Source organism: Diceros bicornis, unplaced genomic scaffold, assembly GCF_020826845.1.
Source record: "Diceros bicornis minor isolate mBicDic1 unplaced genomic scaffold, mDicBic1.mat.cur scaffold_100_ctg1, whole genome shotgun sequence".
Classification (NCBI taxonomy): Eukaryota; Metazoa; Chordata; class Mammalia; order Perissodactyla; family Rhinocerotidae; genus Diceros; species Diceros bicornis.
Genome location: NW_026690940.1, coordinates 1,018,157 through 1,090,245, shown reverse-complemented (window position 1 = coordinate 1,090,245; position 72,089 = coordinate 1,018,157). Strand labels below are relative to the sequence as shown.

Sequence of the window (72,089 nt, the reverse complement as noted above, 5' to 3'; positions counted from 1 at the left end):
CCCAACTAAAGATGGAATAATACTAGTACAGTCACGTGTGGCATAATGATGTTTCAGTCCATGATGGACCACATATACAATGGTAGTCCCATTATAATAGTACCATATGGTCTAGGTGTGTAGTAGGCTGTACCATCTAGGTTTGTGTGAGGACACTCTATGATGTTCACACAACGATGAAATTGCCTGAGGACACATTTCTCAGAATGCATCCCATTGTTAAGTGACTTGTGACTGTACATTAAAGAAAAATATACAGGAAAAACATTTGAATGATTTAACATTTACTGAAGATATATCTCTTAGGAAACTAGAAATTGAAGAGTATATCCATAAAGTGATAAAATATGTTAAACCAGAAGCAAATCCAAGAAAATCCCCAGAAAGAGCATTGGAACTAATAAGAAAGTGAAGCAAGTTTTCTTACATAAAAAATCAACATGCAAAGGCTCAAAAGCATCCCTACACAACAAGAAAAACTAATAGAGAATATAATAAAAAACACATTAATAATAGCAGTTAACAGTTTTTGAGTATGTACTGTTTGCCTGGTACTTTGATAAAAAGATTTACATGTTCCCAAGTAAGGTATGAATAAGCATCTAGGAATAAACTTAACAAAAAATGGCAATGTGTATATGGAGAAAATTATAGAAAGATATTTAAAGATATAAAAGAAAATCTGAATAAACGAAGGATATGCCATTTTAGGGATCATAAGATTCACAAAACTTTCAGAAGCTAATCTTGATATTTATACATAAGATCTAAGTGCCAAGAAGAGCCAAGACATTTTTGAAAAAGTTGGAGAAACTTTCCTTATCCTATATAAACTTACTATAAATCTAGGAGAATAAAGACAGAGTAGTATTAGGGTAGAGATAAATAAAAATAGAGCCATGTAACAAAATAGAGAGCTCCAAAACAGGCTGTGAGTATATGGAGCCCTGATCCATGACAGATGGAGCATGCACATCAGTGGAGAAAGAATACAGCAAATGGTTCTGGGACAATTGACTAACCTTATAGAAACAAATCAATTTAGATTTTAATTACACCAGGCACAAAGATCAATTCTAGCTAGGATAAAAAAACCTTAACGCAAAAAGCAAACCTTTAAAAACTTTCAGAAGAAAATATTGGTGTCATATTTATGATCTGGTGGTTGGCAAGGATAATTTCAAGATGACAAAAAAGCTCAATCCCTAAAGGAACCAACTGATGCATTGACTTCATTAAAATTTAAGTATTCTGAGTATCAAAAGATATCACACGACTTCATTTTTTATTATTGCTTAACTTGTTTTTAATACTTTATTACATATTTATGGATTTTCAAACATTATATATATGAACATTTCATAAATAACATCCTAACTTGGTTTTTCTTTTCATTTAATAATATATATATATTTTTAAGAGGATAAATGTAGCCTTACGTCATTCATTTTTTTTTTTTTTGTGAGGAAGATCAGCCCTGAGCTAACATCCATGCCAATCCTCCTCTTTTTGCTGAGGAAGACTGGCCCTGGGCTAACATCTGTGCTCATCTTCCTCTACTTTATATGGGACGCCGCCACAGCATGGCCTGACAAGTGGTGCATCAGTGCACACCTGGGATCGAACCTGGGCTGCCAGCAGCGGAGCGTGGGCACTTAACCACTACGGCTTAATGGTTAATGAACGGGGCCAGCCCCATTTCATTCATTTTTAATTTCCATAACATACTGAGTTGCAAGAATATTCCTCAACATACACATTGATAGAAATTTATATTGTTTACTATTTTTTCTTTTTATGAATAATGTGGCTATGAACACTGTTGCAATATGACCTTGCATGAGGTTTTCTCTAGAGAGAAAGTATGTAGAAAAGCTAAAGAAAGAAGGTAGACCATTATCTTACACCATACACAAAAATTAACTGAAAATGGATTAAAGACTTGAATGTAAGACCTGAAACAATAAAACTCCTAGAAGAAAATATAGGCAGTCCACTCTTTGATATTGGCCTTAGTGGTATTTTTTCAAATACCATGTCTACTCAGGCAAGGGAAACAAATCAGACTACATCAGACTAAAAAACTTTTGCAAGGCAAAGGAAACCATGAAAAAAATGAAAGACAACCCACCAACTGGGAGAAAATGTCTGCCAATCATATATCCAACAAAGGGTTAATTTCCAAAATATACAAAGAACTTACACAACTCAACAACAAAAAAACAGTCCAATCAAAAAATGGGCAAAGAATATGAACAGACATTTTTCCAAAGAAGATATATGGTTGGCCAACAGACACATGAACAGATGTTCAACATCACCGATTATTAAGGAAATGTAAATCAAAACTCCAATGAGATACTACCTCACACCTGTCAGAATGGCTATAATTACCAAGACAAGAAATAACAAGTGTTGGAGAGGATGTGGAGAAATGGGAACCCTCATACCCTGCTGGTGGGAATGCAAACTGGTGTAGCCGCTGTGGAAAACAGTATGGAGATTTATCAAAAAATTAAAAATAGAAATACTAGTGGAATCCTGCTATCTCACTTCTGGGTATTTATCCAAAGAACATGAAACAAACAATTCAAAGAGATCTGTGTGTACATCCCTATGTTCATTGCAGCATTATTCATAATAGCCAAGACATGGAAGCAACTCAAGTGCCCATCCATGAATGAGTGGATAAAGAAGATTTGCTATATATATATATATACACACACACACACACAAAGGAATACTACTCAGCCATAAAAAAGAGAAAATTGTGCCATTTGCAACAACACGGGTGGACCTTAAAGGTATCATGCTAAGTGAAATAAGCTAGACAGGGCACGACACCATATGATTTCCCTCATGTGGAAGATAAACAAACACACAGATAAGGAGAACAGATCAGTGGTTACCAGAGGGAAAGAGGAGGGGAGGATGAAAGGAGTAAGGGGCACATGTACGGTGAGGGATACAAATTAGACTATTGGTGGTGAGCACGATGCAGTCTAGACAGAAACCGATACATAATAATGTACACCTGAAATTATACAGTGTTATAAGCCAATATGACCTCCATAAAATAATTAAGTAAAAAAACAAAATTAAAGGAAGGAGGCAGATAGGATGAGGGACAACACATGGAGTTTCATACAGAACAATGAAAGAAATTAAAAAAGTTGAAGCAAATATGGCATAAAGTTAAAATTTGTAAACGTTAGGTGGAGGGCACATAGCTCTTCCTCATATTATACTACATGATTTTTTATATATTTGAAACATTTCATATGAGAGAGAACTCCTTGTTTTCTTAGTGCTTTCTGCATTGAGTTCAACTTTATATGGTATTGATATCATGAACTCTTCTTTTTGTTTTTCTCTGATGTGTATTTGCGTAACCTGCTACTTGCAACATTTCCGAGTTATTTTCTTCAAGATGCAGTTTTAATTTAATTACTGCATAAAAAATAGATATTGTTTCTTGATTCAGTCTGACATCACTTTTTCCTTCTAATAAATAGGTAAGTTGATCTTACTCATATTTTTCAACTGCTTCATGGAGGTATAATTCATATACAATACAATTAACCCATTTAAATTCAGTCATTTAAAGTATACAATTCCATGTTTATTTGGTAATTCATTCACATAGTTATGCAATCGTTGCCAATTAATCAACCTAACTTGAGAACATTTTTGCCTTTCAAAACAGAAGCTTTATACCCCTCCAGTTAGTTTCCTTTTTTTTTACCCCCCACCACAACCTTCTGCTGGGCAAACATTACTCTAATTTCTGTCTCGCTGGTATTGCCTATTTTGGACATTTCATATAAATGGAATCACACGGTATGTGCTTTTTTTGTGTCTGGCTTCTTTCACTTAGCGTGCCTTTGAGTTTCTTCCACATTGTAGTACATATCATCACTTCATTCCCTTTCATTCCCAGATAATATTCCATGCATTTGTTTATTCATTGATAAGTTGATAGACATTTGGATTGTTTCCACGTTTTATGCTACTTTGAAGGCTGCTATGAACGTTTATGTACAAGTTTCTGTATGGATGTATAATTTCATTTTTTTGTTTTGCTAGAAATGTAATTGCTAGGTTATAAGGTAACATTTTGTCAAACACGTATGCTTAACATTTTAAGGAAGGAAACTTCTTTCCTTAAAGGAAGGAAGGAAACCTTCCAAACTGTTTTACAAATCAGCTGCAGCATTTTCCATTCCCATCAGCAACATATGAGAGCTCCTGCACCTCCACATCCCCGTCAACACTTGTCGTTGTCTGGCGTTTAAATTATAGCCATTTATAGTGGGCATGAAGTAGTATTTCATTTTGGTTTGATTTGCATTTTCTGAGTGAATAATGGCGTTAAACATCTTTTCATGTGGTTATTGACCATTTGTGTATCTTCTTTTGAGAAATGTTTATGTAAATACTCTGCCCCTTTTTGAATTTATTTATTTTTTTTTGTGAGGAAGATCAGCCCTGAGGTAACATCCACGCCAATCCTCCTCTTTTTGCTGAGGAAGACTGGCCCTGGGCTAACATCCGTGTCCATCTTCCTCTACTTTATATGGGACGCCACCACAGCATGGCTTGATAAGCGGTGTGTAGGTCCACACCTGGGATCTAAACCTGCAAACCCGGGGCCACTAAATTGGAGCGAGTGAACTTAACCACTATGCCACCGGACAGGCCCCCTAGCCTCAATTTTTTTTTCTTTTTTTTTTTTGTGAGGAAGATCGGCCCTGAGCTAACATCTGCCAATCCTCCTCTTTTTGCTGAGGAAGACTGGCCCTGGGCTAACATCCATGCCTATCTTCCTCCACTTTATACGGGAAGCCGCCACAGCATGGCTTGACAAGTGGTGCGTCGGTGCATACCCGGGATCCGAACTGGCGAACCCTGGGCCACCGCAGCATAGCTGGCGCACTTAAGCGCTTGCGCCACTGGGATGGCCCCTAGCCTCAAATTTTTGATAAAGAAATATAAGCTTGCCCCAAAGTTATAGTCCTCTTTCGACCCCTCCCATAAGAAAGTAAAAAGGCAAAGCATAGCCTGTGAGAACATATTCACTATGTCTGTCTCTCTGTCTCACTCTGTTTCTATGCTTCTCTCTCTGTCTTTCTCTCTTTATCTGTAATTGCCTATCTGTCATCTATCTGTCTATCAATCTGTCTATCTATCTATCTATCTATCTATCTATCTATCTATCTGATCTTTCCCCAGAAGAAACTGCTATCATGAATTTGACATTTCTCTTTCAAGTATGTATTTAAAATTGTTTTAATATTTGTCATTCATTCACTCATTAAGTATATAGTAAATGCCCAATATGCGCTAGGCATTATTCTAAATGCTAGGGATAAAGCAGTAAAAAATGTAGAAAAAATTCCTTCTTCCTCTATTGGAACTTATATTCTAGAAGAAAAGACAGTAAACATGATTTTAGGAATAATTAATGCTATGTGAAAACAGCAGTTAAGGTAATAAAAGGTATTAGGTATGTATATGTGTTTGTGAGGGGTATTTTTTGATAAGTTGGTCAGGCAAGGCAGTCTTGAGCGGGTTATATGTCAGCAGAGACTTGAATGACACGAACAATCAAGAAAATTTGGAGGAAGAGCGTCTAGCAGAGGTTTCTCTTGACTCTAGTACAACCACAGCATTTTGAGCTATCGATCTTGTGTTTAATTATCTCTGCTGAACTGACGCTGGTCCACAGCTACACGGTGACTGTGCCTTCTCTCTTTTTTACTCTTCAAGTTCTTGCCATTTCTGTTGGTTGAAGACAGTCACAGAAAAGGAAAAGGATCGCATGTTTGAGTTTTATCACTTTTTGCTCCATGTTTCCTAAGGAAATCTTTAAGATTCGATGGGAATCTTTGATTTTGCCATTGGCTTGTCAGTACTGTTTGCCACATGGCTTCAGGGAAATGTTGTTGGAGTTTTAAAGGATTATGTGAATTATTTGTAGGTCATAATACATGAGAATAATGCATCTCGTTAGACATCTTGGCTGGTATATGTAATAACTGGTGTTTTCCTTGATTTGGGCCATACTCCATTCTGTTTTATAGATAATAATACTATTTTAATTGCAGATAGTGTCTATTGCATAATTAAATTAAAGATGAAGTTTTCTTTTCATGTACTTTTTAATTTTATTGATTTATTTTGAGGATGCTAAGAGGCAAATGGGTGGAAAAGACTGACTCCAACACCTTTTGAAGGAAGTTAAAATATAATCAGATTTTCTAACATTTAAATTATACCTGAATGCTAATTTATTGTAACATGATTACTGTTAAATATAATTGACACTTTCAAAGAATTTTTAAAATTCATGTGATGAAACCATTTTTACCTTTCTTTTTATCCATATTATTTTTTATCTTATAAATTAAAATTTAGATGGTTTACTTATTAGGTTATTAGCTATACAGATTAATAGCCTAAATACTTTTAATATAAAACCATTACTATTTCTGTTTTATGTATGTCGTCGTATGTTGAAATTTTACACAATTAAAATTGTTATTAATAGCTTTCTGCCTTCATTGGGGTTTCATTTTTAAACTAAATCTATTATTCTCTAGATTCAACATTAGTATAGTAATTTTTTTAATTGCTTGCTCTTTTAACTACTAAGATTTTAATACATATTTGTGGTAAGCCTAATTTTTAAATGGCTCCCATGACCTTCACCCTATGGTGTTACTTCCATGATTATGTCATGTTATATGGAAAAAGGTAAATTTTTCTGTCTGTCCTAATTTAATCACACAAGCCCTTTAAAAGCAGAGAAGTTTTCCCACTTGCAAGAGAGAGAGTCAAAGCATAGAGAAAGAGTCATTGCTCCATTGCTGGCTTTGAAGAGGGACGAGCAAATCCAAGGACCGAGGTGCACTCTCTAAAAGCTGAGAGCCACCCTGGTTGACAGCCACCAAGGACACTGCGATCTCAGTCCTACAGCCACGTGGAACTAGATCCACCAACAACCTAAATGATCCTTGCAGTGGATTCTTCCCCGAGTTTGTAGAGAAGAGCTACCCCAGCTGACAGCTTGATTTCAGCCTTGTGAGACCGAAAGCAGTAAACCCAGTGAAGCCCACCTACACTTCTAACTTAGACAACAGGGAAATAAGGAATTTTTTTTTTTTTCTTAATTTTTTGTTTATTGCAGTAACATTGGTTTATAACATTGTAAAAATTTCAGGTGTACATCATTATACTTCTATTTCTGCATAGATTACATCATGTTCACCACCAAAATACTAAATACAACCCATCACCACACACTTGTGCCGAATTATCCCTTTCACCCTCCTCCCTCCCCCCTTCCCCTCTGGTAGTAGGAAGGTTTTTAAAGTGCTGTGTTTGTGGTACTTTGTTACACAGCGGTAGAAAACTAATATGATATTAAAACATAAATAATCATAAAAATGTTCTGTTTTCTTTTTAATTAATTAAAATGCTTCAGATGATTTAATATGTTTGTAAACATCTATTTTGGTTTTACATCGTTGGCAGTAAGAGTAGGTTTTTTTTTTCTTTTTCTTTGAGAGCCTCTGTAAAGGGGTCTGGTTATACAGGAGGCGTATGATGCAGTTTCTGTAAACGTAAGGTCTTAACCCATGTTTCTAGGCTTAGGTCCAATCCAAACAGATCTGATAACACAGCGAGCCTTCACAAGTAAGCCGCTCTCTTGGAGGAAGAAATTTTCCCCTGTGAAATATTAAATCTCGTAGAGCAGCACGAACTGTTTACTAGTTTCCCTTCCCTTCAATACGCCTTTAATGTTTTGAAAGAGTTTGACTCATTTCACGTGTGGGATCAGTTTACCACTGGCTCGATATAAATCAGAGTTATAAGTAACTTGCAATGCTATACCTTAAGATTTCTGAAATGCTTTGAATTTCTAAACTTTCACTTTTATAGAAAAAAGTCTGAAAAATGCTATTCCAAAAAAATGAATTTATTTAAATGATATCAAGGGAAAAGATGTCTTTCCTCATGTTAAACATATATATGTGCATGTATATGCATATATAATCTATATACATATAATATATGTGTGTGTATATAATCTGTTACAGACTTCAGAGTAATCCCAACTTCATGGGTGTCTTTGGCCCTGGCTAACACCTATGATATATTACTCAGTTACATTATTCATAAATTTTTCCACTGAATGTCAAGTAAGTGCCATGTCCTTTATTGAAATTGTATATACATCCTGAATAACTTATAGTCTCTACCTTTCAGGAGCTACATAGAAACAGATGAGAAACATAAAATGTGATAAATTTTATAAGAAATATGCGAAGATAATAAAGAATTTTGATTCACTGCATATAGAAATTTATAGTAGTAGAGGGTATACTAAAGGGATTTTATTTTACTGTATTTGTTTAAATGCCACAGGCAATACTTTCCTGAACTCTATCTTCATTATAAACAACAAAATATGAATAGGATACAATTTAATTTTTAATCTCCTCCAATAAAAACTGAAACAAGTACATTATTCTTCATTTATCTTTCTATGTTTTGTATCCTTTAAGATAGTGAAAATAAAAGCACTCAATTTATAGTGTTGTAGAAATATTAAGGAATCATTTTTTCCAATATGTCAACTATGCCTTCGTTATCATGGGCAGAAAGTGTCAAGGGTTTTTTTTTAAATCTATATTTTATCACAATACGAGACTTGTAATAACAAAAGGAAAGTTATTAGTTTGATAATATTTTTTAGCATAATCTTTTAATCTTTGATATTTGATTACATAGACTATGCCACAATAAAAATATTTATAGTCACCACGGGCCATATAAGAAGAATAAATGATGTATGATGACAGTTAGATGTACAGAGAAACTTTGTTTTTCAGTAAATATGGTTAACTAAAAAAGTTCAGTTTATCTTAGGATGTTACCTGGGAATTGAATAATTGTAGGTACAGAGTGCAAGACAGACTTAGGGTCAAAAAATCAAAGTTTGAATCCTGAGTCTGCCATAAAAAACTTTACTTGTATTTATTTTGTTTATTCATTTACTTTTACCTTGGACAAGATACTTGAAGTCTCTTGAACTTTCTCTGTGCAAACAGTAATGAGGATGTGTTTCTGACAGGGCTGTTAGAGTCAACATTAATAATATACGTGAGATTTTCATTTTAGGCTGTAAGATATACTAAAGTAGCAAATGTGATGCTTATGGTTATTTATATTAATAATATAATAAAAATAGGTAATTGTCATTGTTTAAGACCAAAGACTCATGATATATCTCATCTCTCAAAGAATTGTCAATAGTCATTGTTCTCTACACATTTCCACGGAGGCTGAACAGGATGTGAAGTCAATGTTATAAAGAACACGTGCATGACAGAGTGTGCAGGTTTGAGGATGCACAGAACAATAAAGTGTGGGATACAATAAGTGGGGAACAATGTGGGCAGATGGCACAGAATCAAGAGCCTTATTGATGTAGCATCTGTGTCTTTCTCCAATAAAAGAAGATTCAGTGGAAAGGATTATGTTAAACTTTTGTGTGAGACGTGTTTTAAGACTTTTTATACACTAATGTAGCAAGAACTTTTTAATATACTTTCTTGATTGGTTGGTTGTTTGAATGGTAACACATTCTTAGACAAAGTAATCAGATTACATTGTTAGTGGTTTTCAAGACAGGGAGACAGGGTTGAATTCGCAAGGGCTGGCTCTGTGTAAATGGGCCATCTGTTTCCATGGTTACAGGCTGGCTGAGTAAACTACAAACTTGTAGGTGTTGGTTTGTGCCCTCTTATCTTAAAGAATCTGAAGATTGTTTCTGTAAATATGGTTTCCATCTCTGGGCTAAGTATGAGTCTGAGAATAAATTTAGGGAAGAGACAGATTTTAAGCTATATAAATAGCAGTTCATAAAGATACCTTTCCCTGAAACTTGTACCATGTTTTCAATATTAAAAATGACCATATTTGTAGTTTCCACTATTCTAATTATAAGGAAATGCACTTTATCACATCTTTTCGGAAGGCATCCATTTTTATAATTTTCTTGGCCACAGGTGCTGATGTAGTCTTCAGTAATGCAGAAGGCTGTCTTTTTTAATACAATCTATTACCTTCTCTTCAGGACAATTACAGCAACCAATTTTAGCAGGCACAAAGAGGATTTTAAATTATGATACAAAAGAGATATTTTCAAATCCAAAATAAGGTTTAGGAACTTGCAAGAAATACAGATGAACATAGTTAGATCTTATTTAAAAGAATGGAGAGTTTTCATTTCTTATACAAGAAAGTGCATGGCTTTTTTATTTTTTCTTTACAATTTTAATTTATTCTTTTTGCTCTTATTTTTTTCCTATAAAATAATATTTAGAATTTTATTTCTTTTAATTAAAAATAGCAGCCTTACCTCATTTTTCTTAACTTTGAAACCATTGAACTGTGTTTTCTATTTGCTTTGATTCTGTTCAGTGTTATGGTGCAATTTTTCTTTCTTCCACACCCCCAAGCCTCCTGCTGAGTTGAATTGATTGCTGAACTCTCATTGATTTCAAAGGGAATTCCATACTCCCAAAAACCTCCCTGACTGTGTGTATGTGCATATAGCCAAGTGATAAAGTGGCTGAGAATTACTTACAGCATGTGCAAGATGAAGATTGGAATAATAATTTCGTCATTATGATTACTGCTATTTAATATTTATATAGCACCTTACTCTGAGAAGCTCAAGAAACTTTATGAATTTTAAATTATCCAGTGAGCTCTAATCTTAGCTACACCCCTATGTGCTGGGTAAGGCACAAAATTAATAATGGATTTGAGTGCCATATATCGCTAAAGATATCCAAGTCCATTGCTGTTTAGCTCTCTTCTGTTATTGGAAAATGGCATTATATATTTATCTAGAAAGTTGAATTACTATCTCATTATTTTAGTACTGGGGGTCTATTTGTAATTTATTTTGCAATAACTCCAGGTAACAGCTTACTCAAAAGTAAAGAAGAAATATACTGACGTATAAGTGCAAAGAAAATTTTTATTTAGATTTAGTATTAGTCATTAACATTCCAAATTAATCTTTAATGAAAAAAGGAAAATTTTATAGCTTTTTATCCCATACAGACTATAGTAATTTTGCACTCGGTGCCTAGACTTACATATATCTGAATAAATTTTCCTCGTTCTTTAAATAAAACTGGATTCAGTATTCTGTCTTTAGGCCTATTTTACACATGGAAGTGAATTTCAGATTATTACAATGAATTATTTGATGCCACTCTCCTAATCTAAAATTATAACAGAATGTAAACATCATGCATTTCATGAAGCTGAGTTATTAAAAATACTAATTTTCTCAATAATACTTCAAAAAGCTCCCATTTGTTAGACTTTTGAAATATAATTTTAGCTCTACTGGATTTAGATGTGGATTTTAGATATTTTTTCTTACTTGATATACTACTGATTATCCCTAAGACTCTTATCTTTCTCTTCCTCTTCTTCCATTATGTGGTAATAATCTAAGAGCTTGAAAAAATTTGTCTAGAATAGGCTAATTCGTATCTAGGAAGACATTGAAATAATACACATCAAATAAATATCTATTTAGATAAATAAATAGAGTAAGAGTTGTTATATAGCCCTGGACACATTTTTTTTAAATTTCACTAGAATACATAAATTTATAATTGTGGTATAATCAAGTGAAGAATCCGATTTTGCAAGCGATTGGCAAAGAGGAGGGAGTGATGTGGATACGGATAAGTGAGTAGCATTATTATAACTTCATTTAATAATCATACAATTCTAAATATATTCTAAACTATTTTACAAACAAGGAAGTTGAAACTGAAGAAACCTACGTAGTTTGAACGAGGTCATACAGCTGGTGAATGGCTGAAGAAATCTATTCTCAAAAACCTGTCCCTCAAAACCTATGGCCTTCCTTGTCAGGTAGGCCAGAAATGGAATAGATTTTGACACAGAGGAACATATCTAGAGGGCTTCTCAATAACCCCAGTGTGTGAGCACGAAGACAACATATAATTTGTCCACAGGACTACTGTTTTATGGCTTAGAATCTCTTTGGCCTTATCAAATATTTTTCACTTCTATATCCACTCTCAGTAGGTTTTCACTTCTAAACCATGTTACATTTTACGTAAACGAGGTTTGCGAGGATTTTCTGTATGAATAAATAAATACAATTCCAAACACTACAACCACTACTACAGCCTCATGGAGCAGTGGTTTCTGGCGATCAGCTTATCTCACTTGCCTGCCTGCCGTGCATGTTTTTTTCAAATCACATGCACAACAGAACTGCAAAGAGCTACATGTCATAGACATTCAAAGCCATGATAAACTATTAACAATAAGTCTGTTACCAAGCCTCTACTAAAGTCATCCACGTTTAGGTTTCTGTTTATTGGTTTATGTTTTTAAGCCTTGCTGTTAACTTAATTCTTTGAGGAATCCCCCCACAACAAATATGGCTGCCACATGAATTTCTCATGACTGTGGAGCCTAGATATGCATATGGGAGAAATGCTGGAGAAGTCATTCAGTCATTGCGTACACATAGTTCCAACACTTACATTTCATATACAAGTGAAATATATGTATATTTAATTTTTTAATATTTTATTTATAATTATTGCTTCTATATTCATTAGTAAAATTCATCTATACTTTCCCTTTCCATATCTTTCTTAACTACGGTAATTTAATCCTGAGAGTATAAAGGATGAGGATGAAACAAGAAGAGCTAAGGGACTGTGGGTCTGTGGGTGCAGATAGATACTGTTCTCCACTCATCATCCTTACTGGCCGCTAGACCACTGTAGTAGACAGGAGATGTACCACCCAGACCCCATTTCAAGAGAGGACTTACTGCCCAGCCATGTGTCAACTCCTTCACGGTCTTCATCAGAAGCAGAAAGCTGACTCAACAAGGTCATTCCCTTTCCAGAGAAATCCACATCTGGTGACTGAGTGAGGCAGGGGTACAAATACCTGGCTGTTTCGGCTTGATACAGGACACCTGTGATGGTAGTTCTTGCTCCCAAACTCTCTGCTTGTTAGGCCAAAGCTGTGTTAGGCCAGCATCATAGTTTGACTTCTCCCTTTGTCCAAGCCTGCTTTAGTCTCTCTCCTTTCATAGGTATTGGTCTCTAATAAATGCATTGTCCCTCAAGCCCTATCTCAGCATCTGCCTCAGAAAAACCCAACCTATGACAGCTACCCTGATATCACCCTGTCATCCCTGTCTGTGGCTCATAGATTTAGTGCATGGAGCAATGTGCAGTCCTGTGCAATGTGGAGGAGGGAAAGAACATGATTAGAAGCTCTCCTTTGGTCTTTCCATTCTGGATTGCCATTTTCCTCTAACAAAGGGACATAAATATAAAATTTCTTAAAAGTTGACTGTTAGTTTCTCACATCCAACAATTTCCTTGTTGATTCTGTCAGCTCACTAGAGTTGGGTTTAGGAGAGAGAGCCAACTGTCTGCGTTAGTTCCCCATCTTGCCAAGAAACTGTTTGTGGGATATTAAAAAATGATCAAGTGCTGCGTATATTTCAATGGTTGTTAGACAGCAGTAGGCTTTCATAAGTTTTGTATTCAATTGTAAAAATACTGAGTACTTTTCAGGTCATGGTATTGAGATTGATTTTTTTTTTAATTTTAGCTTGTAAGATTTGAACTGAATGAAATTTCTACACTATTTATCGCCACCAGAACAATAGTCTTAATGGTTATTTGTGTAAAGAGGCAGGAGTAGTAGAGAATCTGTTTTCTAGCAGTTTAAATTTAATTGGATAATTTGAACTAAACTCATTTGAGGTTGACATTTTGTGTCTCCTTGTCATTCTTATCAATGAAATTTTACCATAATAGCTGAATGTGACATCAGATTTATAATTGTAAGGCTGCAGAATAGGTACTTCATAAAATTGAAGACATACTCTTGAAGACTATACTCTTTAGTAAAGCTCTAAGTGTGTCACTAACCTCAGTCTACCACTCTGGATTTTCAGTGTCAAATGTGCAATTACTTGATAAAGGTGCTATGAAGGAAACTAAGCCCTGGTGAAACTTTCTTAGCACTCCCCACGGGGTAGCAGTGAGGGAACCATAAAAGCTTTGCCCTGTAGAAGTTTTGTGAGTAAATATTGTAGAGCCAACTCCTGGGAAGGAGGCTGAGATATAAGGCCAGGTGTTCCATTTAAATGAGATGGGCATGCCAGTTAACTACTATTAGGAGTCATTTGAATGCTCTGAACTAAGTCTCTGCCTTGCTGGTTATTCCAATTAAGAAGGCATGCCATGTATCAGGGTAATTAATAAGTGGAACTCTCTCAATTGGGGCACTCAATTTCTTAGTCCATTCTGCTCAGCAAATTGTAGCATAGGAGCTTATTTTCTTCTTCCCTCGTTATCCCAGTTTCCCCAGTATGGATTCTTGGACCTCAATAATTACTTGTTTGGAAGTGATTTCTGTATTCTCATGGTGCCAATTTCAATTTGCCCACTGAGGATATGTAGTTGAATCTTTCTAAACAGGGACCCATTCTCAAAGCACTTCAGTACCACTTGATAAGCCAATATCTGGGAACTTATTTCACATTTCACACACATACACCGATATAGAAAATGTCAACTATGGTTATGTCTGGGTGGTAGGATTATAGATAATTTTCATTTTCGTTTTGTGAATTTTTGTATTTGTATTCATTGCAATGAATATGTAGCACTTTTCTAAGACGAAAAAAATAATAAATATGATTTAAAAATGCATCTTTAATTGGCACATTTAAACGCAAGCAATGAAAATGAAGGTTTTAGAATCAGGAACTGATAGTATAATTACTTAAAAGAAATAGCACAGAATGAAAAGCAGAATAACTAGATTTCCTTCCTCCATAAAATGTTTAGCTATCATTAGTACTGACTTTTTGTTTTCTTTCCCATTTCCCTCAGCAGAAGTGCCTGTTATCCATCTGTTTCTCTTACAATAAACAAAGATAATAGACACAGAAAATATTACAGTTAAAAGAAACCTTAAAATTCAGCAATTCTCACAGCTTTATTTTACAGATGATGGTGTTTGAGCTCCAAGAGTTTATGTTGTGACAGGGTTATCTCCTGATTTGTAGGCAGGTTCGCTTGACTCTAGTTCGTTTTATTGCTTAATTTTGGGAAATCAGGAACTCTGGATACAGCAGGACTATTTTTGTAATATGACATTACTGCTTTGATTACTGTGTTAATGTGACCTCTCAATTCATTTGTTGGTTATGAAACTCTAGTTCTATTACTATCTGTCCCAGAGGTTCCATGCTGACCCAGGTAAAAAACTTGAAAATACTTCTGTAACTCAGGGTTAAAATTAGATGACTTCTTCCTCTCATTCATACCTATGACAAAGAGTCTGTCCACTTTATTTTATCATCTTTAGTGAAATTATCTTTTTTTTCCCCTGGCAGCTCAATAAGAAAAATGATGTGATGTTGAAGTATGAAATGTGAGTCTGAAGATTTAGAAGTAATAGAGGACTGAGTGAGAAGAATTGCTTGTCATTTATCCTGGGCTCTGTGCAGCTGCGAAGACTCAGTCCAACAGAGGCAGCTGTTTAGGCCTGCTCCACCTGATAATTTTTCCAGCAGCATTTCCCTTAAAAAGTGTCATCGACTGTTATGATCATCTATCTTATGTAAAAATAGAGTGCTATTTAATTTGAGCAAAGTTCTTCTTCATAACTGTCTTCTCACAATAGCAAAATGAAGTAAGGGAAGTTCTTGTAACTCTAGTCTTGGCTGCAGCTTTTACTGGCTGCACTTCGTTATTTCACCATAGCTTGGCGGTACCCACCAGTGTAGACACAGGTTTTGCCAACCCCATTTGTATTAATCCATCAGAATTCACAGAGTGTTAAAAGGCAGGATAGCTTTGTGAGTTTTTTGTTTATTTGGCTTTTTGCCTCAAGTGGCAGAAGATACGTCCTGAGTTGATCCATTAGAAAGCAGAAAAGGAAACAAGTCACTATGTAACATCTTCAAGCCAATGGTTCCCCAATTCTCTTTTTTCCCAGGCTCTCTGAGCTGCCGTGTAAGGCAATGGCCAGCAACCTCTTTAATTCCAAGCTTGTAGAGGTGAGAAAGATGATAGTGCTCAGAGAATTGATTTGTAAATGTGTGTTTATTTTCAGTGAAGTTGATTATGCCAAATGTTGAGGCTCTTGACACCTAATAATAATCTTCTCTACGGAGATCTTGATCCAATTGAGAAAGAAGATCAAAAGGTTAGCGCGTGGAGGCCAAAATATCACCTTTATTTTTATAAAAGTTTATATTTATGGGCAACACTGAACCTGAGAAGTAGTAGCCTTAACCACACAACAGGGCTGGACTGGGCAGGCTTCTCTGTGGCCACTCTGGGAGGCTCCTTTAAAATTGGTGGCATGGAGGAACAGATTGGGACATGTGTTTCCTGAAATAGCTCAATTCCAAGAAGGCCAGAAGCAGTCTCTGTTCTACTCACATACAACTCTCCTTTCAAACTCGTAATTAGGTGAAAAGTGAGGGAGGGAATTGAGACAGGCCAGTGTTGCTATAGACAGTGAACTTCTTCCCCTGGAGAGAAATATTAGAAATAGGGCATTTCCCACATCACCACACACGTTGAAATGATCCAAAAATAGGATATGCTATTTTAAAAGCAACACTTTACCATTTATCTAACAATATTTATATTATGCCATGTAATATATAACTAGTACTTACCCTCCCTTGTTTATTTTCTAAAATAAAAGCATGATTGAAGACATTTAGGGAGAGAAAAGCACCTTCTTTCCCTTGACTGACTGCCAAGTAGAGCAGTTGGTGCCAGTTGGCAACAATATCTTATATGTCATTGTTCCATGCTATAAAGAATTAGGGGACATTCTGATCATATCCAGAGCTGCAGCAGACACCGGAAGCTGATTTATTTTTCTTCTTGGGAACTGCAGATGGTCAAGTCCCCCTTTCATTGCCTTTGGGATCAATCCATTTCCGGAGCTGATGGAACTAACTGGCCTGCTCTTCTTGGTACACCTGTCCCCGCTGACTGAAAAGACTGCAACATTCTTTTTAGGGTCTTATGGCAGATGTTTTTTTGTACTACCTGTGCAAGGTTAAATTCTTGGGGAAAAGAAGAGCTGGATAGTACTTTCGATTATAATGAATATGCTTATTTATATGAAAAGGTAAACTTTTCCTATTAACTTTTTCCTAATATAAGGTTTTTTCTTACTGTTGGGTCATAATAAATTGCAATTTTTGTAGATCAAACATAGTCCAATATTGGCAATTTTATATGGTTCTATGTAATGGAACTATTAGTAATGGTATGTTATTCTGGAATAGTGTATATAACGGAATAGTAACGGTACTATTATCTGAATCAATTCAAAGTTCCTGATACGCTATGTGCATGCTCTAAAGCACCTTAAATGTTAGTGTGTGTGTATACACCCACAGTAATTACATATATATGTGTAACATTTAAGATATATACATTATATATGTTACATATATGTGTGTACATGTAGCATTGAAAGCTTCTTAGGGCATGTAGACAGCATATCCTGAGTATATAGAACAAGTGTTTCTTATAACTTAAAATGAAGCATATAACTTAAGGATTAGTTGCAATGTGGAATCTGAAACCATATCAATGAAATTCATACTTACAATGATGAGAGAATGAGAATTTAAAGGGCAAATAATGCCTTAGCATTATTATGAAAATAGTCTTAAATTTCAGTCCTCTTGAAAAACTGTGGCGGTCCCCCAGAAGTCCTTGTACTACACTTGGAGAACCCTGACTTAATAAAATATGCTAATGCAGTAGAGCATTATAGGTGTGTGTGTGTGTGTGTGTGTGTTGGGTCAGTATTCTATATAGGGTGGTACTTCTCTGAGGAAGTGAACTTTGAACCAATGGCTAGTGATGAAGAGGAGCCAACCACAGGGCCACCTGGGAGAAGAACCTTCTCTGCGAAAAGAGCAGCCCGTGCAGGTGCTCTGAGTAGAGAGGAACAGAAGAGTCTGCATTATTCACTTATCCAGACAATTAGATAATCTATTTGTAGAAAGACACATTTGTAAATTTCAGTTGCTCGAAATGACTTCAGTTTTGATTTAATAAAAGGTTTGACAGAACAAGTAATGCGACTCTCTTTTAGAAAGATTCACTGATTTTATCATATTGCTACTTTACTGATAGCCCTTCTGTTCCTGCTTGTGGAATCTAAAGGATGTGAATGTCCCATGCTTCTGTTTCTACTAATTTTGGGGATTTAAATTGCAAAGTATATTCATAGCTATTTTTTCCAACTTAATAAAATAAAATAGTTAATAAAGATATATAGTAATTAGGCAACTAAAATATATGCTATGTTTTTTACTTGTAAATATGGGAAAAACATAATTTGTTAGAATTAACCATATGTGAAAGATTTAAGTCTGTCTATTTCAAATAAGTCTCTGATACAATTATGGATAGTTATTTCTCTGAAGAAATTCTCAAGTAGAACTTGCATTTATCTTTCAAACAAGAAGCTAAAGAAATGTGACTTTTCTGTATAATTTTATAGAGCAGAATTTACAAATACTTTTATCCCAGAACATGACTGAGAAAATATTCCTGGAAGCATAACATATTTTGTGTTCATGATCTGCTCCCATATGCTTGTTATTCTATATCTATCTTTAGAATCTTTCTATAAGGATGTTTGTTGGTGATTCCATTTAAAAAAATCTACAAAAAAGGGGGATTTAGGCATACTCTTGATACCAGAATTTGTAAAATTTTAATTCACAATAACAAATGAAAATATCCTCAACTTCTCTTTTCAATCTACCTCAGTGCGTGGCAGCCTATCCTATCAGGGAAAGGTCCTGAGTTGTCATATACCTAAACCTTATCATTCATTGCTACCATCTCATTTAAGTGCAGCTTTCTCTCCTTGGTAGATATGAAAGACAGATAGTCTACACTGCATCTACCCAAGGGAACTTCTCAGGAACTTGTTGTCTAAGGCTGTAAGAATTTGATTAACTGCCTTCCCTGAAAAGTTGCCAGAGTTACCTCCTCTGCCAAGCTATCTGTGACAATCGGGAGGTTGGATAGGAGGACTGGGTAGGATGTGTGAACCCTAGCAAAGTGTGAAAATAGCACCTCTGGTGGCCTATATTTCTAATATGATTCTTTCTGGTTTTTCTACTTATGATTCATTTCTAAGTGTTTTATGAATCATTTCAAAATCCTGGTAAGTGAGGTCCGACTCAAATACTCCCTCCCTCAGGAAGGGTTCCCGAATCCTCGCCTATGATTCTCTAACACTGTTTGTAGCAACCAGATAAAGTTCTACTGAAAGACGCTTTTTTCAGAGCGTTACCACAACACCTTTATTGCCACGCCAATCATGCTGTGCTTTGTGTTAGAGTTATTTGTGGGTTGTAAGCTGCTGGGCTGTGGTGGAGGGGATGGTGGAAAACGTGTGTGTCTTGCATTTAGACAGTTCTAGATTGGAATCCAGTTTGATATCAGGAATCTTTCGTCATCTCTTTAATCTTTACTTTCTTCATTCATAAAATAGGGTAAATACGTATTTTGTGGATTGTTTGGTAATTATATGGGATTTTGTCTGTAAAACATATAGAGCATATTGAATACTCTATAAATGTTTAGTCCATTTACCTTTCTCTCCTTGCCTGGGGGTCTGGATTACGTTTTACTCATCGTTTAATCTCATAAAATGTGTTGCCTAACCTATTATTTTGGGTTTCTAGCAAAAGCCAATTTAAATTCTGCTACCTCTTCTTAAGTCTTACAAGCATTATTTGCACTATTATCAATGCTCTAATCTGAGAAACATTTGGTTCAAAATACTGCAGAGCTGAAGAACGAGTACGTTATCTAGGGAAAAGACGGAGGGATAGGTAAGATCCTGGAGGAGAGTTCTCTAGTCTTGAAGGAAAGAAAAATTATGCCACGTCTGAGAGACTTAAGCAGGTAGAGTAAGTGTGACTAGAGTAGTTAGAGAAGGAGGAAGCAGGAAATTAGACAAAACTCGAGTATAGATGGTCTTTCCACACATATTAAGGATTTAAGACTTGGTCCTCAGGGATACGAGAAGATATTGGAGTGTGTTTTAAACATCAGGGTATTATAATCAGATTTATATTTTTAAAATAATCTTTTGTCATAAAGTGGAGAAAACGTGAGTGGTAAGTAAGGGTGACAATAAAGAGATCAAATGAGGATGCCAAGAAGATATTGTAAGTATATACATACATATATGAATACATACGTGTACATAAATATAAGCATAAAGTATCTTAACTTCAATTTCTTCTCTCTGAATACAGCTATAATAAGAGACTATTTATCTTTATATTCTGGTTTTCCCATAATAATTAGTATATGTATGATAATGAAATATTACAATCTTATATAAAAGATTACTTTGTCCAATTTTATTTTACATTTTCATTAATACATATACTAATCTGGTATTGTTTTTGACAATTACATAGAGTCTTTTTATGTAGATGTGCAATATTTTATTTAACCCTTTCCATGTACTTTTTTTTTGAGGATTTCTGCTCATTTCAAAAGTTTCCTCTCGCCTCCTTTTAAGTATTTCAAGGGCTCTTTCTTTTCCCTTGTTTTCCCATATTCTTTCTCAAGCTGCATTTATTTCCCTGGGCTCAGTTTGAATAGGCTATATTTGCTTATATTATGAACTTTAATTTTGGTTTGATTTGTTTTTTGGGGACAGATTCTGCTCTCTGCCCAATGAGACAGTAGTCAAATACTCTTCTCACATGCACTTTATTGCAGTTGAATGTATACTCCTTCCATCCAATCTTACACAGTAAATAAAAACCTATAATTACAGCAAACGCTGCTACAGGTATTATCTGTCTCACTAAGCACCTGAATAAGCTTCCTGTTTGGAGAATACGTAGGTGGTTCCCTAACAGGACTAGCCACCAGCACATTAGTTTTACTAACATATATTCCTAACTGGTGTTTACTAGCTCTGGATGGGACCCGGACATATGTATTTTTAACAGTCTTTGCAGATAATACCGATATAAACCAGTAGATTTACTTACCATGTATTAGGCATTGTCTAAGCGCTTTAGACACTTTACGTCATTAAATCCTCACAACCCTATAAGTACTGCTATTACTACAATTCCTTTCTATTTTACAGGAGGGCAAGCGGATACTACTTTCTCCCAGCTGTAAGTGGTGGATCTGGGCTCCACACCTAGGCAGGCTGGTTCTGGAAAGTAGGCTTTTAACCACTGTGTGGTCTGCCTCCTAGAATATACCACTCAATATGTATTAGCTTACTGAGAGTTTTTTCAATATCTAGGCAGGTGTTTTCTGGATTTGATGATTTTACATAGAAAATGTTGATGGTGAAAATTACTAGGGAAAGCAGAAGGATGGCTTGACTTGGTGGAATAAATGTCAAAGAAATTGTGTTTGTCATAACCACAAACAGCTTTTGAGGGATTTAGAAAGCGAGCTGCTCTGTTTTCTCATGGGTTCATACATCTTTAAATTAGCGACTATATGGTGAGAATGTGCAAGGCGCCTTCCCATCTTTTTCAAGCAGTTTCTGTTTCACAATGTCAAGTCCACTGCTACGGAACGAACTGTGTCCCTTCAACGTTTGTGTGTTGAAGTCCTAACCCTCAGTGTGATTGTGTCTGAAGGTGGAGGCCTTTGGGAGACGATTAGGTTTGGATGAGACTGTGAGGGTGAGAGCCTCGTGATGGGATTAGTGCCGTAATAAGAAGAGACACCAGAGCGCTGGCTCTCTCTCTGTCTCCGCCGTGTGAGCGCACAATTAGAAGGTGGTCATCTAGAAGCCAGGAAGAGAGCCTTCATCAGATGCTGGCACTGATCTTGTGCTTCCCAGCCTCTAGAGCTGTGGAAACATCCATTTCTGTTGTTTATGCTACCCAGTCCTGCGTAAAACTGACTTCCAATATTGTTACCACTTCCTTGTGTGGATTTTTATGGTTACTTTTCCGAGTAGATAAATCTAGCTAAACTTCCACCAGCATGCTCTCTTCAGATGTCAGATTTTTTGGAGGAAAAAAGAAGCACTTTGAAATTAATGTTATGTTCCACACTTGATTTTTTTTTCTATTTTTCACGGTTTTGATAATTAATATAATGACCATCTACTTAAAAAAATTGTAACATGGACTTGAGATAACTGATTTTTCATTCTCGGGGAGTGGGGCTGGAAGAACCATCTCATGTTTGAATTACTTGTGTAACATCCCTAGAAATGAAGGTAATACAATATTATTTTTAGAAAGATTACTAATAGTGTATATAGGAAAACATTTTCATAAATAAATTCAGATTATTTGGGGATATCTGGCTGAATACTTTGAATAATTTCAGCAGTTAGCAGCTTAATTTTACTTTTGTGGGTCCAGATTGGAAGATAGGAAGCCTGTCATTCCATCTTGGCTGTCTCCCCCAGCTCTGTGGAATCAGAGCCGTTCACAACCAGGTGAAGCCGAAATGTGGAGCCTTGATTTCTATCACTTTCTCGATACATCAGTCATATAGAGCTTGGAGAAATGTCAACAAATTTTAGATTCTTAAAGAAGTAAGAGCATATGATATTTCTTATTTAATGGAGTAATGGAGATAAACAGTAAACATATACCTTGCTCCTGAAGAAAGGCAAGATGGCGGGTTAGAAGATATCATCAGGAAATCGGTTTTGAGAGAACATCTGAGAGATCCATCTATGGTAGGAGTGGAAACCCTCAGACCCCTCTACAGGCTAAGAGCTTATGCTGTTTCTTCTGCTTAAAACATGGGGAGGGCCGGCCCCGTGGCTTGGTGGTTAAGTGCGCACGCTCCGATGCTGGTGGCCCGGGTTCAGATCCCGGGCGCGCAGCGAGGCACCACTTCTCCGTCCATCCTGAGGCCGCGTCCCACATACAGCAACTAGAAGGATGTGCAGCTATGACATACAACTATCTACTGGGGCTTTGGGGGGAAAAAATAAATAAAATCTTAAAAAAAAAAAAAAAAAAAACATGGGGAGATAGTAGCTTGACCAGAGATGTGTACCCCGGAGACTAATAGTACACCCTCTATTTTTAGAAGAAAATTATTTTATAATTTATTTAAATATTTTATAGGGCATAATGAATAGCCCAATCTTTTCAAGGATGCACATTCATATGATTTTGTCTCTTTTTTTTTTGACCTCCATACATATTCATACAATTCTTCATTTCCATCTGTTTTCTTTTCTTTGAAATCTGGAGAATTATTCTAGAATTTTGCTGACATTATTGATTAAATGTAATGCAATGCCATTCTTTTTCTTTATTGATTCTAATGCAAATTAAATTTTTTTCATGTGTTTCTCAAATGTTACATGGGATGTCTTTTAAAAAATTTATTTATTGTTTATCTGAAATTTAAATATAACTGTACATCCTGTATCTTTATTTATTAAATCTGGCAACCCAAAGGAGTTGGGTTTTGAGGGTTTGTTAAATCTTTCCAAAAGTTATAGAATAAAAATGTCAATAATTTTGAGTCAATATATATACATAAGAAAAAATACAGCTGAGAAAATGGAAGCAATAAAAAGAAAATAATGGGTCAAATGGGATGTGGATCTTTCCATATCATTGTAAATCCATTTATTTTGACATCATATTAATCAATTTTAAGATGTAATGTGGAGAAAGCTCTAAACTAAGTGGTGAAGAGTTCTCTGTGATTAGCACAACTGGCTATAAAATTTACAAGGCCTAGTGCAAAATGAAATGCTAGGCTCTTTGTTGGAATATTTTTAAGAATTTAAAGTCAGAGACAATAGAGTACTTACCCATCATGTAGCCCTTCTGAGTGTGGGTCTCTGTGCATACCCAGGAGTCTGCACTGGTGGTTAGACAGATCTGGTACATATGCGATAAATGTTACTGTAGTATTATTACAATTGCCACTTTACAAATGAAAAATGTGAGGTTTGGGGAGGTTAAGTAAGTAGCCTACATAGAAAGAAGCTGATTCAGATTTGAATCTAGGTCATCTGAGAGCAGAGTGGTCCTAACCGTGAACAATAGTAAATTCTGTTGAATTCTAGAAAAAATAAAACCAAAGGAGAAAGTTAGTAGAGCCTTACTTGGGGAGATGAATGTTTAGATGGGATTCCAATGCCTGTGGGGATTAAGCAGATCAAGTAAATGTGGAAAACAGATTAGGAATAGCAGGGTTGGTGGGAATCCTGGCAAACTGGAGCTAAAGTACAACGTGCAAATCCATTCAAGTCCAAAATGATAAAGGAAGTTTGTGAGCTAAATTTGACCACGGAGGGGAGGCGTTTTGTGGTCCTGTGACCATTGGTTTAGATATTGTGAATAATTATATTCAATATCTTTCCCCCCCCGACCTTTCCTAAGTAATAGTCTTTGAAATAAATATAAATGGGGTTAGGGAGCCTTCTAAAGGGTGACAATAGTGGTCATATTAAAAAAGAAAAAAAAAAGCTTTCCTTCTATTTGATGAGAAGGGATTTATAGCATCTGCTCCAGTGACAGAGTATGAAGCATCCTGGTTTGGTGTGCACTGTGTGTACAAAGGCTTTCTCCTTTTGATGACTGGGGATTTTATCAATTGATTTTCATAAGGGATAGCTGACTAGGTGCCCAAAATACCCACATACTTTTCTTCTACTTCAAACATGAAACCTTTCTGGCACCCAGAGCTAGGATCTGAAAATGCTAAGCATTCAGCAAAATGGATTAGTCTTCAGAAGGGAGCTTCAGCCTGTCAGTGCCAGAGGGGTTAATGGAAAACAGTGTGTCATATTTGTCATTTCCCCTATATTATGTTGCCCAGAACACCCGCTTAATGAACTAGACATAAATTATCACACTATATGCACGTTCTTTAATAACAAAAGCCTTGTGGAAGCATTCCTTGCTGTTGAAATAATAAACTCAGAAAAATGATTTTGACGACGCTTTCTCAAACGCCACGCACAAAAAAATGTAACAAATCGATTGATGACTCTACTGGATTTTTCTTTTCTCAGAGGGTAATAAAAATCATTTTATGAGTTTAAATGGTTTATTTCAACTGGAATTTGAGTACCGCTTTGTCAGGGTCATAGGCGCTTTCAATTTAGTGAACTCCTAAGCCTGTAAATGATCCTTTAAAGATCTTCTTCCCCCTCATGATTTTTTCACTTGTAATAATTCCTTAATTCCTATTTCTCAACTTTCCTCTTTGAAATATAAATATATACTGAGATGAGGTGCATATGAGGTAAATGTTACTGTATACATTATTTAAATCTCAAAGGGTAAATTCTTTAAATATTTAATGTATATATTTAATTTAATGATGCTCAAATAACATTAGCTAAAAATAAGTTTTGTTAATTAGGAATATATTGATAAGAAATATTTGTATTAAGTCCACATGTAATGCTGACACGTGATGCTTTTTTCTTTTGTTTTGGTATTTTATTAGGATTATAGAAAATAGATAAAGTGAAATGAAATCACCTAACTGAACAGTATCTCTTTTTAAAAACACTTTACTTATATAAGAAATGAATTGAAATCCACTATATAAATTAATATTTCTCTTTTTCAAATCCAAAACATTTCTTCAAAGCATTGTTTATCTTTACTCCATTCACATTGCTCTACTTCTCCTGATTCCTGCTGTCTTTTTTCCCTTCTCTGCTCTGCGGCTAAACAATTCTTCATTATGCAGACTGGATGATTTGGGGCATTAAAATCAAGGGAGAAGGGCTTCTCAAACATTTTGTGCAAATATTTTCTTTTACTGAGAATTCATAACTAATAATCTTCACATTAAATATCAAAAAGAGATATCAAAAATGGTTTTTAAAAACCCACAAAGTGGGGCTGGCCCACTGGCATAGTGGTTAGGTTCTCATGCTCTGCTTCAGAGGCCCAGGGTTTCCAGGTTCAGATCCTGGGCGCGGACCTACGCCTCACTTATCAAGCCATGCTGTGGCAGGCATCCCATATATAAAGTAGAGGAAGATGGGCATGGAAGTTAGCCCAGGCCTGGTCTTGCTCAGCAAAAAGAGGAGGATTGCTGACAGCTGTTAGCTGAGGGCTGGTCTTCCTCACCAAAAAAAAAAAAAAAAAAACCTAAAAGTAATGAAAAGTGATAATAGCTCTTCCTTTTGTTTTGTATGGTGTTGCTTCTAGAACTTTCCCTACTTCAGAATAAATTTTATCTTAGGTGCCTCAGTCCCCGTGGTACCCAGATTCCATAGGCTGGCATTAAAATGTAAGATCCTCCTTCATTGACGATTTGTCACATAATCAGCCAATTTATATTTTTAAGCAGGTGGAATTATAATTTCAATGAATTAGCAACAATTTTTGCTTAGAAAAACTCACTTAATTGCCTTCTAAAATTGAAGGTTATTGGTAGAAATGTGCTACTCAGTATTTTTAGATCCAGGAAGTAAGGGTTCAAGGAGAAAGTAAGAGCTATGCCAGGGAACTGGATATTGTTCTCAAGTTAGAGGTGAAGGAGCTGAGATTACATTATTTCACCACTGTCACAGAGAGAAGCAGGTGGTGGGGGCACTCTTCAGTGGCACCTTCAAAATTTCTAGGAGGAGCTTGGGCTGGGACTAGAGCTTTTTTTTTTTTTTTATATGCAGGGAAAGATTTGCCCTGAGCTAACATCTGTTGCCAATCTTCCTCTTTTTTTTTTCTTTCCTCCTCAAAGCCCCAGTGCATGGTGACGTATCCTAGTTGTAAATGCTTCTGGTGCTTCTGTGTGAGCTGCCAACACAGCATGGCAACTGATGGATGGGCGGTGTGGTTCTGCCACTGGGAAGCAAACCCAGGCCTCCAAAGTGCTGAGAGTGCCGAACTTTAACCACTAGACCCTCAGGGCTAGTAGAGCTGCTTCTTGACATTAACTGGGCATAGAAAATACTCTTTGAATTTGGTTGTGTAATAATTTAATGTGATTTAAAGATGTCTTTGCATATAAACTCATTTGTTTTGATAAATAAATCATAGGCTTACTTTGGATTGTTAGGAATAATAGAGGCTTGCTATGGACTAACACCCTTCCCCAACAGCCCCCTTCTTGTTACCCTTGATATTCATAGAGCATAGTTGGGTTTCTAAGTCACATCCCTCAAGTCAAATAGTCTCCTTGGGTATTAGAGCAAATTATATTTTGTACCCAAATGTAAAACAGAGAAAAATTATGTCTATACCTTGATTTTGTTCTCACTTACAAAATGATTTCACATAGCACTTACACAACCCAACTTTAATAAAATTAAAAAAAAAAAGTACCCAAAAGTGGACTCTAGATCACTTAATGGGCCTATACGGTGAGCTAATTAATTGCACGATTCATTAGTTTTGGGATCTAGGCAAAAAGTTATACAGTTTTGGTTGATTTATCTATTGATTCAAAAAGCTTGTATTTAAACCAAGGATGTGGATGGGAGCAAGCAGGTGTGGAAAGAACTCTCAAGTCAGCAATTCAGAAAATGGGGTTTATATTAGGTATATTGAGTTACAGTGAATAATGCTTTGAGAAAATATTTCAAAAAGACAAAGACTCTCTAAGGAGCTGAAGAAAAATGTTTTATGTATTTATTTATTTATTTTTATATAGATCTTGGAGTATAATGACAAAATAATAATTAATGTATGCTAACATGGTCCAGTAAGACTTTCCCGGGACTGGATTACAAATGTCCCAGGACTGAATTCTTCAGTGAATATTTAAATGTAGGGAAAAACATCCTTATTGTACCACTGAGCAAGGTTCATATGCTTAAATGATCAGAAATAAGCGGAGGGGTGTGATTCTATTTTGACAGTTTAAAAGATAAGCTTCTGTTCTCAGTTTGATCTGCTGATCTATAGGTACACCACCTGTGGCAAAGACAAGAACTTTCCACCAACAAGAACTTTGCATCCTTCTAACCTATGTACAGAGGTTATTGGAGCCCTCCACATTAAGGGACATATTGAAGAACTTTTAATTAGAAGTTCTAGCTTTCAGTTTTGAAAAGATTTTACCTTTTTTATATTTTTCATGGGAATTAGTATGTGTCAAGAAATGCATCCCACAGTGAGAATTAGGATTTATTCATTAACACTTGGTTATGAGACTAGCACCTGCCGTTATATCACAGTAGGTGAGAATAAATATAACAAACACAATGCAGACCCTGTCACTTTTTTTTTTTGCTTACACATTGCTATTCATTATGTAATCTAATTAAAAACAAAGATTATTGGTACTATTATGATCCTTTCTTTATCTTTATCACTTACTCTATTTTTTATTTTTTTGTCTGTTTTAATTTTTATTTCTTTTTAAATTTTTTTATGTACTAGCCTATATTTTTAAGCTCTAAATTTAATTTTGTTGATTTAAGGTTAATAAAATTAACTCTTATAGGCCCTTTAACTATGCACAAGCATTCTCTGAGGAGTTGAATTTTGATATTAGAATTTACTCATTAGTAAATTTGAATATCTTTAAATGGCTGACTAAATATGATAAGTAATTTATGTTCTTATTCATCATTTGATTTACTGTTTTATTTAAAAATTCTCCATAATTGCTAAAACACTATACACACTGGAGATAACACACAGGATCAGATTGTTAAGTCAAATGTACACAAAGTGAAGATCTTACTCAGGCCATGCTTTATTAATAATTATCCAATAGTCAAGAGGCACGGGTGAAGCAAGAAGATGTTCAAGTCCCCCAGAATGACTGCTCAACTCTTTATTCTCTCACTGGATGCCCTCTGACTCCAGTTAACAGATGAAGTATATAGATACTTTCCTTAGAAAGGAAGAACATTTTAAATCAGGAAATATCTTAATTTTATGCTCTGTTATGAACCAGATGTCCCCTCCAAATTCATATGTTGAAGCCCTAACCCCCTAGTATAGCTATAATTGTAGATGGGGCCTCTGAGGAAACAATTAAGGTTAAATGAGGTTGTAACGGTGGGGCCTTGATCCAATAGGGTTAGTGTCCTTATGAGAGAGACACCAGAGAACTCGCTCTTTCTCTGTGTGCACACACTGAAGAAAGATCATGGGAGGACCCAGCAAGAAGGCAGTCAACTACAACCCAGGAAGAGAGCTCTCACCAGGAACCAAATTTGCTGGCACTGTGATCATGGACTTCCAGCCTCCAGCACTGTGAAAAAATAAATTTCAGTTGTTTAAGCCACCCAGTCTGTAGAGTTTTGTTATAGCAGTCCTAGAAAACTAACACATGCTCATACAGTTATACTGCTTTTGTGACATTTTCCAGGGAGCCATGCTCAATAAATTTACAGATTACAAGTTTGCTTAGCATAGCAATTCTTGAAAACCAGGTACATTCTGTTAAAAGCATACTGAAGAAAAGAAATCTACTGCTAGCAAAAAACACAGCGTATTTACAAGGAGACTGGGCTGGATTATATGCCTTCTTCTTTTCTAGGAGTGTTACCCACCAAAATCCCTCCCCGGGTACAGGATATAAGTGGATTGAAGATCTGTTGCTATAACCCTTATCTCACAACACTGTGAACACTTCTCTTTTATTCTGTTTAAGATATGTTTGTGTTGTGCTTGTTATCAGAACCTACAGAAATAATAGTTTTTTAATGGCTATATAGTTTTCTCATTATATGAAAACACTTCATTTTATAGAATGTATTCTCTATTGATGAACATCTTAAGTATATGTTAACGAAAAACTGTTGCAATATGTTTGTATATTTAACTGTATTTGATTAGCCTATTGCTAAAACATATATATTCTCTTGCTCTCATCTTCACAGAGTCACCGTATTACCTACTCTTTGACTTGAGGTTCAGCCATGTGACTTGCTTTGGCCAACAGAATGGGTAGAAGTGACTGTTATATTGATGATTTTATTTGTCAGTTCTAAAGTAGAAAAATACATTTTCTAAGGGTACTCTGGAAGTAAAGTATACTTGTTAAACTTCTCGCTTTCTCCAAGAAAATATCTATCTTCTCAGATTGTTAATGCACATGGAAGTTGACATAATAGGATATATAGTTGTATTTCAGATACTTACCAGGGAGTAAAATCTGGATCTGAGAGCTGCTCAATAGCTATAAAAGTCACTTTGAAAACAACTCTATTTGCTTAAGTATAGCTGATCCACCCATTTTTCTAGACATTCTAAGTACCTGTCAAGAGCCTCAGACAGTTGTGTGTATCTGGCTCACATCGGTCTCCCACCCAAATGCCTGTTATTGAATTGTTTGGTGAGTTGTCAGCATCTTATACTAAGAGATATTAGAAGAAACTTCTCTCTGATGGTCATTATTGTAGGTATTATGACTTGTTGATATTGTTTACTACATAATACAGAGTCCTCTCTTTGAAATCTCATAGTAAACATTTTTTTCTCAATCCTACTCGTACAACTGTATTTTTCTTTACCTCAAATTTTCAGCTATTTTAAATTCATTTGGTATTGTATTTCTGAAAGCCACTCTGAGCCTTGCAAGTACATAGCAAAGTCTAAAATGTGAATATAAATAAAAAACTGGTTGAAGTGTGATAAGGTGAGACAAACATCAGGATGTCCTTTCCATATGACATTAAATTATGAGACAGAGATGGATTCCTCTACTCACTCTTCATTCCTCTGCGTAGCTATTAATTTAACTGCCTACTTGTTTTGACATTAGGTTAACAAGAACAAATGTGCACAACTGCTCCCTGGTTCTCTTTTCCTCTTTGGATTATAAAGGAGCAAGGATGGCCACCAGAACAGGTGCAGGGTGATACTCATCAAATCTGCCAAGTGTCTCTACTGATTCATGACATGCCATGGCCCTTAAGACACTAAAAATTATAGAATGCACCCAGATTTTTATTGGGTAGAAAAAGGAAAAAAATCTTGGATGGAGCCATTACTCCAGACAGCAATTCAAATGATTGTCTTACTCTGTTAGACTCAAATTGTCTCCACAGAGGCCCCAAATCAGCATTTCCAAATCAGACAGATATCAGGACATATACCTCATAAGGGTTAAAACAGGTAATGATTAAAAGTTTAAAAAATTTAAACAAAATACGTGAATATTTTCGGTTATCTCTGTATATGTGAATTAATTATTTTGGGGTACACTAAAAGACCTTCCATTATTTTTCTCTTCACAGGAATCTTTAAATAATTTGGACTATATATTTTTAACATTTTGAGTCATTTTTTAGCTCAGTGTAACCTGCATGAGTCAGCCAAGTAGATTTTTTTTAAAGAAACTAACACAATGGAATACTACTCAGCCATAAGAAACGATGAAGTCCAGCCATTTGTGACAACATGGATGGACATTGAGGGTATAATGCAAAGTGAAATAAGTCAGAGGGAGAAGGTCAAATACCATATGATTTCCTTCATTAAGTAGTAGATAATAACAACAATAAACAAACACATAGGGACAGAGATTGGATTGGTGGTTACCAGAGGGGAAGGGGGGAGGGAGGAGGGTGAAAGGGATAATTCGGTACATGTGTGTGGTGATGGGTTGTAATTAGTATTTTGGTGGTGAACATGATGTAATCTGTGCAGAAATAGAAGTACAATGATGTACACCTGAAATTTTTACAATGGTATAAACCAATGTTACTGCAATAAACAAAAAATTTAAAAAAAAAACATAAAAAAAAAGAAACTAACAAAAGAAAAATACAATTATTAAATAACGTTTGTTTGTTTTGGAATACACACACATATACACCCACAAGATTTGCTTTCAAGGCATGAATAAAGATTTTTCAAACTCTGTGGTATCTGTATTTTTCCTTTTAGATATTGCATGGCATTTGTCTTTGGTATTGGATTATTATTTCACTCTGCTGTTTCGGTTTCTTTTTGGTGAGGAAGATTGGCCCTGAGCTAACATCTGTGGCAATCTTCCTCTATTTTGTATATGGGATGCTGCCACAACATGGCTTGATGAGTGATGTGTAGGTCCACACTCGGGATCTGAACCCACGAACCCCAGCTTGCGGAAGCAGAACACGTGAACTTAACCAGTATGCCACTGGGGCAGCGCTCACTTTGCTTTCTAATTGTAAACCATACATAAGTTATTTTATTGATTAAATCAGCACAGGGCACTGTTATTTTTCTATGAAATTATTAATTAAATTAGAATAAATCAAATAAGATTGAGCCTTGCAGAATAGATCATAGCATCAAATGCTAGGTATGGATGTTATCCCAATGATCTGAAGAGGAGAGGCCACTCAATGCAAGTTGACCTCGCTGCGTGTGTGAGAATTATCCAGGGAGAATAATCAGAAAGATTCGTGAATGTGAAGAGCCCAGGACCAATGGCATCACGGGATGATATTCTAAGTTATCAAAATATTAACTTCCAAAAAGTGAGGATATGTTGATAGAACTGTCATCATTTCCACTTCGAAACTTCCCTTTAAAAATGTTGTGCTAAGTTGTGTATTTCCAGAAAAATAAGTGACAAACTGAAGGCATTTATTTCCTACCTAGCCTAAAGCTCTCAAGAGAAGCATCACTTCCCCAGAGCAGTCCTCTTTGATAATCTCAATTCTCCAGTCTAGGGCAGGTTTTATTTATGTTTTATTGTACTTTTGAAGAACCACATTTCTTCCCTTTGTTTAATTAAATGCTCATTTATATATTTATTTGATTATTTAATAAATCCTTTTCTAATTGTTTTATCACCAGATTCTGCACAATGTACAGACTCAATAAATGATATTTAACCTTATGAATGATTGAAATAATTCTTGCTGAATTCAAAGAGGTTGCTCTCTTTTTTAGCAGAACATATTTTCTTTCCTTCAGAATCCTGGGCTGATGGTGGATACAAGTGTTTCTTATTTTATTTTGTTTTAAGGCACATATATTATTGCATATTTTTTTTTGTATTTAGCATATATGACATTGGAGAGAGATGTTTTCTAATCTCATTGATATGGTTGGCTAGATATTGGGACTTAACGTTTTGTTGTGAGATAATTGTTTTATCTGCATGTCTTCTGAACCAAGGGCATTGACAGGTTTTGTCAACTGTGTTTGAAATGCAGATACCTCTGGAAGCAAGAGACATGTCTTTCTCCACATCAGCAGATTCTTTTTTTTTTTTTTTTCTGACCAGGAATATACAGATGATGATTCTCTGTGGGGAAAGGTTAGGCAAGTTTTAGAATCTTTAAAAGATTGAGTTTCCTAATTTTGAGATTCCTTAGCTGTGACAAAGGTCCTACTTATATATGTGGTCCTCGCCTTGGCCTGCCTCTGCGTTACCCCGTGGGACTTGGGAGAGCAAGAGTAACCAATGTGGATGAGAAGCTAATGTTGCTTGCTATGGTATAGATAATAAGCTGTCTAAATCCATTCAGGCTTGTTGTCTCCTTCCCAATCCATTCTATGGAACAGTGGCAAGCTGACCTAACAGCTGTAGTCATTGCTGTTGCTTAGGGACTTGACACCTTTCTGCTGAAAAGTTAAAATTATGAATATGTATGTTTCTTTCAATCATCTTAAAAACACTTAGAAGCTTACAGGTTATTAAAGTATTATCAGACAAAAATTTAATGAAACTTGGAACCCAGAATGTTGTAATAAGCAAAGAAATTAATTTTAACCTATGGGGTTTTGCCTGGAGAATCTGATTTTCAGTTTTCAATCTATACTAAGGAAAGGGGAGAAGAGTGAGGAGGAAACGCTGTTCTAGGTTGGCTAGAAGAGGGAATTCTTTGGTAGCAACCATAGAGCTGGAAGAACTGTAACTTCTAAGTGTGTGTGAGCCAGGAGGAAACCGGCCATCCCCAAGTGCTACAAGGAAAGTTGCCTTTTCATTTAACAGAGAAAAGGGAAAAAGCCCTGTCAGACACTACAACCACAAGCTTGCCGATGCTCTTTTATAGGACAAATCACATCAGCCAGCTGCCCCAAATGCCTTGGGATGTAAGTTTCATTTAAAGTGGAAGTGTCCTGGGGCGGGCCTGGTGGTATAGTGGTTAAGTCTGCATGCTCCGCTCTGGTGGCCTGGGGTTCGCAGGTTTGGATCCCGAGCGCAGATCAAGGCACTGCTTATCAAACCATGCTGTCGTGGTGTCCCATATAAAGTAGAGGAAGATGGGCATGGATGTTAGCCCAGGGCCAATCCTCCTCAGCAAAAATAGGATTGGCAACAGATGTTAGCTCAGGGCTGATCTTCCTCACAAAAAAATAAACAAATAAAGTGGAAGTGTCCCAAGGTGGTTTGCCGAGGCAAACGTCAATGCTCTCTGGAAGGAGGCCCACTAATTCTAGACCTCAAAGAATTCCCACAAATAACGCGCCAAGGAAAAAGAATAGCTGACCATGAGCAAGAGTAAAAAATAAACCAAAACAAAAATACTAGAAAGAAGAAATGACCTGCAAAAACTTCAAATATTAGAGCTATCAGGCTCACATTATTAAACTACAATACTTAGCGTATTTGAAAGAAGAGAAGTTTGAAAAGATCTTCACAGCATAGGAAACTATAAAAAAGGATCAAACCGATTTGAAAAATAACCTAAAAGACTATCTAAGAAATAATAGATAAAATAATTGAAAATAACATTTAACGACTTAATGGATGCATTTAGCAGCTAACTAGATGAAGCAATAGAAAAATTAGTGAACTACAAGATTGAATAGAAGAAATTATCTAGAATATAGAGGTAATAAGAGAAGGAAACCATAAAAAAGAGAAAAAATCCAGGGAGTATTAACATAAGAAAGTCCAACATATATCTAATTGGTGTTCTAGAAGGAGAGGAAAGAGAAAAGTGGAAAATAAACAATATTGGAATAAATAATGCTTGAGGTATTTCTGGTCATAAAGACACCAATCCACAGATTCTAGGAGCAACAATTAGATGGACAGCTTACCTCTCAGTATCAACAAAAGAAACAATGCAAGACAAAGAACAGTGATATCTTCAATGTGCTGAAAGAAAATGTGTCAACCTAGAATCCTATATTTAGTGAAAGCAAATGTCTAGAATTAGGGTAAAAAGGTATACGTCCTAAAAGAGACAAAAATCAGCAAAAATGTTCCCACCAGTAGATCCTCATTAAAGGAAAATCTAAAAGATGTGGAAAAGCAGAAGTGATAACAAGGAAAACATTGGAGGTTGTGAGAAGGAATGAATAATAAAATAAGTGGTAAATGTGTAGTAAATCTAAGTGATCTTTAATCTTTTAAAAACAATATTGTTTTGTGAGGTTAAAAGGGACAAGATAGAATTAAAACAAACAAAATAATAACATATAAGTGAGGAAGAGTAGTAATTGACGTCCTTGTAAGATAAGAGAAGAGAATAAGTGTATTGATTAATTTTCAACATTGGTAAGTTATATATGTGTTATTATAACCTTAAGAGAATAGAATAGACAGCATACAGTCCAATGTAGTAAAGTTAAAAAGAGTAGAATGTGAGAAAAAATACCTACTCAAACATACACAAAATAACCACCAAAAGACAATAATGGAGAGAAGAAAAAACATAGAATGAAAGAAATAAATTAGTAGAATGAAATAAGATGGTAGTTATAGACCCAGATATATCTGTAATTAAATTGAATGTTAATGGAATAAATATTTGGTATGAAAGTTAAAAAATCAGGCTGCATAAAAACATGAATTCCAATTTTATACTATTCAAAAGATCATATCTAAAATATCAGAAATCAGAGAACTGAAAGTAAAAAGGTGAAAAACAATATGATACTATCTGGCATGACTATGTTAATAAGACACAAAATAGATTTAAAGCTAAAATCATCACTAGATGTAAAGAAGGTCATGCTATACAGATAAAATATTCAAAAATTAGAAATATACAAAAATTCTTACTTTATGAACCTTAGCCTCAAAAAGTCCTTAATTGACAGAACTAATACTTGGTAAAATACTTTGAATTAGAGTCATGACATCTAAATGAAAATGCGTTGTTTATATGTAATATTTATACCTTGAAATCCAATTATCTTCAGGGGTCATGATGTAAGATCATTAATCTTATTGCTAGAAAATATGATGAAAATGCCTACTATTTAATTTTTGTTTTGCTGAGGAAGATTAGCCCAGAGCTAACATCTGTGCCAATCTTTCTCTGTTTTGTATGTGAGTCACCACCACCACATGGCCACTGATGAGTGGTTTAGGTCTGCACCTGGGAACTGAACCCAGGCTGCCAAAGCAGAGCGCACCGAACTTAACCACTAGGCCATGGGGCCGGCCCCCTATTTAATTTTCATATCTCTGTTACTTATGCATATCAACCACAAAATTAACTGATAAAGATTAATTAGAATTATGATAATAAATCATAATTTATTTGTCAGAGTGTTTTAGTTTGTAGTTTGCTTTACATTGCTGTGATGACTGGCTGAGTCTCACTCTGCTACTCTTAGGCTGAGCTAACTTTTTCTATACTGAGTTCCCTTATAATTTGCTGTGAGTATTTGTTTTCCCTTATTCGCTGGTGGTCATCTTAATTATTGTGTGCATAGAAAAGCATTTATTTATCTAATAATTGGAGTCAATGGATTAAGTGTTGTGATAATAGATTGAAATTTAGATTTGGGATTAAAAAAAAGTAGTTTTGGAAATCTTTGTGATTTGGGGTGAAACCTCTCAGGATTGTTAAAACTTGATCTGGAAAAGGAAAGAACTGGAAGAAAAGATTGCTTAAATCAAGTCCAGGTTAAATAACCATAGTAATCATGATGCTAATGCTAATAATAATAATCATAACTATTTCTACTCTGATGTCTATGCCTATTCCCAATTTTACTATATATTCAGTTCATACCTATTTTTTAAAATTATTATTGATTTGTAAACATTTTGAATGTATTCTGGATACCATATCTTTGCTAGTTATATACATTGAAAAGCTCTGATTCCTTTGGGTAGACTGTCTTTTATGGAGTTACATGTTAAATGAATCATTAATTTCAATATAATCAGTTTTATTATTATTATGTTTTAGCGTTTTGTTGTGCCTTGTTAAAAGAAACTAGATGAACTTTCTTTTTTCATTTATTAAGTGTTTATTTTATGAAATTTCTATTTTTCAATATTTATATTCTTTAATACACTTTTACATTTTTCTATAAAATGTACATTCGATACTAGATATATTCCAAAGTTCTTATAATTTTAGCTTCTTAGTAAATGAATCTTTTAAATTATGTGTTCTTTACTTTTTTCTCCCTAATTTATTGGAACTCCCATTATTTTAAAATATTGATTTTGTTGTCTGGCAATCTTGTTGAATTCTTATATTAATTCTAATTATCATCTACACATTATCCCATGTTTGTTATATAGATGATCATACCATCTACACACAATCATGCTCTTCTTTACAATTCTTTCCAAACTTTACATCTCTTATTAATATTAAAAAAATTTTTATTACTGCTCTGGATAAGACCTCATTACAGGGTTAAAAACAAATGGTCCTGATCAACATCCTTGTCTTTTCTAATTTTACAGAAACGTTTCTAACAAATCACTGTAAAGTATGAGGTTTTCTGAGAGTTTTCGGTAAGTCCTAGACCTTTCTGTTATATCATACTGCCTTGAAAGAGTGTATCTTTACATTTCTTTAAAGAAAAGAGACAATCATTTATGGGAGGGAAATCATGATGCTCTTTGGAAATATGGTGAAATATATGGATTTCTCCACAGGAATAAAATGGACTTTTGAACATTAACACAAGCACCTGGTGTACACTTTTAGGGGCTCATGAGTCTATTAAATATCCTCTATTGACTCAAAGTTAAGACTCTTTGATCTAAAAAGAATTTTATTCATCAAAACATTCAACAAACATTTATTGAATATCCATTATATGGCAATGACTGTGAAATATATTGTGTGTACAGAAAAAAGTAAATTGAAACTCATGAACCCTAGATACTCATAGTATAAAACATAAGCTCATGCAGGTGTTAAAATAAAATATGATACAAGACACCTCTGAGGAAAGTATATGAATTCTTATCTCAGTGATTTCTTTCTTTGTTAATGAAAGTGCATGGTGTAATTTCAAATAATATTTTGTCATTAGGTAGAAGTTCCTGATATCTTGAGTAAACACTAGGCTGGGCCAATGAGAATAAATTCATGTAATAATAAATTGTTATATTCTATCTAGCCTCTTTGCTCCCTTTAGTTTTTTTCTTTTCTAAATTTCACATTTCATCACACTACACTGGTGTGTACACTGGCATGTACTGGTACATGCTTTATTTTGGTTCAGCCAACATGTTGGTACTCAGAGTTCTTTTATCAGTAGTTTTGCAAAAATGTCTGCAGGCCATTTTGCTCAAAAGGAATACAGATCCCTTAGGCTTTCTAGAGGAAGCTTTGTCTGCCGTTGCTTCCAAAAACACCGTAGACAACTTGAAAATAAATAAATGGATAAAATACTTTGGTTGAACTGGTTGTAGTGACGGACAAGGCGCCTTCTCCGGGGAAGTATGGCCACAGACCTGCTGCACGGAGGATGGATTGGAAGTCTGGGACTTGATCTCCCCTGCAGTGCTTGCTGCCTTTCGGCATGAAGAGCAGATGATTATTTTCGCTGGACCTCTCAGCGGTGTCTGAGGCCCCCTGCACATTTCACTGGTTTATAGACACTTAGAGGAGGCATTCTGCCTGTGGCAGGATTAACCTCACTTTTTCCTGGATCTTTAAAAGGAGGATGTCAAACCTGTCAAAGCTTCCTTGGGTGTATTTCTATTCCATCAATCTTTTGAAACGAAATTGCTTACACCTGTTTCTAGGGAGGTCTCAGGAGGGAGTTTTCATTTCAAATGATTAATACATGCAATGTGTGCCTCACTAACAACTAATGCTAAAAATAATACATAGGAACACCCCTTCAAACTAAGTTTGCAGCAAGTTTTGGGGCAAAGTATAGTAATTAAATTCACACATGTATCCTTGCCTATCAGCTCATATTTAATTTTCCTATGTGTGAGAAGTTAAAAGATTTGGGGAAGGAACAGCAACTGTTACCACAATATAATAAAAATTACTCAGTGCATCTTTTACTGCTGAAACTTAGGGCAACCATCAATTGAGTAATCTTCAGTATATGGTCTTGGATATAATTGTGTTAAATGTCAATCAATTTCTTACCTAGAATTGGTAAAATTAACTATCAGAGAATTAAATTAAAATGGAATCCCTTCCAAAATGTAAGTCTGAGTTATTTCTCTACTAAATGTTTAATATTCATATAAACTATTGGATCATTAGTTCATGCCCAGTCTTGAACTTGATCTAAGACTTAAAGCCTTGATCTTTTGTTTCATGAATATTTAATCGGACTGAACTCTTTTCCTGTTACTGTGGAGAGAGAATAAAACATATTCTTTATTGCTCAACTTATCCGTCGTGCTTGGCATTTTAATTTACTTTCTTAAACTTTTTAACCAAGGACCATTTCAATTCCAATGAGCATACTTTATCACACTTTTTCAGATGACTACATTTTCTTTTTGAAGTTTTTTTTTTAATTCTTCTGAAGCTTGAGAATATTTCCCATCTAGTTCTAGCTTACTAAACATTGAGGTCAGACAGAAATCATTCTTCTATGATTTGGAGATTTTGGTTGGTAAGTGACTATACTTCAAGGAACATATTGTACTTCTAAATATATCTGGAAATTATCAAACGTGAGTCATCTTCATTTCTCTAACTGATTAATGGTATATGTGAATTATCATTCAGAATTAAGTGTATTACTATAAATTACTATATCTAGGAGAGTATTTAATACAAATTACCTGTCATAACCACACCACTACCGCCACCAAATATTGTCTATCTTCATTAAGTGGTGAGGTGGAGTGATAAGCATCATGTTGGGGCTGCTGCTTATATAAGAGGGTAGGAGGAGATGAATTTTTGCTGTATACTTCTCTACATTCTATATGTACTACATATATACATTGACATGAATTACGAAGAACCACATTGAAGTTATTGATTTCAAATGAACCATATGACTAATAAATTTAATTATAATGCTATGAACTTTTTAATATCTTATGACTTCCCAAGCATTTTCTTTTTCTCATTTTATTCCCATAAAATAGATGATGAGTTAATGATGTTCATATATATTTACTAAATAATATAATCGAATGAAAGAACAGGTTTTCTGAAACCCAATCTGGCCATCTTTCAGCTACACTGCTGTTAGATAAATTTCAGTGTTTCACACATATATTAAAATTGTTGCCTATGTTTGGAACCTCAGTTATTTAAATCAGATATTTCTATACCATCTTGAACACAGACTTTTTTCCAAGTAGTACAGAGGTTCCAAAATTGTGGTCAGCATCCTGAACCCAGCCTAGAGCTGTCTTTTCTTTGTCTCATGCACTGTTTAATATTTAAAAATAAGAAATTAGCATAAAAGTCTGGATTGAAAAGTGAGAATATTGGGCAACAAAGATTCTATGTCTTCTTGTGGAAATCATCGAATAGTGCTAAAGAGCTGCGGTCTCCTTGCTATAAGATATTCTATTTTCAGTAATCCAATCCTTTGTGTCTTTCTAACACTGAGACAGAGTGTCAGCTGCAGAACTAAGAACAAAATATGATGACATTACCAGAATCCTTACGTGAGGCTCACTTTCCCCCTTTGTGTTATAAGACTGACTACTATAGGTAATTGATTTTTGACTACTGGTTGCATCACTTAATCCTACTTTTGGGTTGTTTATATTGAGTTCTTACTTAAACTTCTCATCACCTGTACATCCCTTAAATGATGGTGCTCCTATCTGAAAAACAGATAGGACTACACTATGAAAGGCCTTCTTCTCATCCTATGGAATCTTTCTAGGAGGCTTCTAATCTCAACTTTACAGTGAAAAGTCATACATTTATATTTCTAGACCGTATTTCTCTTTGTTTTCTTTGATGTTTAGGCTTCTAGATCTCATTTATTATTGCACCTCTCCATTTGGGTATAGTGTAGATATCTCTTATTAAACTGAATTTTTCATATTGTTACCCAGATTTGATCTTCCTTCTATATTCCTTAACTCAGAATATGGTAATATCATACTCTCATTACCAAAAAATAGAAACATTGAAGTTTTCTGTCTCTCTTACTCTTTTTCTCAATTCCTAAGACCTAAAAAGCAGCCAGGTTATGTTCATTCAACCTCTCAAATCCACCATTTTGATTGAAAAAACACTTACCACCTATGTATATACTAGAAACATACAATAAATACGATTAAAATAAGAAAATTCTCCCAACTTCCAAAATTCATAATTAGACCTATGAATAGAAAATTATAATTCAATGTGATGTGAAAAATGGTGGGATTATACAGAGGGTGTCACAGGACTCTGAAGAATGCCATTTAAGCCATACTGAGGGAGACTGATGTGGGAAGTGGTGGTGTTGCTTCTACTGAGTGATGCTTCGATTGCGTTAGCCAATGATGAATTTAGGGAATGGGAATTTCATGTAAAGAGAATAAACTGAAGATATAAAAGGGAAAGGTCGATATGGGAAAATTTATAAGCAGCATAGCTTGCTTGAGGATAAAGTATAAGGTAGGAAGCGTGGTAAGTAAGTTGGAGAAACAGATAGAAATTGCATTATGAAAGGTCTTAAATGACATATAAAGAGCTTAGACCTTATCTTCTCAGGAAAGAATTTGAAAAAATTTAGGCAAAGGTGTAATAAAATCAGAGACGCAATTTAGTAAGAATATAATTGAGTATTTTTATTTGGTATAAATGTCTGCATGGAAGGAGCCTGGTTAGGGAGATAATGCAATGTTTACGAGAAGAAATTTTGAGAGAGTGAAATAAAGTGGTTATAATAAGGACATAGAAGATTTGATATAATAAATATTTAGAAATTAAAATCTGGTGATCAAACCAAACATAGAGGGAGAGGGAAAGAGACAAATAAGAATAATTTTTTCAATTTTCTTGCTTTGGTGATTGAGTAGCTGGTAGTATGATTAACAATAGCAACAAGTATGTATTGAACTAGGAAGATGTTCATGGTAACTGAAAAAGGCAGGTTGTTGTGTAATATCTGGAGAATGATTCTACTTTTTATCCAACATAAAAATAAAATTCCCATAAGTATTTATAATTATTAATATTTTCTTAAAAAATTTGAAGTGGAAAATCATAAGTAGAAATGTTGATTGGGGTTATTCATATAGGACCAGTTGAATATGATTAGTTTGAGAGCTCTATAGGGGACTGTAGAGCTGTATAGATGTTCGATTCTGCCATAAATACATGAGTTACTTTTCCATTGAACTATATAAACATTTCTTCATTCCTACTAATAAAATCAGCTATAATAATACTTATGATAAAACAGCCAATATGCGTACCATGTGCAGGTACTGTGTTAGACATTTTTGTATTTTTTGTGAAATTCACAGCAACCATAGAACATTTCACAAGTAGCGAAACTAAGGCTTGGAGAGGCTAAGTGTAAAATGTAAATTTACACTTAGAGATATGCCTACATTTAAAGCCAGTTCAGTCTGAACTCTTAAATACTACTTTATATATGGTGCATATGTGTAACGCGGTTGACTGCAATTAGGAATGCAGTCTTTCTCAAGGGGGCAGATACCTGAGCAATTTCACTTTCCTTCTACCTTATTTGTAGTTGCTCAGGAAAAAACCCACCGATACAATATAAAAATACTACGATTTTTATGGGGAGGGGGTTAGGTGGCTGTTTTAATAAGCAAGGCAACTTACATACAAGGCTAATCTTGGTTGGCCGCAAGACGAGTAGATCTCCACATCCGCCTGCCAAGTTCTTAATTTAAGAGTTTATTTAGAGTCCTTAATGAGATTCAGTCATGAATACCATCCACATGGTCTCAACAACACATTACTCGCTCAAGGCTGTGTCCTTGAAGTGGCTCCTAGTGCGAATGGTGGGCCAAATGTGCATTCCAAGGACAGGGGAGTGGATGAGGAGCCTCCAATTGCTCCGGTCTAGTTAGAGTTTCAGCTGGTGATCACATACTCTTGATGACCTTCTCCAACTCTCCACCCCTGGTGACCAGCTCTGACAAATCTTGCAGGCCCCTCCTCTTCTACAATGTGCCCTGAGTGGTCAGCAAAGGGTTTCATTAGCATGGAGGTGCCTGGTTTGGTGGCTCTCTGGTGCACTGGAGGCAGATACCACAGCAACGATATAGGCATATGCAAGAGAAGGGCATAGAAGATATACTCAAGGATTAGGGTAATGACTTTTCCAATCATGAAATTAAAGTGTTTTTATTTTTGTACTTCATTCTTCACTCTTGTCTTCCGATGCCTCCCTGAAATCCCAGAGTTTCACCCTGATTTTCATGGTTGTAACATCAGAAAATATCACTTCTGGGGGGAAAAAGTGCCTGATACATTAGGTAAGCATAATGTCTCACAACTATGAATTGAGATACCTAGTAGATGTTTATGAGTTGAATTTATATTAAGAACTGATGTAATATCAGAGACTAGGAAAGAAAATGCTTAAAATGTGATTTTATCATCAAAGATGACTTTCTATCTATAAGTCATAGTACAGAATCTATCTAAAGAGCATGCTAACTTCTTGCTGAAGTGATAAAGTTGTCCTTTTAAAATTTGACATAAAAATTTAAAAAATTATGAATATTATTAAAATATGAATATTATTAAAACTATGTTATATAATCTTATTACTCTTCTCAAGATAATTCTATCCTGAACCTTCTATGTGCTATTATGTAGACTATATGACGAAGACTCTCTGTGGACTAGATCTAATGAATGATCACTTATAATCATTAACACATATGTACAAAAGCATGGCATACGGGTGACGCGAGCCTGGACTCCATTCTACACAAAGGCAACAAAAATACATTTCAATCATTCTCATGAAGATTCAAATTGCTAACATATCACTTCAAATTTGAAGTTAATAAAGAATGTTGGGGGCTGGCGCAGTGGTGCAAGCAGTTAAGTGGGCACGCTCCGCTTAGGCGGCCCGAGGTTCACGGCCCGGATCCTGTGCGCGCACCGACGCACCGCTTGTCACACCATGCTGTGGCAGCGTCCCATATAAAGTAGAGGAAGATGGGCATGGATGTCATGTCAGGGCCAATCTTCCTCGGCAAAAAAAAAAAAAAGAGGAGGATTGGCATCGGATGTTAGCTCGGGGCTGATCTTCCTCACAAAAAAAAAAGAATGTCATAGAAGAAGATAATGACAAGTACAATGTTATAGCCATGCCTATTTTGTCTTTTGCCTTGCATAAAATAAGCTCAAAGTGGTAAATGTATTTTCAATTGTATGATATAATTTTAGCACGAACAGAATATTCTGTATAATATGAAAGCTGCAAAGTCTAGTGTTTAAGCCTTAGGAAAATCGAGAATTCAAATATGTCTTCAATGAAAATGGAATGATCAGCTATGACTATTAAATACATCACTGATTTTACTGATTGACTATTTTTGCTGGCATAGGGAAATCTGACTGAGAATGGTAAGAATCTTAATTTTACTGCCTTATTAATGTTGAATATTTTGTCAGACGAATTTGAAGTTAGTGATTACGTTCACATGACATTGCCAAAGAAGAGGTTTTGTTTGTGGACAGATTAATGCAAACAGGGCCAGTGGTCCACTCACCCTTCACTCAACAATGGAGATTGAGTGGGACATTTAACCTGTTCCAACTGAGTTCACCCCTTCGTGTTGTCCAAAACTGTATGGTTTCCCCTTAAGGCTGAGGCTGTTATATAAAAAAAGAAACTATTTATTGTTATTATTATTTTGTTTCAGCTCAACCTCTAAGAGATGACTTTCCTAGACTCCAGCGGAATGAGAATGAACCTCAAGAATCTGAGTACTTTAACTGCAAATTACAAATCACGTAATAATTATGACAACAAAAGAGAAATAACACATTCCAAGAGTCATGCTTTTTAGATAATAATCAATTTTAATATTAAAAAAATCTTTTGAGGGGGGCTGGCCTGGTGGCATAGTGGTTAAGTTCACGCACTCTGCTCCAGTGGCCCAGGGTTAGCAGATTTGGATCCTGGGTGTGGACCTACACACCACTCATCAAGCCACGATGTGGCAGCATCCCAAATACAAAATAGAGGAAGATTGGCACGGCTGTTAGCTCAGGGCCAATCTTCCTCAACAACAACAACAAAAAACTCTTTTTATTGTAATGATTGATTACTTTGAGTTGTTTTTTGACTTTGTGTTCAATTTTTTAATTGTTACCTCTTTTAATAAATAACTTGTGTTTGTTTCGGTATTTATCTCATTTACTTATGCTGTGCAAATACTTACACAGTTTTGTTTTCCAAAGGGGTTAGTAAGACCTCAGTGTTTGATATCCTTCTTGGATTTATTGCATATATTTTAACTCTATGTTATGTTCCAGAACTCATCTTCTGACTGCTCAAATACCACCATTAACTGCTCATTGAAAGTTGGCTCTAAGATCACTTGTTCTAATATTACTTATGACTAAACAGAAAAAAATGCTGAAAGAGACTTCAAACAATTCTTGTCTGTCCTCCACTTTTGATGATTAACTGTGCCCAAAACAACACACAGAGGTCATTAGCAAACTGGGCCTGAAAAATGGTAATAGATATATATTTTTCTACTTGTCCATGTTAATTAATGTAGACATTTCCTCCAAGTAATATTCCTTTAAAGAATATTTTTGTGACTAAAAAGTAGCTTTACATAATATTATTAAATTGCTGATTATCTATTTGGTAACAGGCAATCTACGTTCACAATTTCTTAACAACAGTACTTCTCTGAATTTAAAATTCTCCATATAGTTGTAAATGACTAGCTTGTATCAAACCAACTTTCACCAAGAATAACTATAAAAATCACATTTAAGAAAAGAAAAAGAAAACACCTTACTTATTGGAGGCATTGGAGAGTATCTAGGGCATCCAGCAATTGTTAGGACAATATCCTAATAAAAGGAATACACAGTATGAGCCCAACTTTCCACAAAATTTCCCCTTGAGGTATTTTCCATCGCTAAGTGGCTGAAGGCAGAGAGACTAAGCAGAAAGCAAAAACTCAGGACTCTTGACAGTCTTACAGGGCTAAAGAGACAAGATAATATGAAGCACAGGTATAACCAACCAGTCAGAATTGGAGGGACCAAGATCCTCAAGAAATAGGAAACACAGAGAAGTGTGTCTGATTTTCTAAGTTGATATTCACTGTAAGGCGTTTGTCCGTTTCTAAGCTGTTGTGGACTGAGAGACCAAGACGACAAGAAGACAGCTGACACTCAGAAGGTAAAAACTGAAGCAGATGTTTTGTCAGGTTCAATGTGCTGGGAAAACAAAATTGGAAATTTAGGGTCTGTCAAGAAGAAAGGGGCCCGGAAATTGCTCTAGTATTTCATTTGAGACCTTTGAAAAGTTATGCTCTATGAAAAAAAAGGACAAGTCAGAACTAGACCATACCTCAAAGAGACTAAAACCCACCTTCTTATCATCTTAAAACCCTGATTGGATCAAAATGATTTGTTTATGCTCTGACTGTCATTTAGGGGAAAAAAAAGTAAAATCTCTCTGACAGAAGATAAAATTATCAGAGAAGAGTTTTTGTAATTTTTTATTCAAAATGACTGGACTCCAATAAAAAAATTTCAAGGCATATTAGGGTCAAGGAAGAAACGAACATAAACCAAAGAATAAAGAAATAATAGATACAGACCCACAGCCAAGTATTTCACCAGCCTACTCAGTCTAAAATATCTCTGATTATTATGTTCATGAAAACATTTGATATGATAGAAAATTTTGTCAGAGAAGTGAAATCTTTAAAAATAATTGAATGGAAAATACAGTAATTGACATTAAGAACTCAATATATATGTTTAAATATAGATTAGACACAACGAAAGAAAGGATAAGTGAACTTGAAGAAAAGAAAGTAGAAAATATCTTTACTGAGACATGGAGAGAAATAAAAGGAAGGAAAATACAGAAATGATTGTAAGAGGTCATGGCGAAAAGCATTAATATACACTTAATTTGAATCCCAGAAGAAGAGAGGCAGAATAGACAAAAGCAATATTTAAAATGGTTCTAGTTGACAGTCTTCCGAAACTGGTGAGAGATATAGAATCTACAGGATCAAGAAGATCTAGGAACCAAAAATAGCTAGGTATATCCGAATGAAACTACTAAATAACAAAGATAAATTATACTAAAGACAGTCAAAGACAAAAAAGATTCATTATCATCAAACGGTTAACATTGGAACTGAGAACCAACCTTCGAGAATAGTAAGTTTGCAAGTCAGAAAACAATAGTATGACAACTTTATTGTGCTCACAGGAGACAACTGCCAACATAGAATTCTGTAACCAGTAGAATATTCTTTAAAAATGAAGGGGAAATAAAAATATTTCAGGCAAACAAAAATAAGATTTCATAGCCACCAGATGTGCACTATGTGAAATACTAAAGGAGTTTTACAGAGTTTTTCAGAGATAAGGAAAGTAATCCCAGATAAAAATATAAGAATTGAAGAAGAAATGAAGAACAATGAAAAAGATAAACAGATGGGTAAATGTAAATGAATATTGATCGTAAAAACCATAATAATATCATCTGTCAATTTAAAATATATATAGAATTAAAAACACAATAATAATGACAATAATAATGTGAAAGACAGGAGGGGGGTAAAATAAAATGCTGAAGACCCTTGTGTATTCTATTTCATTTATTTATGCTCTGATTGTTATCATCTTCTTCCTTTTCCGTATGTGAGTTCAATTAGCTTTTCTTTTTCTAGTGTGTTGAAGTGAGCTCTGTGGTCATTGATTTGAGACCTTTCTTCTTTCTAATAAAAGCATTTGGTGCTATAAATTTCCCTTTGAATTTGTTTTGGGTGTATCCCAGAGATTTGTATATATTGTGTTTTCATTTTCATGTAGTGCAAAATACATTCTAATTTCTGCTTTGATTTCTTTTTTTACCCATTAGTTATTTAAAAGTCTCCTATTTTGTTTCTAAATTTTTTTGGAAACTATGGGGTTTATCAAAGTTAAGCATTTGGACATCCTAGTTTCTGAATAAGAATGCTGTAGACTTGTTTGGCTTAGATGTATGCATTCAACACATGATACATGATAGAGAGAGAGAGATAGATAGATAGATAGATAGATAGATAGATAGATAGATAGATAGATGATAGATAGATAGATAGATAGATAGATAGGGAGTTGATTCTCATTATTTGCAATAGTTATGGTCTATAAAGTTGCCTCAAACAATGAATTAGTGAATACTGAATCATTGCTCCAAGGGGAAATACAGGGTTAAGATTCTGTGAGCCTTTGGTCACAACCTTTTTGTCAAACAATCAATGCAAACATGGTTTTATGTGTGCTTCTGTTTAGTCACCTTACTTAATATATATTTTTGATTCATTAACATTAAACTCACAGCCAACAATACTATAAGTCCCTTACAAAGCTTATCTAACATTCACATCTTTCCATAAGACACATCACAGCTTTCTTGCGCTTAGAAACACTAGACAGAGCTACCCTACTATGTTTGGGAGCATTTTAAATAGTGGAATAACCAACAAAAAGCACAAAAATGTGAAAAACATACTAAACAGACTTTGAAAAGGACATGTTTACAGCCTGAGAGCTGAAATAAGAAGGGAGGTCATAGTCTTATTGCACCTTAGCATGTCCACGGTGACTGGGAAAGTGCTGCAGGTATTAATTGGGATTATGAATAAATTTTAGCGAGTAGGCAAATTTGCAAATACTGAATCTGAATAATAAGGATCAGCTGTATATACCTTGGCAGTGTCATTAAATTGAGCCTTGAGAAACACGTATGGTTCAAACTTGGAGGCGGAGAATATAGGTCCCCTGTGAATTCTGAAACAGTCTATTCCGTCATCAGATACATTGACTGGGCTCTTCCAGGATAGCAGGCACTTTTTCTTGGATGATTTTCTTTGGTTTAGGTTCCAGAATTCTGTATATCTTTGGGGAACTCACCCAGCTAGCTCCTTTCTAGATGTTCTGGCCAACCTCTAACAATTTTTTACTCCTAAAAACAAAAAAGGCATTCCTCTCTTATTCTTTCATAATATGCTTTCATGTCCATTACTCATAAATCATAGCAAAATAGAAATGATTTTTCTTTTCCAGGAGGAAAAGGACGACTTAATCCTCCAACTCTCAGAGGAACTGAGTGACAATACTTCTATTTTCAATGCAAAGAAAAAAAAAATGAAAAAAACCACAGCTGAGTTTCTGTATTTAAACAGGATGAATATTCATATCTTGGAACACAGTTTCTTTAAGTGAAAATTCTGAAAGCATATCTGAGAACAATGCGTATATACATAAAACATATAACATTTTCAATTAAGATTTTTGAGTAAGTGGGATATAACTTATAACTACTAAGTCAGATAATAAAATGGCAAAATCCATGAAAATCTGCCTGAATGACTGTACTATACTGGCAATATCATATACAAAAGTTTAGATTCATATCTGGAAAAATAGTTTGTTTCAAGAGCCTTAAACATGGATTTCGTGTTACAAAATCTTTAATTTGAATTTGCATTGATTTTTTTTTTATAATTCCAAATATTACTTCCATTATTTTACTGATGAGGATTGTTTTTGGAAATATCATTTGATCATTTGTAAATCATTTGTATTGCCATATAGTTGCCCAAAATGATTTGACTGGCAAAACATCCTTCAAGTCACATGGTTAGATAACCAAAATTTTCCAGTTTTCTTAAAAGAAAATAGGAACTAATTAGATTAAAATACCAATAAATATTATATCTCCTGTTGTATAGGTTTAAATGAAAAAGCTGAGTACAGTTTAAGAAAAATGTTAATGATATGAATAATTACTTTTCCTTGGATCTTATACTGTTTATTTTTTTTAATTATTCAACCTTAGGACGACTCTAGTTTACTTTCAGATTTGACCTATGGAAGTATTACAATGTGCAGGACTAGCTCAACATATATTCTTTCCCTTTTAAATTGAGTGACATTAAATTCATAACGTATAGACAAATTCCAGGCTTAGCAGACATTGATTAATCTGTCAATACTTATCTTTCTTTTTTGGAGCATCCAACAAAATTAAGTTAGTAAAGCTTGCTGACAGGATGCTAAAATGCATATTGAAGAGGAGGAGCTGTATCCTCTTAAAGCAGGTTTTAGCATGGGCATTAGTAGATTATCAAGTATAAGCTGCACATCCCTGCATATCATATATTATTCTTCAAGATATCTTTGGGAATTTATAACTATAATTTTTTTGATCTCTTGACGTGCAAAAATACTATCTGTGTTCCCAATTGTTTTCTCCATATATCCAATGTTTTGTTAATAAAGAAAATGTGAATATAAAAGGAAATCAAGCATTTCACCAAGAAGTAAAATCCTGCATTTTACATTTAAGAAATATACATTGTCCTTTATTATTTAGTATATCATAAGGAAGAATCATTTTACTCTCACAGTTTACAAATAACACTCATAAGAGAGTGACTGATAAATCAGAAACATTCCCGGCAATGACTGTTGCAATTCTTCAGCAAACAACAGACAGGCATATAGATTTGTCAAATGAAATGCTAAACCACCGTTTTCAACTGTGAGGTAGTGTTCTTAGAAAGCCATTGTGACAAAGTGGCTTTTTTTTATTTATTTTTAAATGAGTTTTAGGCCATTTAATTAGTTTAATTCTCCCTCTCTAATGTATGAGAGAAAGCTCTCTTAGATTTGCTTTTATAACTTTTATATTTTACATATTGTAAAATAAATCCACATTTACTGCAGAACACTTTTGAAAATATGCATAAGAAAATGAAGCAAACTAAAGTCTTCCAAAACGCCACTACCCGAAAATAAATAATCCTTCTTAAAATTAGGAGTATACAATTCCATTTTATATATATATACACACACATAAAAAAATATATATACACACACAGACGCAGAGAAAGAGGCAGACAGAGACAGAGAGAAACAGGGAGAGAAGGACACATTTATTACCCACAGTTTTCTTTTTTGTAACTACATCGAGGGACTATGTTATAGTTTATTAATAAAATCTCACAATTTTATAAATTTGTAAAATTTATTTAAAAATTTATAAGATTTAGAAAATCCCAACAATTTATTGTTGAATAGCTGTTTTCAATATTTTGCTATTGTCAATAGTGCACCAATGTGAATTCCTGTGGCTAACACTTTGGTTACTACAGTCTGTGATTACTTCTCTAGGATTAATTTCCAGTAGTAAAGTGTAGATCATAAAGCAAAACATCTTTTAACCTTTTTTGATATGTTGATACATATTGTCAAATACATCAACTGATACATATTTCCAAGTTGCTGTCACAGCAAATTGCACTGTCACCAGCAGTAAATGAGACTTTCCCTTTCCACAAAACTTCTAAATGTTTGATATTAGCATTAAAATATTTTCAAAAATATTTTAATTAACTTTGATTTAAGCAAACAAGAGGTTAAACATTTGTTTATTATATTAAATTTTTTTAAATGGTCTAATAATATTCTTATAAATCATCGTACATTTTCTACTGGAGTTTTCATCTATTTCCTATAGATTTGTACAAAGTCTCTTATTAAAAAGATATTGGCTTTTTATCCATTATGTTTCTGCAATTTTTCCTAGCCAAAAATTCGCCTTTCATATTATGTAAACTATTTTATAATCTAGGAAAAAATACATACATATACACACCCAATAATCATTTCTCTCTCTCACTTTTTTTTTTTTTTTGGTGAGGAAGATCAGCCCAGAGCTAACATCCATGCCTATCTTCCTTTACTTTATATGGGACGCTGTGACAGCGTAGCTTGACAGGCGCTGTGTTGGTCCAGGCCGGGGATCCGAACCTGCGAACCCCAGGTTGCCGAAGTGGAGCATGCGCACTTAATTGCTCCACCACCAGGCGAGCCCCTATATTCGAATTTTTAAATTTAGCTTCATAGGTTTATATACCAGGCTGCATATTCCTTTTCATATCCTCTTTCTTGGCACTGTACTTTCTTTTATATTTAACCACTTAAATAGTAAGAAGAAGATAAAAACATTATTTGTGCTCCTATGTTCGTTGTAGCATTATTCACAATAGACAAAACATGGAAGCAACGTTAATGTTTATTGAAGGAAATTCTGCCATTTGCAGCAACATGGACGAACCTGGAGGTCATTGTATTAAGTGAAATAAACCAGTCCAGAAGGACAAATACGCATGATACCACTTACAGGAGAAATCTGAAATAGTCGAACTCATAGAACCAGCGAGTAGAAGGGTGGTTACCAGGGGATGGGGGGAAGAGGATATGGGAAGATATTAATAGGAGAGCACAAAGTTTCAAGTATACAAGATGAATAAGACCTAGAGATCTAGTGTACAGGATAGTATCTATAGTTAATAATATATGGTATACTTAAAAACTTGCTGAAGGGGTAGATCTAATGTCAAGTGTTCTTATCACAAAAAATAATAGTAATGAATGATTAAAGAGGGCAGTAGGAAACTTTTGGAGCTGATGGATATGTTTACCACATAGATTGTGGCGATGATTTCACAGGTGTATACTTACCTGCAAACTCATCGATTCGTATATATTAAATATATATAGCTTTTTGTATGTCAATCACGTTTCAGTAAAGTGGTTGTAAGAAAGAGTTTTTCAACCTCATTTTATTACTGGATAAGGTCACTGCTGTGTCAGATAATTAAGATTAGTAGAGAACAAGTCTAAAAAGTTAGACTAATTGGCTCTGTGTTTCCACTACGTCTCATATCACAGACACATTATTTACTTTAAAAAATTCAAGTCAGTCCTACAATTTCCCCCACCTTGTGAGTATCCCTCCGCGTCTCTCTCAGACTTTCGTTTCTCTCAGGAGATGTTTCTCGCTTGAGGGCTCCAAAGACACGCTCTGATAAGCTGTGTTGCCCTGGTGTCTTCTTGGCACTTCTGACCCTGATTGACCCTGTCTAGCTCAGGGAAGTGGCAGTACACTGCTTTAGTCTCACTCTTCTCATTGCTTCCTTTGTGGAAAAAGAAAAAACAGATTATGGCCCTCTTGATAAAAGCTGAGCTAGTGTCTGTGTGGGCAAAATACAAACACTAGAGGGAAATGTCTCTTCACACATTTTCAGGTTTTTCTTCTTCCTCCAGTGTCATGTGCTTAAATGCATCAATTTTTCTCTCCAGCACGTAGCAGCATCCTGCTCTTTGTGTTCATTGCATCCTCATAGATATTTATATATGAATTTCCAGGAAATTTTATTTGGGGCATGAAGAAAGGAATCTGATAAAAAATGGGCTGCTGCTTCATAACATTAATAAACTCAAATGAGCGCAAATTGCATGCTAAATAACACACATTTTAGTTATTTTATCCACTTTTGAAATTGTTAGTTCCCTGATCTGACAGTTCTTATTGAACAACTTTGCTTATTGCAAAACACACTAGGAGAATTGTGTGGTTTAAAAATGACTTATCTTTTAAATACTTGATTTACATGTCTTCACAATTCTTTTTATTGATCAATTGCCAAATTTAAGAGAAGTTTCAAAGTGAAATAAGCTTAGGGAGTCTGAGTTGGTCAAGGGAGAGGCACAATAGACAGCCAGCATCACGGGAGTTGCAGGAATATTCGGTCTGTCTTCCTGTCTTTCGTGGTTCTTCCTTTTCCCCATCTGGGACATTCTCTCACCATCCTTCTAATCCTGACCCCCGAATCCACCTTGCTCCGGGTCTCAGCGCACTCCAGGCGGCAGGATTCTATGGATTCTGCTGTTCAGCTGATGCTCATCTTTGTTTTCTTTGCCTTGGGGTGACTCGATTGCCCTTTCAGACTCGAGCTCATTGGCGACTAAGTGCTTTCCTGAAATTCAGGTCCTGATTAACCAGCTTCCTAATGCCTGAGTGGAGTGGCCGCTCGCGGCTACCTGGCAACGACAGTGTCAGGGTTTCTGGTTTGGCGTCCTCATCCTCATAGACTGAGTTATCTCACTTTCACTGTGTGATATTCCAAAGATTCCAAAGCTTCACTTACACACGCACGTACACACACACACACACACACACACACACACACACAATGACTCCTATTTAACTCAAACTCTTATTCGGTACTTTCCCTTCACTGATATCTGTGAATTAATATCTGCTTCTTTATTTGTCTTAAAGGATAGAGCCAAACTCTCTCTTTCAGAATTATTCTGTTTGTAACTTAAATTCCTTTGATATTCTTTAATTAAGTTAATTTGAAAAGTGTGAGAAATGGAAGAAATGTAAACTCATCTCATTCATATGTAAATTAAATTTCAGGAAAAAATTATCACTATACCTAAGACCTGGCAATAATAATTGAAAAGAGAATCACCCTTAGTTTGTCTGAAAACAGAGGGGAAAAATATCACCGCAAGCCTCAAGTTATTCCTGTCATCTAAATTAAAGACTGTATGATGTTTTAAAACCTGAAAATATTAATAATATTCAATTCTTATCAAAATAAACGTAGAATAGTCCTTAATTCAATTGACATTTTTCTTCTAGAAGTTGGTTCTTCAATGATTTGGGACCCTTCCATCTGCATATTCAATTCATTTCTAAGATGTCTTCGTTTTATCAAAAAGAGTATATAATTAATTGTATTGACTTAATAGCATATCTCATTAGTTATACATTTTGACTTTTCCTCTCTTAAAGGCAATATTAGCTACATTTTGACTACATATTTCTTCTCTTTTAATGTGTATAATGCAAAGGCTTTTTACTAATAAATAATTAACATTATGGAATCCTAGCTTATAATAATTGTCTTCATCTACAATGTGAGCTACTGTGCATTCTTCAACAGGGCACATGGGGCAAAGAGGGACATGTCAGTAGTTGCTCCATTGCCAAAAATGTTCTTAACATACAATGGGTGAATCATTCTCTCTCCCTGTCTCTCACGATATCTTACCCTGATTTACTTTGTTTTTGGCTTTTTCTTACATAGTACTTAAAACCCTTTATCCTAGTATGTGCTTTATTTATTTGTATTTATTTCTATTTACTACTTTTCCGGCTATAATTTTCTGGGAGCCAAGGCAAAATTAAGGAAATTGTTTAAACAGTTTAAGTCACCTTTTAACCCAAATTATATTAATTTTATCATCAATAAAATTATAGAAATATCAACAATTTTATAACATCAGAACAGCTAAGAATGAGAGAATAGATGAGAGAGTAAACTTTGAGTAAATTGATACAAAAGGCCACTCAACATCAGCAAAACAAATTAGACTAGAAAAATTAAATAGATGAATCAATTTAGAAAAATATTAACGGAAGGCAGATAGACAGAGATTAGCTTGTCTTATAAAATATGTATTTTAGAAAAAAAGATTATGATGAGCACAATGTATTAGACATATCCCACTTGACTGCCCCACAATATTCATGATGATCTCAAATGATCTCTCTCTCTCTTTTTTCCCCCTGCATAGCAAATGTTTGCAACCCAGAGGAAACCATTCTTTTGCTGAGGCCCATTATAGAGATGAACAGATGAGTGTCTGATTCCAATATAAGAATTATATTCAAGGAAGTTTTATTTATTTCCTGGTGTTCAGAGTTGCAGCAAATGAGCATGCCTGGGTCTGAGTGCTCAAAAACAGTAAAAATCTTGATAGAATTCTGTATCACAGAATATTAACAATGTAGAAAACTACATTGTTTATGGTGGAAGTTTAAGGTACTTATATGTGTCTTATTTGTTAGACATCAACATTCTGTTTGCTGTCTCTAAATAATTTGGAAATCTTAAAAATAGTCAACACAAAGACTGTATCCAAGGAACTTGTTTATCTAGTGTTCACAGTTGGATGTCAGGAATAATTCTGGACATACCTGCTTCAAGTGGACAGAAACAAGCAAATACCTGATAGAAATATGTAACCTACTACTTTGTCAAGTAGGTAAATCTTTCTATTTAGCTATATATGTATAGACCTACCTATTTATACAATTATATACTGTTTATCATAAAATAAGTATATACATATGATATTATATATAATCTTTTCTTGTAGATAGTCATATTGTTTAAGGAGGAAGATATATATTTTTTAATATTTTTTGCTTCGTCCAAATAACTTGGAAATATATTAATGTATAATTAAAAATCAATATAAATACCTACAATTAAAATGCTATGATTATGATTACTACTTAATTTACTATTAAAATTATGATTTGAATTAAAAGTTTGCTTCATTATAATGGAGACACATGCATATCATATTTCATACTTTGCTTTTGTTGCTGAGAAGTTCAGAGTTAGACTTGATGTTTAATCATTACTCTTAGAGGTTGATCTATTCGCTTGTTCTGCATCATTGATTCTAAACAGTCAGGGAAAGACAAGCCTCCCATAGGAAGGTGTATTAGAGTCTCTGAGTTCATAAAATTTTTCATCATATTATTCCATCGGGTTATAAAAATGTTGAGAAAACTACACATTTTATTTTATTATCTGCAAATTTAGTAGCCTTACTATGTACATGGGTTTTATTGACTTATCTCAAATTCTTTTCAGAAGAACATTTTATATTATATACTCTTTACTCCAATAAGTATACATTTTCCCCTTGAAAAGCTCTATGTAATTGAAAAATAACATAATTTAAAAAATAGAGCATGGTTAGCCTCAACAAATATTTATCGAACGCTATAACATATGATATGCTGTAGATAGAAACATGAATGACCTGATTTTTTTCTCCTGGTAAATCTTGGTGGGGAGATGACTATTTGAAGGGGTCATTTCAGTATAGTGTTGTACGTGAAAAATAGTGTCTGCAGAGATGTTAAAGCTGATGGATTCGGGAGCTAAACTAACGGAATTTGGATTCTCAGCTTTGCAACTGAGTAGCTGTATGGTCTTTGCCAAGTTGATTAACTTTTCTGTGTTTTTATTTCATTATACACAAAGGGATAATAATATTAACTACTCATATGGTTATTGTCTGGATTACATAATTAATGTATGTGCCATGCTTAGCCCAGAGCTAGAATTAAATTGTTAACCAAATATAATTTATCATTGTGACTAGTGGAGCCTAGATTGGTGAGGAAGGTTAGGGATGACTTCCTGGAAAGTTCTCTTGCAGAGATTCTGGCTCTTGAAGGCTGAATAAAAACTCTCTAAAGGATGAAAGGGGTTGTAGAGAAGCCCAGGAATAAAGAAGGGTGAGCAGTTGTCAAAGACAGATGGATGTGACGTCATAATCTTGAAATGCCATCGGTTTGATATGACTGAATCGTAAAGTGCAAGTGGGGAGTGGTAGAAGAGCGCTAAAGAGAGAAGCAGGAACTTGATCATGAAAAGAATTATACGTCCCTCAAAGGAGATTTGACTTTACCTTGCAAGCAATGGATATAAATTAAAAGTATTTTTAAAAAATGAGTGAATTGGTGAGATTGGATTTTGCATAGGTCTTTCTGATGCAATAGGTTGAGAGATATAAGAAGGGAGGCAGAAAACAGCTTATGAGGTTCTTGAACATAGCCTTGGATAATATAGATTACATTGTTCTACAGTCATAAGGATTAATTTACAGGACCACTGTTTTTGAAATAATCTACTTATTTTCCATTTTAAATTTCAGTGAAAACAAAACACACTAACCACAGGGGAACTAATTCTCATGGGAATAACATAAATGGGAGAGAAAAGTCAACATTGTTGCTAATAATATTTCCCAGAAAAAAAGTTGACTGCATATTGTATAACCATTACAATGATTTCTATATGTTTCTTGTAGAAAGTTTGTAAACATCTTACGTGATTATTATACATAAAGAGGCAAAATTAGTAACATAATTTCTTCCCTTTTCTACCTTATAATAAGAGTAGTGGTAATAGTAGCGGCAGTTGTAGTCGTCTTATAACTTATTGAATTAAAATAATAAAAAGCATTTAGGTTCATGCTTGTTCATTTGAGTAAGCTCCTGCATCAAGAATTATTTTCCTTTCTACTGTTTACATCATCCTTTGCATATTGATTGCTATAATATTATTAATGTTTGAATTTTTCAATATAAGCCTACTGTTGTTTAATAGGAAATACCGGTGTTCTTTCTCTCACGCATAATCTATGATCCTTATTAAAGTCACTATGCGTATGTACATTGGGGAATCTAGAATGAGACACGCAAGAAGTGCCGGCACTTCTGCAGAGCGTGCACTAATTCCCCACACTGTGGTGTGATCCACACGACTCCTTGCTGAGGCAGAAAGAGGGTGCTCTCTGTTTTGCATTTCAGGAAATTGTGACTCAGGCTGTGTATTGACTTGCCCAAGCAACAGCCTGAAATTTATATCCAGCCTTTTTGACTTCCTATACAATGTTTATTTTCTTTTGTAGTATTTCTCTATGTCCTGAAAATAGTAGAAAAAACAATTTGAACTGTAGCCCAAATTCGTACATACCTTAATTTTAACCCCGTTGCTGCGAATGATAAAATGGTATTTTGGGCATTTAAGAATTTACTCTGAGCCAAGAGAGTTAGTGAACCTGTGCCCTGAGTCAGAGAAAAGCAGGTATGAACAGTTACCGAAAAAGCAAAACCCCAGGTATGACCTATGCTTGATTTCTTAGGCACATTATCTAATCTCTCCAATTCTCCCTGAAAACAATTTATCTAGTGAGTTATAACAGTTATCTCACAAGGAAGTTAAGAAGATTAAATCATGAATATGCACAAAAGTCCAAGCGTGGTGGCTGGGAATTTAAGTTCTCAATATGTATTAGGCTTTTTCTCTTTATTAGTCAACTTTATAGATGTTTGATTGAGTTCTGGAAAGAATGGCTCCTTTAGAAATGCTTGGCTTTTGAAGAGGTTGTTCTTCAATATCAAGTATGGCCTAGGGCCAGTAGGGGGCAGCAGAGCACCAGTCCCAAATCCAAAAATCTGGGCGCCACCTCCCTCAGGTTTTGCAGTGAAGGTGAGACAAGCCCTTGGACTTTCCCGGAGATCCAGACTGGTGAGGAAAGAAGAGAAGAGCTAAAGCTGCGGGGCGTGTGCTCGCACAGCTCCAAGCTAAGGTTTGACAAAGCCAAGATCCAAACCGAAGACTGGAAAGCCAACTGAAACAGACACCAGTGTCGGCTAAGCCACACCCAGTTGCACAGCAAGGTCATAAAAATAGTTAATACGGCAGGAATGCAATTGAAATTAATGTGATCAGATTCTCAGTTCTGGGGCAGAAGTTTCTCGTGATATTGGAAGAGCTTATCCCTGCTTCTAAAATTGGGCTCCACTTTGCCCTATTGGGGCATGGCCATTGCATTGTCCACCGTGTCAGGGTCCCTCAAGCCAGCCTGCCTTGTACAAGTTTGGAGTGGAGATTGCTTTTACTAAAGCATTAGCAGTAAAATTGTGAGAGAGGTTGAGAAATCTTCAGGATAAGCATAGACTCCCAGGTTGGTATTTAAGACTTTGCCTTCCCAATACATGAGACACTAGAGATTTTACTGCTGGACGGGAGAATATAATGTTACAACAATTTTAATTTACTCTGTGTCCTTCGTGAGTTCCCAGAATATATGGTCGTTTATTGACATGATAGAGACCTCAATAGTAATACATGCAATGATTCTGAATAGGGCAAGGCCACAGATGTCAACTTAAGCTAAGATAAGGATGTACAAAACATATTTGGGGGACAATGGGTAGAGCAAGGGGCTCTGGTACTTAGGTTGAGCGTGGAATCAGATGTTCTGACTTCATTGAATCAAAGTGCAATATGTCTTTCAGTTCTCTTGATTTAGCAGGACAAAATAGATCATAGAATAAAAATAAGGTAAAAATATAATGACAGAACTCAGCTTTTGCCAAATCATGGTGTTTACACTTTGGAGACACCTTCTTCTAGAAATCAGAGGGATCTTAATTTAATTTCTATAATTTAGTAATCTGTTTTATTAGATCCAATGGTAGGTAATTATAGTGCTTTTTCTTAGTGTGACCACATTTACCTACTTCTAGAAATATCTAAGCTAAATGGATAGATGAATTTCTCTCTTTTAAGGGTCCTAAGCTGTGTTGAAACAGGGCTAAGAATTGCAAATAGTAAGGTTAGCTTCAGAAAAATTTTCTATCTCCTTAAACTCTTTCTAAAATATGAAAACATGTTCTTCATTTATGGAAAAATATTTTGCATTACTGCTTTCTTAAATATCCCCTCATGTCCAAGTCAGTGACTTGTTACTCAAGAGCATCTCCCGTACCCCTGCATTAGATGTTTCACCTCCAGGAAAGATGTTTAAATCTCAGGTCTCAAGCCATTCCACTCCCAGAGTGATGATGACTTGCCGCTTGCTCCCGTCAGTCTCAAATAACTCTGAGGTCCTTCTGCTCTTAGACAGCACTGGAGAGGGGTTATGGGTTGAATTGTGTCCCCCTAAAGTTCATATGTTGAAGTCCTAACTCCCAGTACTTCAGAATGTGACCTTATTTGGGAATAAGTTTGTTGCAGATGTGATTAATGAAGATGAGGTCATTTGGCTAGGCTCTAATCCAATATGACTGGTGTTCTTATACAAGGGGAGAGTTTGGACACAGAGACAAACAAGCACACAGGGAGAATTCCATGTGAAGATTGGAGTTATGTTGCCACAGCCAAAGAACTACCAGAAGCTAGGAGACAGGCCTGGAATAGATCCTTCCCCAGAGCCTTCAGAGGGAGCATGACCCTGCCGACACCTTGATCTCAGACTTCTAGTTTTCAGAAGTGTTAGAAAATAAATTTCTGTTGTTTGTCACTCAGTCTGTAGTTCTCTGTCATGGAAGCCTTAACAAACTAATACGAGAGGGAAGCACACAGCTCTGCTGAGCACTCTCTTGGTAGTTAAAGTGGCCTATTTCTCAGGACAACATCCTCACGAGGACTATCCCTTTTAAGAAATTGTTCTTTGTCACTGAAATGGCACTAGAAGTATAACCTTTCTAGTGTATATAATTTAATTCCCATTTTTTTCTTTGTGCCTCTGAGACAGTATTCAACTCCATTAAGACTCCTTTTAATGTTAAATTCACAAGTTTAATTAATACTTTTGTTTATTATAATTATAAAACATTTAAATAAGGAAATATATACTATCCAGTCAAAGGAATGGTGTGAAGAATGGATGAAACAATGCATCATCACTCTGACAGATCCTATGGTGGCAAAGTGTCTTATAAGCATCCATAGGTGGCCAATTCTGCTCAACTATTCTAGGAGGAGAGACCCAACGACAGTATTAAATCTACTGAAAGCCCTACAGTTGTGTGTGTAGGGCTTTCAGTAGATTTGTCCTGCTGTATTGATATTTTATAAACCTCTCTTCCACATTTCATTTGGTGACATTAGAGTTGTGCATCACCAAAGTTATGAGACACATGGAAAATATAATCGAGTGTCGTTAAGGTAACTGTAAAGAATTGTGAATATGAAAAATGAAGAGAAAGAAAAAATAAGAAGTTCAGTAAAGACTTCAGTTATTTGCAATTTTAGCTGTATTTACATATTCATATAGTGAAATAAAGTATTGAATTATAGAATTTTAACTCTTAACTTGTGAAAGTTAGCATCCTATCTGAAAAGTATGGGCTTTGAATCCTCAGTTTGCAAAGTGAATATGGAAAATGGCTCAGTGCACGCCTCTTTGGTGGAGGAGGAATCACTCTAGATGTGCAGCCCCTCCGGCCCAGACCTGAGCACTTCTTTTGGCTGATCAGTGACCCCATAGCTTATTGAGATGGCAACCAACACACCTGAGATGATCAAAATATTTCCTTATTAGATAAGTATCTTTCCAGTATGCAAACGGTTAGAGCTGAAAATAAAATGACAAAATAAACCAAACCTAAAGAATTCATACTTGGGCGCTAGGGTTAAGAATAGTATATGTAATTGGCATTTTAAATGTTTATCACAGTTAAGAGAATTTGACATAGACTATCGAGATTTTATTAGATTAAAATTTACAATTTAAAATGCACAATTGATTTTGGACTTCTGATTTCAGCAGGAAAAATATAAAGGAATTTGGCCACTACTCTAAACTATGTTGGGATAATCAAAATAATTTGAGTAACTATTTTCATAAGTTTAATTTGCTAGATTCTTAAAAACTATTTTTAAGCACTTGGAAAGGTGTTGCTTGTTAAGTCATACATTTGAAGACTATAAAAATAAATTAGAATTATTAAATTTTGAAGTGGTTTTAAATGTGAATTATAACTGAGTTGTAGATAAAACTTTTCTGAAGGGAGGTTTAGTTTGTTTGAGTTAATCAAAGAAAAAGTGAAGATTGTTGTCTTTTTCATTAGATTAATAAATAGAATAACACTATTTGTACACTGAAATTATGAGGAAAGTAATATTTCCGTATTTGTTTCTGTGACATATTGAATATTAATTTTAAACCTGAGAACTGTAAATAGTACTCTCTAAGAATAAAACAATCAAGAAGATCACTGAATTCATTTGACACTATGCTATAGCCTAAAGCTGTATTACGAAAGAAAAATGTGAAACCTGGCTACTCCAGGCTCGGAGCTCTACCTTCCCAGCAATATCAAATCGTGAAAAACTCTGACGTATGCTGTTGTCAGACTGTCAATTTCTCCCTCTGGAAAAGTTTTGAATATCAAAGCACACCCAGTTCCAGCACCTCATTTCTAGGAGCCTTACAGATCTTGTTTATTTGACTCTAAACGTGGGAACAACTGCTGTTTGAAAAGTCGTACTCTAGGGTCTGATTGCCCTGTGGCAAGATCGCTGTTCTTGATGCTCTCTAAAGTGTAGTTTTGAGGGAGTATTATACAGCTTTCTGACGTGACATTGTCAAATCCACAAGATTATCTCTTCTTGTGGCATAAGAAAGAAATTGTTTTGCTCTTTGGTATAATGTGTATCAAATAGACATTTGACACTCCCACTAAGGGAACAGCGAGAAGTTTATGTCATCAACCTAAATTAGAATTTACAGAGCAGTGAGTTCAGCCACATTTCTGTTACTGTGTTTCTTATTTATTTTATTTTATTTTTTGGTGAGGAAGACTAGCCCTGAGCTAACATCTCTTGCCAATCCTCCTCTTTTTGCTGAGGAAGATTGGCCCTGGGCTAACATCCATGCCCGTCTTCCTCTACTTTATATGTGGGACGCTGCCACAGCATGGCTTGGTAAGCAGTGCAGAGGTCTGCGCCCAGGATCTGAACCCGCAAACCCCGGGCCGCTGAAGTGGAGTGCATGAACTTAACCACTAAGCCCCGGCCCCTGTTATTGTGCTTCTTAAACTGCCAAAGAAGCCACTTAGGGAGTTTGCAAAATCATCTGCATTGGACTTCTGTGTTATATTTCTGCTTCTTGAATTAACTAATTCTGTGACTGATGGTAAGCTACTTTATCTGTAACTTTTGCTACGTCTGTAAAATGCATCATTTGGATCAGTGATCAACATGGTGTCTTTGTGCACAACTCCTTGTAATTCTTGAAACTCAGGTACGTTTATGTAACAATTTTAACTTGCTATAGATAGTTTCAAAATTTCATAAGGCGCACATCATATATATAATGATGGGTTTATTTGCTCACTGTGTTGGTTTGCTTGCATTTAATTTTCCTATTTCTGCTGATTGTGACACCTTCTCTTGGCCTGTCTTCTGAGGAAGAGGGAAGCCAAGTTAAGGAGCTTTGGTGTTGGCCACGGAATGGAAAACTCTCTGGCCAAGGATTGGGCATTTGACTCTGGTTCATGAGACATGCTTTTGATCAAATTAATTAGTTAGCCTGGACACGTTTTGAAAGAAAATGAAAGTAGTAATAATCATAGTGCATTTATCCAGGTTGCTGAGGGAAATTTCTTTCCTTCTACTTTGTGTTTGCCCAAGGATTATATAAATGCTACTTAATCATAGATTAAAGAATTACAGAAATGGTGCTTTTACAATCAAGGTCATTATTAATACAGTGTGCCAAGTAAAACATTTTTTAGTTTTTTTTTTCACATTTTTCTTTCTCAGTGAATTGAGGGCTTGTTTATCTTTGTATCCAACCTTCTGCTACAGTGTCTGGTACAACATGCTCTACACACATTGAATGAATGAATGAATGAACCACCATTTCCTATTTGTTAACTATAGTCACATAACAAATTGCCCCCAAATTTATTGGCTTATGTCAACAATAGAGATTTATTATTTTGGACAGTTTGTGTGGGTCACGGATTTGGAATTGGCTTAGCCGGGCAGTTTTAGCTCAGAGTTTCTCATGAGATTATGATCGTGATGTCTGGGTCTCTCCTTAGGACTGCTTGTGTGTGCTCATGTCGTAGATGCTGGCTTTCTCTAGACCAAGTGATCTGAAAGAGATCAGGGTGTAAACTGTGATATCTTTTATGACCTAACCTTGGAAATCACACACCATCATTTCCATGATATCCTGTAGGTTCAACAGGCCAGTCCTATTTAATATGGGAGGGCACCACACAGGCACGTGAATACAAGAGACAGAGATTACTGGAACCATCTTGGAGGCTGGCCAATACATATTTACAGACACTTTAGATTTGACAAAAGTTTTCACATTTATTAAGTCATTGTCTCATCTAGTTTAAATCTTTCATGTTAGAATGAGGCAACTGTGACACAAAGAAAATTAGTCACTTCATCATCATTCTTGGGGGTCAAGAAGTATGTTCTCAACAAACTGTAAATACACAGCGAAGTGAAGAATGATGTTAACAAATGTGTATCTATTTAACTTTTCCTAACTGTTCTCCAAACCCCTTGCTGTAAAATCCTATGCATATCCTGATGCAGTGTAGAATGTGAAGCATCTTTATCCATCTGAGATTTGCCTAGTTAAAGCCTGAGCTTTTACAGGAATGAAACAACCTCAGTTAACATCAGTAAGTCCCTTTAGCTTAAGTGCAAGAAGTCAATCACAGGAAAATCACAAAGCATAAAGTAACCCATAAAATAACACTGCCAGGCTGATCTCTTAGAAAACACAAGCAGTGAAAGAGAAACATGCTTTCTGAAAGATGCACAACCTCTCCTGGCAAAACAGAGCCCAAAACAAATGACAGTGCATGTTTATGCTCGAATGGCTATCACCTTAAGAAAATTCAAAGCAATTTTCCATAAACGTAAGGTTATCGCATCCCAGAGTAAGAACGATCACTAAATTGAGGTCAACCTTACAGACAAATATAGCTGGGAGAGAAGAGGAGACCAAACTCTGAACATTTAAGAAAACTATTTAAATTTTCTGTAATTTTGACTTTTGTTTCTTTTAAATTTTGTTTTATTTGGATTTCCTTTTTTTTACTTTTTTTTTGTTTTTTAATGTGAGCACACATATACCCTTGTTTGGGAATAGTTAGCTAGATGGTCATAGTGACACACTCAATAATTCGTAGTAGTAAATTATTCAAAATGGAGGAAATTATTGTTTTCCCATAAATCACTTCGTTTAGCCACTTCTGGGTGATTTGTGTTTGAAGAAATCTTCCATCACAGATGGAGGGAAGGGAGAAAAGAGCTTTTAGATTTTTTCTCATTTTGTATGCCAGGCACTGTGCAGAACAATCTACTTTTATTATCTCATTTAGTCTCCACAGCAAGCTGGTGAAGGATGATCTGAGATGCAAAGATGAGGACGCTGACAACTAGACGTGGTTATTGCTTGTGGTTAGTAGCTGAGAAGGGCAGAGCCAGAGTTTTGCCTGCCTGCCGAGATCTCCCTGCTGCTCCGTGCTGTCTCTCAGGGAAAATAAAGGCTCAGCAAATCTGTCATTCCAACGTCAAAGACTGAAGTAAGTCTCTCAGATTATTTTACCAGGATCCACACCAGAACTTGGAGAGAGTTAGAAAACTAGCAAATTGTGACCCAGTCATACCACATTACCTTAAAAACAAGCAAAACTTTATCAAAATTTCTAAACAATCCTTGCTTAAAAAAATAATAAGGGCCCAGCCGGGTGGTATAGTGGTTAAGTGCACACGCTCTGCTTTGGCGGCCCAGGGTTCGCAGGTTCAGATCCTGGGTGAGGACCTATGCACCCCTTGTCAAGCCATGCTGTGGCAGGTGATCCCCCATACAAAGTAGAGGGAGATGGGCATGGATGTTAGCCCAGGGACAATCTTCCTCAGAAAAAAGAGGAGGATTGGCATTGGATGTTAGCTCAGGGCTAGTCCTCCTCAAAAAAATAAATAAATAAATAAATAAATAAATAAATAAATAAATAAATAAATAAATAAATAAATAAAATAAACATTGCTCTTGTATAAATACAATTATATTTTCAGTGACAAACAGGTATGATGGCGGATCCTAACTCAACTGAGTGTTTTGCTGTTTAGTATCCTTTTCCTGTTGCTGTCACGTTACTTAATTTGGCAAGCTTACGCTAACACTATTTGACCAGAATTCCCTCCAGGCGTTGCACTCAGATTTGTGTTTAATTCTGTACCAATTTCTGTTGGCCTGATGACCAAGCCTGACTCCTCTCTCTCATCAGCCATCCCCTCAACTGTAACCTGAACAGCTTCTTGAGCCTTGTAGGAAATTAATTAATGCCCACCACACCCTGTGTGTTCCAAATATTGAAATGACAGTTGTCTTAATTTCTTGGGGGTAGCATGCCTGAAGGAAAAAAGAAATAGTGTTTGAAGAATATGGTTAAAAAAATATGGTAGAATTCTCCTAGCCCAGTGCCCTACTTCCGCGAAAGAATTGAACAAAAGCACAAACACCTGTTGCCGTCAAGCCATGCCCTGGGATCCCACAAGCTCTGCCAGTTTCTCTCTCCAGTGTTTGCTAGTCCGGCTGTCATGACGTTCTTTATGTAGCGACTTTAAGTTTCAAGGTACTCAAGTCCTCCTAAGCTCTTTTCAATCTTTTGTTTGCTTTCTAGTGATCAATCCAGGTGCATTTTATCCTTCAGTCTAAGTGATTCTTTGTTCAATTAACATTTCTTGGCTTCTATAAATTATTCGTCAATTAAGTTTAGTGTGGGGTAACCGGTTTAACCCGTGGCAGCTCCCTCCCGTCTGAATGTCTGAATTCTCTCAGAGGCTCTCTGTTCGAGAAGCTCTGCGTTCTCGACACCATGTGCTTTCCACATGCGCTTTTTCTTTAAATAAAGAGAGTGCTATTGAGGTCAGGGGAAAGGTTATACACCCGTTTAAGGGCAGTATGTGGCCATTAGCACAGTGTTTTCAGTTCTTCTCAAACTCATTAACGTATGAATCTTGATGAATCTATGTGACTCCTTTTCTGTCATGCAGAATGCAGACTTTTTTTTTTTTTACCATCACCATCATCACAGATCACTGCTGTCCCTAGTGCCGATTCTTTTAGCATATGGTAACTTTTCTCGAGTTGCAGAATATCAACATGGTCCTTGTATAAAATGACCAACCCGAGATTGAAGGAAATAGGCAAAACCTGGCAGAAGTCTCTTGATGCCTCTCCAGTATTTGCATATGTCTGCACAAACATAACCTAGACGAGGAAAATACAAATAGAATGAGGAAAGGCTATATTCCTGTTATGATTAACAAAAGGAGGTTCATCCACTCGCTAGGGAGTATAGTATAATGAGGTGGGGGAATCAGAGAAAGAGTTAGGGGACCTGATTTCTAGCCCAAATTTGTTACTGCCTGGTTGGGTGCTTCTCAGTTTTTGAAGCGCATGTATATCACTAGGGGTCTTGTTTAACTAGAGATTCCCTTCCAGTTGTTCCGGGGTAGGGACCAGCTCCTAGGAGATGTTGGGGCTGGTCCACACTTTGAGTAGCAAGAACTTAGTTAACTAACTTGGAAGAAATCCCTGGTCTTTTTTAAGTTTTGTTTTTTTTCATTCACAAAATAAAATAGTTGGACTCAATAGTATGCAAAGGACCTCATCAATCTTACAGGGTTTTGAAATATACAAGCCCTTAATACCTCTATTAAGATAATATTAAACTATAACCTCTGGTGCTTTTATTTGTCATACATTTACTTAAGAAGAAAATTTGGTCCCTTCTTTTTGTTCCCAGATGAGATTTGAATCATAGTTAAGGAAATATTTGAGATTAATGAAAAATATTCTTTTCATAATTAAACTACAAACTATAACTTCCTGATACAGAGAAATACTAAGAAAATAATGGAATGTCTATACAGCAAATGCTTTGTCTTTATTTTTGAGAATATTTATATGGTCTTTATTTTTGAGAATATACTACTTATCTATGAATACATATAATTATTAATAAAAAATGTAAATATATATACACACATGCATATATGAGTATATATCAGTGAATATATATATATGTATACGCATATTGACTTTTTTCTTAGTTATTTTTAGCATGTTTTTATGGAAATCTTCACAAATATAAAAATGGAAAATGAACTTATATACTAATCACCCAACTTTAAAAATATTAATATTTTTTACCAGTTTCTTTTATCTATTTCCTATCACCATACCAACTCTTTTTTTTAGGTGAGATGGATTATTTTAAGGTAAATGCCAAATATATAATTTGTCAATATTATTTTAATGTAACGTTATTTTGGTACAACATTTACAACATTGGAAATCTTTCAAAAGGATTGTTGCTCTTTCAAGATTGCATTTTATTTGTGTGCGTGATTCTCTAAACAATATTGCATGAATCCAGCGGTGCACTGGTAAATGTTTAACAACTGGCCCTCTGAAAACAACAAAACAAAACAAAAACCACTGGTTTGCTGCATTTACAATTTCTCTGGTGTAAATACTTACTATGGCCAATTTCAAGTCAGTAACTTGACAGTAGTGAACGTGGATTTGAAAGAGATTCTTACAACAGTTCCCTTGAGCCAGAATAAGCTGACTCCAGCACACACACCACTGTATAAATCTTCCTACTTAATTACATGGTTTGGCCACATAAACATATTTCCCTCTGCAACTTAAATGTTAAAGTCCCGGGCCATTTTGAATGTAGAATGGATATCTTATCTCTGTAAATATTTTAATTTATACCAGCAAGTTATCAAAGTATTTCTTTCAAGTGCCAGCATGGGAGGTGTGGAATATGCTAGGAGTTAATGATTTTTTAATTAAATTAAACAATATCCTATATCCCTATCATGACATCTGTACCAACGGGCATTCAATAAAAATTTGTTCAATGAACAAAAGAAATATTGCAATATGTAAATGAAGTTATAATTAATCAAAAATACATATTCTCTTTCACATGTAATAGAGGGCAGACAATTGAGTATTTTATTTAAAATAACATTCTTAGACTATATAGGTGATTTATATTCAAAATCTAAAATGCCTGGGGCTGTTCTGTTTTTGGGCATGTGAGTCATCTAAAATCAAGAGATGGAAATCTGGGGGGTGTGATGTTAAATAATGCATGAGTGATATAATTTTATTGTGTATCACATTAGCAAAATGCTGCAGGAGACAGTAATGTTAAAAAAAAGAAAAAAGAAATCTTTTTTTTTAGACACCATTTTTCACCATCATCACGTTTAAAGAGTCAATTTTACGACAACCTGAGGGGACATTATATGAAGTTATAATGAACTACAGACAGCTGCTCTTCTGTGGATCAAAAGGAAAATCATGAATCTCATTTCTAATTTAGGCTTCAGTCTCTTTCTCTTTATTTTCTTTCTTTTTAATCTTCTGCAACAAAACAATTTCAAATCTCTTCCACCTAATAAAATGTAAATTACCTCTTGGGTTCAAAGTTATTAGAGCCGTTTTATTAGCTCTTGCACTGTACAGCACTCTGGAACCAGGTTGTATAAATAATCATCTTTTTCCTTATCTCCTGGCTTCATCTATAATTAATGGTCTACATCACCTTATCTTACTGACAACCATTTCTTCATAAATAAATATGTGATCTGGGCCAGATGTGGTTGAATGTCCTAAAAAGCCAATATATCAATTTTGCTGCGTTTTAAAGCCTACAGTTTCATGCCTAACACTTGACATTGTAACCATGGTATCTGCAGTTAGATGCCAGATCTAAAAACGTCAAATAGAAGGATTATTTCTTGAGTCTGTTGTATCCAGTCAAGAACGCTAACAGGGACAAATTATGAGAGCATGTAAGAAGACTGTGTATAATAAAGATATTTACCATATTTTTAAAAAATATTCACTTTAGAGAATTTGCAATTTGAAGCTCTTACCAGAAAAATTGTTACAAGCAAGTTAATATACCTTATATATGATCCTTGATTTTAGAGTTTCTCTTCAAATAAAAATGTATTCACTGGATTTTCCCATGTTTCTTTATTAAGAGAGAGGTACTTGAAGAATAACTGAGTTGTATCTTCCCAGTTGTAAATTTTGATATAAACACACACATACGTAAAAATATAAATGTAGAATATTTGAAATAATATTAACCTTATTCAGATACCAATGCATATTTTAAAAATCCCAGTGTGTCAATTAGACTCTGTAGTGGACGTATATTTTTATTTTTACCTTTTGCTGCTCAGCGTCTATTTTCCCTTTCTAACAATTTTCCAATCTACCTTGAGGAATGTTTCCCACTTGTTATGTGGAGTTTGGGTGTGACATTAATGTAGGTGCTCTGCCTACAGTCAACAGAAGCTAGAGGGTTCCTGCAAACTCCTTCAGTCAAGTATCTCATATCAAATGTCCTCCCTTCCCCATAATTAAACTGGGGTAGGGGGCAGTGCTATGATCTAACATTGAGCAATGAGACTTTCCCTCTCAGGAATTATGAATATCACATCATGCAAGAGATAAAACAGAGACCAATTTGTTGCTATTGTTGATGTTCATTCGCTTGTTTCCTGTCTTTTCCTGGTTAAGGCTTGAGTCTTAACTTGAACAATAATCCAAAGATCCATCAATGGACTTAACTAAACCAAATGCAGTTTACTCGAGAGGGAATTTAACTACTTCCTTAAGAATCAGAAAAAGCTGCCTTGGGATTTAGAACAATTCCCATCGGTTCTTTTTATTGTCTCTGTCCATTTTGTATTGTGGATAGGCGTTATAATAGAAAAGAAAAGATGGAGCGTTTATGTCCAGGATCGCAGTTCTCCGCTACTGCCCTCTGGAGACAACACCTGTCTGGAGGCCAGTTATGAGGTAAGATATCCTGAAGCTGTTCCAGGATGCTGTGGAACTGTATAGGGTCAGAGGCTGGGACTGGGATAGTGTGCCTACCTGGGTTTAATGTCAATAGGAGGTTATCAGATATCCTCATTGACTATGTTCTCTGAAACCCTATAGGAACCAGGTGATTCTGGGAAAGAAGAGTACATATTCTTTAAGAGTTATCATATAAGAGAGAAAAACTTTTTGTTTTTCTTTGGTTTGGTTTTGTGAAAAAATGGCTAAAAGTTCTGCATTCTAACCTATTCTTAATTCAGATCAAGGGCAAGGAATATCCTTGTTTCACCTTGGATAAGTCACCCAACCTGGACCTTAATTTCTTTACCTGTAATAAAATCCTGGCTAATTAGCCATATAACAATGTGGTTAGCCCATGAGTTAAAGCACTTTGCATTTTCTAGTTAAAATGAAATGTGTAGTATAATTAAACAATAATACAATGATGATTAATCATTTTTCACAATTCAATTATGCAATGTGTATGATTAATCATTGTAATTTAAAGGGTATAATAAGCAAGCAGAATAATTATGTATAATGGAACATGAGGTATAGGTTAAAAGATATATATTAAAATT

At 35.2% G+C, this 72,089-nt stretch overlaps 1 long non-coding RNA gene across 1 annotated transcript; it reads left to right on the top strand.

Moving 5' to 3' along the window:
• The first annotated feature begins 22,554 nt into the window (after positions 1-22,554).
• LOC131402400 (uncharacterized) lies at positions 22,555-45,149 on the top strand. Its single transcript, XR_009218633.1, has 3 exons — positions 22,555-22,617; positions 37,683-37,733; positions 45,024-45,149. It is a non-coding gene; the product is annotated as an uncharacterized LOC131402400 (long non-coding RNA).
• Positions 45,150-72,089: the final 26,940 nt, after the last annotated feature.